This window comes from Prosopis cineraria, unplaced genomic scaffold (genome assembly GCF_029017545.1).
Source record: "Prosopis cineraria cultivar Desert tree isolate PC_DT_omini unplaced genomic scaffold, ASM2901754v1 PC3, whole genome shotgun sequence".
Taxonomy (NCBI): domain Eukaryota; kingdom Viridiplantae; phylum Streptophyta; class Magnoliopsida; order Fabales; family Fabaceae; genus Prosopis; species Prosopis cineraria.
In genome coordinates, this window is record NW_026555334.1 from 43,220,203 (window position 1) to 43,292,291 (window position 72,089).

General features: G+C 33.5%; 5 protein-coding genes across 15 annotated transcripts; 3 read left to right on the plus strand and 2 right to left on the minus strand.

Annotated features, from left to right (window-relative positions):
• The first annotated feature begins 3,693 nt into the window (after window positions 1-3,693).
• LOC129305297 (transcription factor EMB1444-like) lies at window positions 3,694-11,238 on the plus strand. 7 transcript variants are annotated; one of them, XM_054945327.1, is made up of 12 exons: window positions 3,694-4,720; window positions 5,505-5,675; window positions 5,795-5,879; window positions 5,962-6,003; window positions 6,715-6,774; window positions 7,609-7,731; window positions 7,926-8,388; window positions 8,470-9,062; window positions 9,170-9,277; window positions 9,863-10,003; window positions 10,192-10,317; window positions 10,404-11,238. In XM_054945327.1, exons 1-12 carry the CDS (start codon window positions 4,626-4,628, stop codon window positions 10,518-10,520), a joined length of 2,124 nt encoding a protein of 707 aa, XP_054801302.1. In that variant the 5' UTR covers window positions 3,694-4,625; the 3' UTR covers window positions 10,521-11,238. The 7 variants fall into 7 exon arrangements, with proteins under 7 accessions (XP_054801302.1, XP_054801303.1, XP_054801299.1 ...); XM_054945328.1 differs by having other exon boundaries at window positions 3,695-4,720; window positions 8,476-9,062; XM_054945329.1 differs by having other exon boundaries at window positions 3,696-4,720; window positions 7,926-8,001; window positions 8,104-9,062.
• Window positions 10,898-12,879, minus strand: LOC129305299 (1-aminocyclopropane-1-carboxylate oxidase homolog 1-like). Its single transcript, XM_054945332.1, has 3 exons — window positions 12,152-12,879; window positions 11,684-12,005; window positions 10,898-11,195 (listed from the first exon to the last, which is right to left on the minus strand). The coding sequence occupies exons 1-3, from the start codon at window positions 12,799-12,801 to the stop codon at window positions 10,950-10,952; spliced, it is 1,218 nt and encodes a 405-aa protein (XP_054801307.1). The 5' UTR covers window positions 12,802-12,879; the 3' UTR covers window positions 10,898-10,949.
• Window positions 12,880-19,772: 6,893 nt separating this feature from the next.
• Window positions 19,773-25,091, plus strand: LOC129306745 (uncharacterized). 4 transcript variants are annotated; one of them, XM_054947477.1, is made up of 10 exons: window positions 19,773-19,825; window positions 19,956-20,157; window positions 20,376-20,607; window positions 20,922-21,218; window positions 21,602-21,819; window positions 21,964-22,314; window positions 22,673-22,873; window positions 23,067-23,137; window positions 24,044-24,183; window positions 24,533-25,091. In XM_054947477.1, exons 3-10 carry the CDS (start codon window positions 20,412-20,414, stop codon window positions 24,868-24,870), a joined length of 1,812 nt encoding a protein of 603 aa, XP_054803452.1. In that variant the 5' UTR covers window positions 19,773-19,825; window positions 19,956-20,157; window positions 20,376-20,411; the 3' UTR covers window positions 24,871-25,091. The 4 variants fall into 4 exon arrangements, with proteins under 4 accessions (XP_054803452.1, XP_054803451.1, XP_054803453.1 ...); XM_054947476.1 differs by having other exon boundaries at window positions 19,800-20,157; XM_054947478.1 differs by having other exon boundaries at window positions 19,801-20,157; window positions 21,611-21,819.
• A 12,896-nt stretch (window positions 25,092-37,987) lies between these two features.
• LOC129307445 (LOB domain-containing protein 29-like) lies at window positions 37,988-40,498 on the plus strand. Of its 2 annotated transcripts, XM_054948412.1 has the most exons (3): window positions 37,988-38,437; window positions 38,531-38,979; window positions 39,837-40,498. In XM_054948412.1, exons 1-2 carry the CDS (start codon window positions 38,159-38,161, stop codon window positions 38,969-38,971), a joined length of 720 nt encoding a protein of 239 aa, XP_054804387.1. In that variant the 5' UTR covers window positions 37,988-38,158; the 3' UTR covers window positions 38,972-38,979; window positions 39,837-40,498. The 2 variants fall into 2 exon arrangements, with proteins under 2 accessions (XP_054804387.1, XP_054804386.1); XM_054948411.1 differs by lacking the exon at window positions 39,837-40,498 and having other exon boundaries at window positions 37,989-38,437; window positions 38,531-39,113.
• An 18,226-nt stretch (window positions 40,499-58,724) lies between these two features.
• LOC129304494 (LOB domain-containing protein 16) lies at window positions 58,725-60,434 on the minus strand. The gene is given in 3 exon segments (XM_054944178.1): window positions 58,725-59,268; window positions 59,271-59,310; window positions 59,936-60,434. Coding segments are annotated over 3 exon segments (600 nt in total). The 5' UTR covers window positions 60,227-60,434; the 3' UTR covers window positions 58,725-58,999.
• Between the last annotated feature and the right edge of the window lie 11,655 nt (window positions 60,435-72,089).

A 72,089-nucleotide genomic window follows, 5' to 3' on the forward strand; every position in this document is an offset into this window, starting at 1 on the left:
ATCCAAAATTATGGATTTGTAAAAGATGACCAATAGCGACCCAAAGAATGGATTTATGTAGGTGTTTGCAGAGAATTGATCGATGGTATTGGGAGAGGAGAATCGAAGACAAAGGTGTTGCAAAGAATGGACTGACAATATTGTAGAATACGAAGAGCAAGGGTGGGCGTCACCGATGACGGAGGTGTTAGTGAACGCAGCAGGAGAAGAGGGAAGCGTTTAGGTCGAGGCTTGAACATAGCAGGAGAGGGGAGAGAGGTTGAGGGTAAAGATGGAAAAACAAGGAAGGAAATGAGGTAGGAAGTTGGTTCCATGTATCTACCTAAGGAATTCAACCCCATCAAATTTGATGAAAATCACTTCTCTCGAGAACCTAGTGCATACACACCAAACACACAAATTTATGAGTTCCACTTCCACTTCCCTTCCTCCAATTCCTTGCTACCAAATGGACCATTGTGGAAAACTAATCTTGTCATTGGAAGTTTGGAATCACTAGTAGTGGGCGGTGGTTTAGGCGGATGATCAAGTATGAACTAGTTTGACTTTATGACCTGATGGATCGGTAGAGGGGAGAGAGGTTGAGGGTAAAGATGGAAAAACAAGGAAGGAAATGAGGTAGGAAGTTGGTTCCATGTATCTACCTAAGGAATTCAACCCCATCAAATTTGATGAAATCACTTCTCTCGAGAACCTAGTTCATACACACCAAACACACAAATTTATGAGTTCCACTTCCACTTCTCTCCCTCCAAGTTCTTGCTACCAAATGGATCATTGTAGAAAACTAATCTTGTCATTGGAAGTTTGGAATTACTAGTGGTGGGCGGTGGTTTAGGCGGATGATCAAGTATGAACTAGTTTGACTTTATGACTTGATGGATCGGTAAGCTTCCCTTTTAAATGGGGTGGAATCATAAATTTTGGTTAGGAGAGCCAAGGTGGCAAAGCATGTATAATAACAGTAAGAAAGTTAGATCTAAATATATTACAAACAGAGTATAAATATTTCAACATATATGTTCATATTTAATTTTATAAATATATGACAAAACTAAATACATATTTTCATTTTTTAAGGTTTTCTCTTTGACATGACATAATTAAAAATAAACAATTATTATGTCCATAATAAACTTCTTAGCAATTTCTTTCTCAATATAAACTACAAGTAAAATGATAAAAATTTATCTTCTTTTTAAGTATTGAATGATTTAAATGCATATCATTATGATTTAAAGTTGTATTTAATCTAAGAAGTTCCATTACTTGCTCACTAAATTTATTCTTTAATTATTTTAGTTAATGATTGGCTACAATAGTAAGTATATCAACAAAGTAATTATGTTTAACTATCACAAAATTTTTATGTCTATAAGATCAAATTATATAAGAGCAGAAATCATTCATATAATAAATTTTAATAACTTGGTTACCATAAAAAGAAGGAACTTTTTATTTTTTCTTAGAAGAACATTTTAATCATAATCTTTTAATTTTTAAATAAGTGATTTTAAAGTAAATATTTAGCACAAAACATTCAATCCATCTAAGGATTGTAATGTTTGACAAAGTTTGTAAGTAATTCTTATAATTTCTTTCATCAAATATATAATGAAATCAAAAGCAAATGACATCATGTTAGAAATGAGAATCATACACATATAAAAAATTACATATAAAATTGAAATAAGAACCTCATCTGATATCTTCATGTCTTATAATATGTCAACTTAAGATGGTCAAAAATATGTAATATCTCTACATTTTATTAACAAAAAAATTAAAAAATTAGGGGGCTATGGCCACCCCTCATCACCCTTGACTTGACCCTTGCTTTTGATGCATCTTTAAAGTAAAATGCATTTTTAAAACAAGCAATAATAAATAAATAAATAGCCGTACATTTAGAGATATTAATTGTCTGCCATACGATTTCAAGTTAACAATGATCAGGATTTTGAATATTTCATGGACCTATATAATTACTTTGTTCGGTTTTTTTGATCTATATATATATATATTGGTAAAATTTCAGCCTGTTGGAGTCAAAACGTCAAATAGTGCAAGAAGTTTACTCTTCCTGTACAGGCGACGAGGGGGAACATTATCATGATCATCGCCATCGGTCATTGAGGAAACCTAGGGAGAGAGACAATTGATTCTTTTTCACATATGAGAAAAATGAATGATCTGGCAACATCATTGTGCCTCTTAATTAAATTGGCAGGGAGCGATCAAGGCAAACTGTATTTAACTACTTCCCGACAAATTGAATCCGTTTACGACCAAAGCTACGTTGTTTGCATGTTACTAGTTAAATTATTAAATTATTAGTAAAAGACACGTATGATTATCATTTTACTGCTTTTTAACATCAATGCTTTGTATTTCTGTCCTTTATGATTAGCGAGCGAGGGACTAAATTCAGCCAACCTGGCATCAAACTCCGAAATCACTCTTACGAAAAAGACGCATGCAGACAAAAAAAAAAATTAAAGAAAGAAGTGATGACATGAGAGAAATCAATGACTATAATCATATTCTGGATCACAGTGTTAAAACTCATAATGGGATCCCTAACACGATGTTGAGTTGGTGCGGGGCAAGAATTTGTTCCTGTTTTTATTAAGTCGGTTGCCAGGACAGGGAAATCTTGACCATAAACACTCGAAGAGTTTTTTTTTTTTTTTTTGTGTCGATACATATGTCATGTGTGTTTTATCACCGATTCACCATATTGAATGGGATTGAAGTGCATGTCTGTCTGTGTACATGTAGCTGGAGAAAATTAAATAATTTTGGCACAACTTGAACCCTGACTTGTATACGTTTCAATTATCCTTTAAATTTAATTTTAGATTTTTGGTACAAATCAATTTGCTACCTATTCATATAGTATGGCGGTTAAAAAATGTCAAAGTTGCTAAATATAAACATACCCGTGTTCCTCAATATCTTTCAAATTAATCATTAATTCCTTGACATTACGAATCTCCAGTACTGTATGAATTATTGTGTGTATATATATCATTTAGTCTCCTAAAATATAAAATAGACTTACCAGCCGATGCAGATTTTGGAGGACTAATCGTAGTGAGATAAGAATTGAGAACCTAATAAATAATAATCGAGGAAATGTACGGCTGTCACGCACGTTTTTATTTGTTTTGAAACAAAAAACAGACACGGATGTAGCTCATTTAATGGGATACATCTGATGCTTCCTACTCCTACATGAAATGAATGGGTGAACCAATCAGCTATCATATACACAGGGAATCGCTATTCAATTCAATGAACATGAACCAGCTAGCCGCCAAATGAGAACTCATTAAAAAAAATCATATATATTGTTGAGGTAAACTTGGGTGGGGAAGTAAAGAAGAAACGAGGGTGGAGGCGGCCACCTTTGAAGCTATAAGATCATTGTTGAAAACGACATAAGAGGGTTAAGTTCATTGCAGTATCATAAAACAAGAAAAGAAAGTTTGATAATTGAAGGGAGGATAAGAAGCATTTCCTCCATGGAGCATGATGTTGTTGGCCATAAAATAAATCCACCTGTAAAGTGCACTTATAACCCAGTTGGATTGTTTAACTTTCTTGCCCTTTGGTCCTGGGCTCGTGGAAGTTGTTAGCGTTAAATATAAGCTCAACTTAGTCTCTAATCCTTCATTAGCTTCGCACCTTGGGCTTTTGCCCATGCCTTTTTCCCCAGTCGAGTTAGGAGTGAAAGAGAATCAAAGGGAAAAGGCTCATCAGGATAAAGTTTGCTAAAATGCGCGGTGTGCATGTTGGTGCTTGTTTGTGACTCCTCTCCTCTCCGCGCCTAACACAGTGCGCATGTCACTCGTTATAATATAATAACACTTACTTCTCATCCACCATTTCCACGCCCGGAAGGAAGTGAGTCAGGGCAGCTTTCTGGAAAGCTTGTAGTTTGCTTCTATCTGAAAAAACAAGCTGTGTAGAAGCCGATCATTCTTCTTTTCTTCGACTAATATACCCCACTTCTCTGTGCCCATTCTAAAGCTCTTACTTTGCAGTCCCTTTCCATTTTTCTTCTCCTTCGCGTTCAGATTTTTCTCCATCCTACCTGAGGAATTCACTATACACTTTCAGTTCTCGCACTGCCTTGCCTCCATGTCGTCCGATATAAGCTAGAGTCTCGACGCTCATTTTTTGTTATATTCTCATTTGGCATTTCCTTTCAAATCCGTCTCAAAAAAATTACGGAGTTTCCGGGAACATTCCATGAGTAATTGCAGGATTTCTATGCTCAAGCACTGTGCTGTAGTTGTCATTTTCAGTGAGGTGGCGGGTATTGTTCTCCTCTCGGGTTTGTAAATCCTTCATAAGCAAATCTCGAAGCTTGAGGATACTGAACTTCGTGCTTCTCGTACGAGCAATGGGCACAGATCGTCTGCTTCGGCCAACAATTGGACCGCCATTAAAACGGCGAGCTGGGTTGCGGAGGAAGCAGGCTGGAAGAGGATCTTATAGGGGAAGCTAGGGCGAGGGGACTATAGGGAGTTGGAGGGCTTTTATTGTTTTTCTTTTTTCGCAGAGTTAATCAACAACCCTTTCTCGGGGCTTCGTGGGGTCGTCAAAATTCTGAGAAGATGGCCATGAACATGCGTCAATTACTCAGAAGGCTCTGTTTAAATACTGATTGGAAGTACGCCATCTTTTGGAGACTCAGACATGAGGATCGGAAGTACGTCAACTTTTTTCTTGTTCTTTTGCTCATCTTTCGTATCTGGTTTTTGATTTGTGTCTCCATTAATATTTCGGATGCTGACTACGCGTAGTAAAGAGTTTCAAGATTTACCGTTGCTTTGCACTTTTGTGGTTGCTTTAAGTGCTGTGGCAATTTAATGGGATTGACTATATTGGCTGGGTTTTCCCTGATATTCAGAGACCACGATAATTTATCTGCTTTTAATTTTTTTGAGCAAAATTTATCAGCTTTTAATTGTGTAAATGATCTTACGAAGAAAATGTTTTTGTCCTTTTGCGTTTCGTCCTTCAAGTTGGCTATTCCTGTGCCTCGGCTTTAATTGTTCGTTGATGTGATTCCTAGGCGATTAGCGTATATAATGCTTATTAATATAGAAGGGGACTCCTTGAGTATCAAGAATTAAAGCATGGAAATACTCATCATCATAACACTTGGGGGAGTGTTTGCCCTTGAGTGTCATCTACTTTCATTCGAGGAAAACTATGAAGTTAGAAGTAACTCGTTTGATGGATACTAATGTCCTTCTGTTTTCTTAGGGTTCTTTATGTTGCTTTCCATTGTTTTGCGTTCTCCTTTTGGGCGGATTGCATGTGTTGCTGTTAAGGACATCTTTTTAAGCAGTGCATATGCAATATGACAGACTACATCGAGTTTTTCATGTAAAATTTGACAGTTGATTGTTGGTTAAGTACCAGAGCAAGAAAGTCAAATACCATAATGTTCTATTAAATTATTTTCTGATTGGGGCATTCACTCACAGGATCCTAACATGGGAGGATGGTTACCATGAAAATCCTGATGATTATGATTCGTTAGATGATGAGTGCTGCCAGAAGACCATGGAACAGTTTCACGTTGGGCATTTTTCTCATGACCCTCTTGGAATGGCTGTGAGAAAGATGTCAGATCATGTATATTCGTTAGGAGATGGGTATGGCTAATCCAACAAAAGTTGATGTTGCTTAAGATTAATTTTATCTATTATGCATCCCATACTCTGTAGCCACGTTAAATTTGATCTACCTATCGTATTGATCCTTCCCTTTACAGTATTGTTGGACAGGTAGCTCTCAGTGGGAAGCATCAGTGGATCTATGCAGATGATCATGCTATGAGTTCTGGTTTGTCCTGTGAGGTGAGGCTCTCTAATTGGTATTTGGTACCTTGTCTATAACTTTCATCATTCTCATTTCTTCCCCTTTGTGTTTTAATTTTAGTTTGCTGATGGATGGCAATCCCAGTTTTCTGCTGGAATTAGGGTAAGTGATCATCTTTTTCTTTGATTAAACTTTAATGGGTACTGAAAGAGAGAATTCTTTGCATTCAACTTTAAATCAGACTTACGCTACATTATTAAGGATGGTAAACTTTGACAACATTTTAAAACATGTACTTAATATGCTTAGTACCCCAATGTAATGCATAATGAAGCCATTATAGTTCTCTGGTTCATTGTTATTTTTAACTAAATCAGAACCACACTTGGCTGCATCCTTAGGAATTAGATAAAGTTTGATATTTTTTGATAAAAATATATTTAGGGTCTCATGTTTCATTGTTGAGCACGATAACTATCTCTTTGATGGCCCAAACATCAGATGTTTATACTGAAAAATGTTATTCTTAATCAAATGGGCTGCATTGTATTGTTAATTTTGGTGCAAGAATTTTCTTTAAAAAGAAGTGGGACTTTTTGTTTCTTTCAGAGTTATATACATCAAAAGAAGGAAGTATCATTAGATTATTCTTGCTACAATAGATGACTTATTTGGAATAAAGAAAACAACAAGCCTTGTCTCACCAAGTGGGATCAGCTGCATGGAATAAAGAAGGAAGAGAATTTAAGTTTTGGACTTCCAGAGCACTTTATGTTGCTAATTCTTTTAGAAATTGATTCCCTGAACTTCATTGCTTTAGTATTTTATCTGCATGAAGGCATTTCATCAACAAATCTCTGTTTTGCCTTGTAGACAGTTGTTGTTGTAGCTATAATCCCGCATGGAGTTGTTCAACTCGGTTCCTTAAATAAAGTAAGATATTCTAGTCTGTTTTTAGCTATTTACTCTGCTTAAATTCCATCTTGCTTGTCGATATGGTCGCTGATCCTTTTCAAGATAGGGGTCTATTATGCTATGCATAACAGCTTTATTTTCAGAGCTGTAAAATTTGATTACCTGCTTTCTCTTGGGTGTATCATATTTATTCAGCTAGCATCACTTGCCTTGTATTTTTTCTCCATTTAATTTGGGAAATAGTTTGCCTGGTGATTGGGCGATAAATTTGCTGAAATAATTTAGGCACAAGGTTGAAAAGCAATGGATTATAGCTTGTAAACGATAATTTTTAATCATGTTAAGGAGGAATTTAGGCATAACTTAATTATGAATTGGTTAATTTATAAATTATATTTCACCCTACAGACACCAAAGTAGTGGATTGTGCTTCATATACAAAAACTTTTTAGTGCAAATTTAGCAGACAACTGTTTCACATATAATTACCCTAATGTTAACGACTTGTATTCATGTAAATTCTGGCTTATAAGCATGTGAGAATGCTGGATAAAATGATGACCTGACGAATGGAGGCAGTTTTGATAGAGGCTTGTGCTTATTTGCTCCTTTTCTCTGAAATACTTTCATGTCTTCATTTAGCATTTTCAGATGCAAGTTTTAGTTATAATAAATTTGCTAGATATATTTTCATAGAAAAAATAAAACTGTTAAATAAGTGCTTTATTTTATAATTTGATTGGATGTAACATAATCTCTGGTCTACACAATTTTTTATGTTGAAAATCAATTTATCATTATTATATTTCATTCATAGTTAATAGTGTGCTTTACTTCTGCTGTCCCTGATAGCAGGTGATTGAAGATATGAGAATTTTAACTCATATCAGAGGTGTTTTTTTGGCTAATCAAGATTATTCCATAGGCCATGTTCCCAATCATATACAATGTAGTGTGAAGAATTCTTCTTCTCTGGTAATTTTCGGCTCCCACCTCTCCCCTATATGTTCACGTGTCTTTCATTCTGGTTCTGGTCTGCAGGGGATGTTGTGTGCCTGCAGTCGTGCATGTTTGTACATATTGATGTAGCCAGAAATGCTATGACACGATTATTATTGACCTGCACATTTTAAAAATTATCATCATATTTAGATTTCTTGGTTTTTCAGCCAGAGGCATCAACATTGAAATTGTCTTCAGAAATTGGACCTGCTTGCTTGCTTGATACAGAGGAAACCGCGAGGGGTGAAAAACTGGATATTTTAATGCCTGTTCCATGTTCTGTGAATAACTTTCCACTTCCTGCTGTTTATCAGAAAATGACTGTTAATGTGACCGAACATGTAGGGCCTGAGGTTTGCAGTGATGAAAGTTCAGTTCTGCTCAAGTTGGTATCAAATATGATGAATGTGGAGCATCAAAAATTTTTAGACATGAGACCTCTAAATGAGAAGTTTGAAGTGGGCAGCAGTGGGTCCAAAGATATTAGGGTGGAATCAGAAAAAAATGTTACATCATTGCTACACAATTCAGTTATGGACAATAACTTCAGTGATTCTGTAGATCCATCCAAAAAAATTGGAGCTGATTTGGCCTGCTTGCCCTCAGACTTTCATGATGTTGTTTGTGAAGGTAATAAGTTGTGTTATCTAAATACTAGCCAGAAAGAGGCATTGATTTTTCCCAGATCTTCTGATGCAAGCTCCCAAAAAGATACAGAAAAGTCACAGCTTCAGGCTGCACCTTCTTACAAGAGTACCTCAAATGCATTGTTGAAATTCCCTGCTGGCTGTGAGCTACATGAAGCCCTTGGACCGGCTTTTGTGAAAAGTAGATATTTTGATTCAGAGGGACAGGTTAATGAGGATCTTACAATGATGAGGATGCCAGACGAGATCAGCTGTAGCCAGTTGACTCGTGAATCTTGTCCAGAGCATCTTTTGGAAGCAATAGTAGCCAATGCTTGTCATGGTAATAATGACATTAAGAGTGAACTTTCATACTCTGCATCAGTGCAATCTGCAATGATATCTGAAAGAATTCCTGAAGCTTCAATGCACACTGCCCCTGCTATTAATTCAGAAGGCTATTCAGTAGAGTCTTCTCTTGTGAGAGGAGACATATTCCACTCTTTGACTTCATCATGTCCTAGTTCATGTAGTGAACGGTTTGAAAGGTCTTCTGAACCTGGTAAGAACAAGAAGAGGGCCAGGCCTGGAGAAAGTGGTAGGCCTAGGCCAAGGGACAGGCAACTGATCCAAGATCGCATTAAGGAGTTAAGAGAATTGGTGCCAAATGGAGCAAAGGTAGTTCCCTTTAATCTGCATTTCCTAAACTTGTATGGGTTAATTTTGACTTTATTATAGTTGCGGTTCCTTTCATGTGGCTGAATAAATTCTGGTAACTTCAACAGTGCAGTATTGATTCACTACTGGAGCGCACAATAAAGCACATGCTCTTTCTGCAGAGCATTACTAAGCATGCTGACAAGCTAACTAAATTTACTGGTTCAAACACAAAGGTACTCTTCCAAGTGATTCCGATAGTCTGTATTCCAGCCCATGGGCTATATATGGAAACTAACTGACTAAATACATTTTCCATCAATTTGGAAGTGATATTTGAAGGCTATAGTTAAACTAGAAATTCATTGGTTTCAGTCTGTTTGTCCGTTATAAAAGTTTCCGCCAAGATTTAATGTCTTCATGTAACTGCTATTGTAGTTAGCAAGATTATATTTTATGGCTTTATATACTTGCTATAGCAAGTTTTTTGAGTGCTGATTACTCATCAGAAGCTTCGTCTTGATTTGCTCCCCACCATCCAAATAATCGAATTAAAAAAAAAATAAAAGAAAAAATATATCTAGGGAGAATGACAGAGAGGTTCCAAAAGGATCAATTAATTCAAGTTAAAATTTGAAAAATAAGTTGCAAATTCATTACAACACAACTGTAAAATTGAAAGATTGAGTTTCAAATTCCTGAAATTTGACATTTGGGATCTAACTTGAATTAATTGATCTTTTTGGGACCTTCTATCATTCTCCCATGTATCTACATGCTGTATTCCTATCACGTAACACCTACTGGAAACTCTTTTGCAGTTGCATCACTTGGAATCAGCTGTTCCTGGATCCTCTAGTTATGAACAGGGTTCGAGTTGGGCAATGGAAGTAGGTGGTCATTTGAAAGTTCATTCAATATTAGTGGAGAATCTTAGTAAGAATGGACATATGCTTGTTGAGGTACGTTTGAGTTTGAGGTTGCAATTTTGTGTTACTGTACAATGATGATTCATTTGAAATTTAATTGCTCGGGATCAGGGAAATAGATGCTCTGATGAGAAACTAAGGAGTTCGATAGTGTTCCATATGCCTGGCCATCATCAGCTGCTGAGCATGTTTTTCATATTCTAATTATGCTTATCCTGCAGATGCTTTGTGAGGAGTGCAGCCATTTTCTGGAGATAGCAGAAGCCATAAGGAGCTTGGGCCTGACAATTTTGAAAGGTGCAACAGAAGCTCGTAGTGAGAAGACATGGATGTGTTTTGTGGTTGAGGTAGGATCATAATGTGGTAATTTTTTCTTTCTTCATTTTTCTTTTGGGGAGACTGTTCATGCTGCAATCGTTTGCTTATTTTCAAGTGGTTGATAAGAAGTGACGTATCACAGGGCCAAAACAACAGAAATGTACACAGGTTGGATATCTTGTGGCCGCTTGTTCAAATACTGCAATCCAAGAGTACAATGCATGCACAATAACGGGTTGGTTCTTGAAAATTTGCGGGCGGGCTTGGAAATGATGTTGGAAATCTTCTGTTCCTTGCTCCCCACACGTGCGTGATCCAGAGAATAAAGACGCAGACTGGGAAAGCACGATTGGGTAGGGTTGAAAAAAGAGAGGGAGGAGAAAACCAAACTTTATGAAGATGTAAAATACGGAGGCTTTATAGTGTGACAAAGATGACATTCGTTTCTTAGTGGTGGGATTGTGATCATGATTTGCTCTAGCGTTCGACATTAGAAATATCCGGATGCGTTAAAGCGTCTTGAAATAGAATGCGCGCGCGATCAGTTAAAATATAACGCATCAGACTTGTGAACAGAGAAGAGGAGAGTGTATTAAAAGTCGACAAAGCTGTTGAATGGTAGCTTATTATTCATTAAATCACCACCGGGGAGTGAGTTGCTTCATAGCCTAAAATGAGGAAGGGCCTTGTTGCCATCGAGGCCTTTTGATCTGTAGAAAGCAAGATATTCACTAATGGTGGTTTCCCTGTAGAAAGGTGGGTGAATGGCGGACTTAAATTCCTCTAGTGGTCCGTATGCTCTGTGTTTCTCCCTTGGATATAATAGACATGCAGCAGATACCCTGGGCCCTACTCGTCCAGCCAGTACTCTATGCTCCCCGCTCTTGAACTTGTCATTGGTTATCAGCTACGCAACATTACACATAATCAAATCAGTTATTTTACTCTTATGCTCCATGCTTGTCAAATCCAGATTCATGTAAGCTTCCAAAAATTAGAACATATATTAATATTTAAATATAAATAATCAACTCATCACTCAATAGTTATGTTTATTATTTATAGGTAAAATATTTATAACATCTTCAAGTAACATGTATTTGTTAAAACTTTTATATGAAATATGGATAATATTCAACAATCTAAGAGTCATATAATTTAGTCGTCAAGTCATTGTTCTTACTTTTCACGCGATTAAATCGAAGAACAGTGTGATTCTCCCATATCGATTCGAAATGCTCGATTTATGGTTCCAATCAATTCATATCTTAGTTAAGTGATGATTACGTTTTATAAGATTGAAACAATAAATCTTATGATTTTGATTGGAGAGTATCAGTGAATCATGAATCAAAAGTAGAAATTGATTTTTCTCCCCCGGAAACCAGATGTTACCTGCATGAGATCTCCGATGTTGGCCACTAATGCTCCGTGTACGGGGTTTATGTCAACCCACTGGTCTCGATGAAGAACTTGGAGGCCACCTATGTTATCTTGCAGTAGAAATGTCAGGGACGATGGATCTGAGTGCTTGGTGGTGCCAAATGTGAGATCCGGTTCGGGACAAGCCGGGTAATAGTGGCACACCATTGATTCACTCTTCATGCATTCCAAGGTTCCCAGACGGTCCGTCCTCAGCCCCAGTGCCTCTGACAGTAGTCCTGATACTCTTTCTCTCAGTTCCCTCATATGCTCAATGTACTGGCTCACCGTTTCTCTGCAATATAATACAACAAAGCAGCTGCGTTTGTCATTACCAAGAATGTGAAGCTGTGAGAGATTTATATACATCTGAAGTAAAGTAACCCGTTTTCTTGTGTAATACTCGTATGAAAGTATGAGACGCGTTATTATATTAATTACCTGCACACAAGAGGGAAGGCTTCGGGGTTCAGGGGACCATCCTGGAAGTCGAAGAGCAAGGTGTCCCTCCAATTCGCTGCTTTGGAGACGAAGAGGTCTCCGTTGCAGAAATACCTCACTCGTGTCTTGTTGTCACGGGAATACCACTCCTTCTTCACCTCCCTTGGTTGTTCATGAAATTCTCTGATGACTTTAAGCAAGTTGTCCATAAGAGAAGTTGGGACTCCGTGATTCACCATTTGGAAGAAGCCCCACGTTTCTGAGGCTTGACGAATTTCATTGATTATCTCTGTCCGGCGAGAGCTCTCATACCCTTCAAAATCTATCACCGGCACACGGAAGCAAGTAATAGGAGCGGAGAAGTTTGGAAGGGACTCCGGCGGATGAATGAGAAACCTGGGGAGCCTTTCAATTCCAGAGTCCACGAGGCCTTTAACCCCAGCTTTGGTCTCTTCAAATTCCTTAACTTCCTTAGCTCTGTCATAGCCACGACCATCTTCTCCCACGAGCACGACTTCCATGTTAAACCTAGCTAGGTTGAGATAATTAAGTGAGAAGGAGGCCTGCTTCAAACTGAGACTTAGGTGGCCATTAAATGAACGGTACGAGATGCCAAAACATTGAATGGAGAAATTAAAGAAAAATGGCATGACAGATGTCTCTAAATCTTGACATGAACACAGTTAAAGTCGCAAAGAAAGGCCAGTATGGTGAGATACCCACTTTTGGCCTGTCTCTTTAAGACTTCGATGTTAATTAATGTAAGTTAACAAGCCAAGCATCAATACTCCAAAACTCCCCCCCCCCCCAAAACAAGGAAAAAAATATTACTACTTTAATTTTATTTATAAATTATTTTCAATATATTTTATCAGTATTAAAAAAATTTTAAAACTCATTAACTTTGTCTTAAAATTTAATAAGTTTTCAACTTTGTCCCTATTAAATATACACACTTCAATAATTTTTTTTTTTCAATATTCAATGGAGGGTAAACAAAAATTTATGATAAAAATTTAATAATGTGACTTATAAATAGGATCCAAAAATTTTTTCTCTCTCTCTGCCCTATAATTACTTCCTTTGTTCAAAAATGTAAGTATTTTTTGAAGAGTTAGATGTGAAAAAATATAAGGCATTTTTAATCTTTCGAGGTGTAATCATTGCCTTTTTTTCAGAAGTACCCTTATCGATAATGACTTTATATTTATTATAGGGTGTTTAATGAGGATAAATATAAAAAAATAAGATTAGTTAAAAAGTAGGTAATTACTTTAATGGATGATGAGATTTGATTAAAAATGCCTTATATTTTTTAACGAATGGAGTATTTAGAGATGCATGCTTTTAGTAGATTTTGCCTCCTTTAGCAATTCAGCATTTTTTTTTGTGGTCAACGAATCTGGTTTTCCTTTGCAAAAAAAAAAAAAAAGGATTTCTTAACATTCGAGCTTATGAAATTATTGTGATTGCATATGTTGGCTTCTAAATGCTCGTCATAATGCAGTATGAGTTTTGGTTCATTTATATATTGCCTAACTAAGTGTTGAAAAAACAAAAGAGACACTATTCGGTGGGACTCGGGTCCAATACACATTTTAGCCAGAAATTAATACAGCATATATGTATGTGTATCCAAGACTGTTGCGTATGTGGTGCAATTCCAGCAAAAGTGAGGCATTCGAACTCGCCTTTACTGTTTTTAAAAAATAGTGGCTTTCTTCAGTAATGAAAAGGGGAGAGAAATGGAGATCGAAAGCTCAAAATCATGTAGGGCATATGTCGGTCTCCCTTGTTTCTTAAATATCAAAGTCACAATCGCATTACGGTTCAGTTTGTCGGTTCAAGACTGCGTTACCTCAATTAAGATTTGATTACGCGCCCAATAAGTCAACATATTAAAGTAGGAGACAATAATTGCTGAGTTATACATATAATAAGCGTCCCACGTCAGCGCATTAATTAGGCATACGTTTCATTCACCACTCGGTGTGGTCAATTAAATAAATTACTGACGAGTGCAGTTGCTGCAGAGATTTTGACTGTTGATAGTGCATGCAAGAACTCTTTCAGCCATCAGTATAATTTGGCCCTATTAATATTAGAAGCCAAAGGTGAATTGCAAGACCCTGTAAGCTGAAGTTAACGCTGATGAGGGATCTGTCACCATCACCTTATCACTAGAGGTTTGTGAGAGGAAGACACTGATCTGATTCGCGGGAGCCAAATTCTAATGTTAACAGCTTAATTTGCCGTGAGATTCAGAAAGGGGAAGTAATTATAACACTGCTCGCTGGTTTAGAAGAAAGCAAGTTGTAGTTCTTATGGTTGGTTTGGGAGGATTATATATACTGCACTGCCATGGGGGGTTTCTACAGAAGGAAAAGAAACGAAGGCTACGTTATGATGTAGCATGTTGCGATAGGGTTGTTGAGTGCAGCAAAGGAGATATAGAGTGGGATGTGCTGTGGAGTAAAAACGAGAATGTAATCAGCTTGAGAGGTGAGGGTTTTGGACGGATCAATATATTAATTAACCCTTGGAATCAGCTTATGTTTTATATATTTCCTTTTTCCGAGGAGAACGACATTGCAGTATCAATCACGGGGGCCATGAAAAATAGAGAGGTCGGGATTGCTGGGGGACCAGAGCGAAAGTGGGTCCAACACCATTATATGTGTGTGTGTGTTTAGAAGTTGATGCAAATGTAAAAGGGATCTGGTTGCCCTTATCATGTTTAATTTGGTGCTGCTGAGATGTGAGTTCTTTATCAATCATTTTCAGTTGCTTGTCCATTTCATCGTCGCTTCTCCATTGGTATCCTCTAGATCCTCCCATTATTGTCGCTGTTCTCTCTCACACATGCTACCCAGTCATGCATGTCTTCTTCTTCTTCTATCATTCATCCCAGGCGCTACTCTTTATATTATCATCATTATCATGTTCGTACTCTTTAAACCCTTTTTGAAGTTAATTATCAAAGTTGATGAGGTATATATCACACCAGCTATACGGGTTTCATCATCTTTTTGGCCCCTTTGAGTAAAATGTCATTACAACTTTCCTTACCCACTTCAAAAAGCGATGCCATGAGATTGAATTCGATCGCCTTAATTAATATATGATGGCAGGCTTATCAGCTAATTAATGGCCTCATATTATGGGCGCGATAGTGTGAGTCAGATCTGTAGTAGGATAAGAACTCGGCAGACTAGAATGCATTTGATCTTCACGAACATCACGTGGCTTGTTGGAAATGGTATCTACATTTTTTCTTTTTTTCTTTTCTTTCTTTGTTGAGGAAGATTCTAAATTAAGAAACGTGAGGATCAAATATGGGAGCAAATCTACACATTTTCTTGTGCATTCGCCAAAACTATCTTGGCCGCTAATTTTGAGTATCCCTTTCATTGCATCTTCTTTCATGTCCATGCCTTTTATTAATAGATAATACTTATATATTTAATATACTTATATCCAATCAAATCATAATAAGTGAATCTTAATATGTTAATAAAATTAATAACAAGATTTATTATAGAATAAATAATCTATAAAAAATTTACATATCTTAATTTAATTAAAAACAAAAACATTAAATATATAAAGCTACTTATATAAGTTTTTCTGTTTACTAGTTACTGCCATGTTTTTTTTTTAATGAAAAATAAGACAATCACAATGCAAATAAATTTTACAAGCGAGCTCTTTCCTATCACAGGATATAATTTTTCTTTTGTATGATATTATCATATTAACTTCAATCATTACTAGCTACTATCGCAAAATGTATCTACCAATTTTTTCTTCCAACCCTCCTAAATAAGGGGAAATATGTTTTCATCCTGTTTCTCATCTAGGTTACACTTTCATCTCCATCCATTTATATAATAAACATTTCCATTGTTTATCAGCATACATATACATTACTGAAGAAAAAAAATATCAAGTTCATCATTAGTTTTGGCCAACATATATATATATATATATATAAACCTGTCACCGCTTGTTTCCGTATCAACTTTTGACATACAAAATCATCGATCAAACTTCTTATTAGATAAAAAAATGAATCTAGTATTTGGACATCACCAACGTGTGAGTCGTAAAAACGCAAATCTCAAATTTGAAATATATAGTAAAATGTGTGTATATATTATCATTAGATACATTAATAATCATGGCATCTAGAGAATCCGAATGTTGGTGCGGGTTTATATCAAGGCACTCCATTAACTATATCTTTTTGATCATTATTAAATAAATCTAAGCATAGATATGATCGCATTTAGCTCAATCATTGATACCCTTCCCATCACTCGAATCGAATTCACGTCAAAACAAAACTTATGCTATGTATTTATGGGGCCACTCTTGTTCTTAATCTTAATCCCTCACACTTTTTTGTTCTCATTCCTTTTCTCCGGAAGTGGATTGTACACGTAACATATGTAATGCAATATAATGACTGTATGTGACTGAATGATGGCATGACTAATTATGAATCAACAAATTAAGAGTGTTTTAATTTTACCCAAATTAAAGAAATAATTTGTAAATAACAGCAACAACAACAACAACAATAACAAGCTTTTATCTCATCAGGTGGGGCCGGTTACATGGATTGTAAGATGTCATTTTGCTCTATCATTTATCAAACTTTTAAGAATATTATTAATTAAGAGATCGCGTTCAACAACTTCTAAAAATGTTTTCTTAAATTTTTCTCTATTCTTCTTAAGAGGGTAGAGGAATAATTTGTAAACATAAAGTCAATTATTTTACATTAACTTATCATTTGTGTTTTGGACTTAAGCCTTTGCTGGTAATTTTATAATATTATAATCGCGTGTGAATGGAAAATTAATGCCCGCAAAGAAGGGGGGGGAACCAAAAACGCAAGAAAGATTGCTCTCATAATGGGCCGAGAAGAAAGTGGGCCGAAGAGAAAACTAAGAAAATTGAAAGTGAAGATTGGGTCCAACAAAAAGTTGCATTGCAGGATTGTGGCCCTCGATCACTATGCGTATGTTTAATTGTTTTTTATTTTTTAGGGTTATTCAAGGTACCTTTATGGCCAGCAGTTGTGAAATCAATCTCCCAATAAATTTGAATATCATTTAAAGAGTTGTCTTCTTTTAAATAATATCTTTTCATACATATTTCCAAGAATTAAATTCTAAAATAATGTTTGAGTAATGTTTAATTGTTTACACAAAAGGTGGGAACATTACCAGCCAAAAAAACAAAACAAACAAGAGAGAGAATAATCATAATGTCAATTATTTAATCAGTTAAATATTGTTTACACCACAAAATGATTATGTGACGTTTGGTACCTACATAACAATATATTGTGATGTTAATTAGTTAAATACTCTCTCCATTAAAAAATATAAGGTATTTTTTAAGGAATTAGATGTTTAAAAATATAAGATATTTTTAATCTTTTAAGGTGTAATCATTACTTTTTTTAAAAGTATCCCCATTGATGAATGACTTTATATTTATTATAAGGTGTTTAATAGAATAAATATAAAAAGATAGAATTAACTTGAAAGTAGGTATCTATTTTATTTAAAAATGAGACTTAGTTAAAAATATTTTTAAACGGATGGAGTATATATTTTTACAATAATCATGAATCATAGGCTCCTATAAAAAAAATCATAAATCATAGGGGATGCGAATGTGTAATTAAACAGTGCATTAAAACAAAAGATGTAATTAATGCACCAGGCATAGCATGGATGACGGGGTTTAAAAAGTTATTTTTAATTTAATTGGGTCATTAATAAAAAAAGAATAAAAATAATCAATATTAATAACATTACTACTATTATTATTAAGAATAAATGTGTATTTTTATTTTAAAAGTATTTTCAATGAGCATGCAACCTCTTAGGTCATAGTATTTTTGTTATTATCATTAAATTTTTGATGTTTATTGTTAAAAAATGCTATCTGAGACTTCAATATTAGTTGTTAGAAAAATTTATACTAGGAACAAAAATATTTTGTTTTAATTATTTTAAAGATAAAATTATTTTGATCTTAAGTGGTTTTTGCTTTCTCTGCAAGTTCACAAGCCATGACATGTAAGATAATGTGAGTAGAGTATCCAAAAACTTGTTGCTTTTTCCGCAAGTACACTGACCGTGATAAATAATATAATATGAGTTGAGTATCGTTCCCATAAAAATTTATATTAAAAATAAGATCAAGCAAAAGACTGAATAAGTTCAATCAAGTTAAGCAAAACACAATTGGTTTGATAAAATTGATTTTAAAATTTACATTATATTTAAAAAATAGGGAAAATAAAATGATTTTCAAACTTCAAACATAAATTGAGATCTAGAATAATTTGTTCCCTTTACATCTCATAACACTAAAATAACTTCTTCATAAATATTTTTAATGAAAATAAGTGTTAACTCGAGGTTTTTTTTTAAAAAAAAATAGTTGAACAAGCTTTTTTAAATCATAAACAAGTATTTAGTTAAATTAATTGCCCAATCTCTTATTACAATTAATAAAACTCAATTTTAAATATCAATTCCAATGTAATTATACAAGGTTAATAAATATGTCTCTATCTTATTAGTAAAATAATTCATTTACCATGCAAACTTCAAGTTCTTGCATTATTTTACTCAAATTTTACATTCAAACTAGCCCTCTTAAGCATTATCTAATTGAACAAATCAATTAAATGGTAGCTAATCACTTAGAATTATTAAGAGAATAGTAAAATAAATATTTATATATCATTAATTATCAAAAAAGAGGAATAAATTAGTGTTAATCCATATAAAAATTTTAAATAATCATAGAATAAAGTGTTTAACTATTCATAATCATTTACAAACTATACAAATATACAAAATATTTGAATCCATATTAGGTTAGAAGAGAGAAAAGGAGAAGAAACAAAAAAACGAAGAGAATGGAGCTATAAATGTGTTCACGTCTTCATTCCCTCACTCCAAACTCTTTCAACTCCAACACCCTAGCACACGAAGCTCTCAATGAAGGCTCAAATATGAAAAATAACTTCACAAATATAAGAGGTTTGTACATATAAACCTAATTTCAAGTTTGATGCCAAAATGTACAGCTTCAATAAACGTCATTTGGTTGCGGCAAATTTATCCTTAGCTGTGGCTTAAGATTTTTTGGCTGCAATTAAAGTGCTTCTCTCATGTTTTAGTTCTAGTTTTTGACCAAAGCTAAAAGTGTTTCAACTAAGTTTTAATTTTTTAGTCTTTATTTTATCTTTTTCTTAATGTAGTAATTTCATAATTTCTTTTTTTTTTATCCTTTTCAAATGATGCTCCAAACAATTTAAGAAGATAAATAATTTGAAAAGGTTCCAATTTAATCTTAATCAAGATAAAACGTATGCATAGTTTAGATCAAAATTTTGTCATTTAAGTCCAAATATAAGAAACACACATTTATCTATTACACATATTAAAAGTATTCACAACTTCACCTAAATGCATATGAAATTAGAGGAAAATGTGTTAACATGGCATAAATTTTCACGTCATGTTATCAGTGGTTATAGGAGAAATAAGCAAAAATGCACGACTATCCTACTGTTAAATCTCTTTCTTTTTTGGGGGAAAAATACATTGCTGAATGAAAGGATTGGGCATTGGCCTTGGGGTAAGCCGTCCTCTTCGCTGTAACTTCTCGAGTCATCTTACTGTTCATCCGGCCTCGTCTAGCGAGAGCGACACTGAGCATTTGCTATAATTTTTCCATCTGTCGAGTTAATTGGTTCGTTTGCGTGTAGTTACTGCTGCTTTCTCACCTATAACGCCGCCACGGAGGTTCAATGAGTCTAGCTTATTATCCGCTCACCCGCCACACTCCGCACCCCAACCGTCACCTTTAGTTCTCTGAAACTTTCACTAACACCCCCACATAATCAAACCCTTTTTCTTTGAAAATGAAAATGACTTGCCGATACGTGAAGCGACTGCTGCATAATATATGTAAGTTCATCTTCTATGATGCCACCGCTTTATTATTGTGGCTTCTTTTATTCATATTGCTGCAATTAATATGAGCTCTCTTCATAACCGGTAAATGGGAAGTAATGTGCTGAATTTCTTCCGAATTTCAATGATTCGATTAGCCTTTCAACCGGGGGCCAAATTTAATACTAGGATTTTCCATCCTCTCTGTTTTTCCTTCTTTTTTTTACTTCCAGGAACATGAGTCTCTGGTTAATGGTTATGTTGCTTGGATGATGAGTTCCGCAAGATTAAAGCACCTCATGTCTGATGTTATAAAACATGAAGCCCCTTTGAAAAGAAAGCTGCTTTGCCCTACAGCAATCGCTTTAATCATGTTGGCATTAGTATTTCATCTGGACAGGGTCATGCGGCAAATCTTAAACACCCTGCTCTTCAACAGACTTGCTGTATATTTTTTGCTGCAATGTTGGTTGCTCTGATTATCCTCACATTTTATATCGGAATTTTTCGGAATGGAATTGCAATTTTTCTATAAATTGCTAAAGTTAAAAGATTGATTTTGTCTCGAGCTCGATCCTATAATCTTTCTTGCTGAAAGGCTTCGTAAGGAACTAGCGTCCTTTGATGTCTTATTGGTTTGTGTCCAAATATCTGTGGACTAGTTACTAGCCTCAGTTCTAAAGTTTTCATCGCATAAATGATTTATGTGCAGACAGTTCTCCTTCCAATAAATACTATTTGGATTCTGGATATTCACGTTCTTTTAATCCACTCTGTAGATTGTGCTAAAGGGCTTCTCAATAAAGAGGAACCATATTGGAAGTACATGCACGGTATTGTTAACTGGAATCAACTGCATAGGTCAATAGCAGATAAGGTTGAAGGAGGTGAACTTAAAAAAATGGACAAAACACCTGAACCTTCTCTCGATAAGAAGATAGACAACAATATCTGGGTTAGCAAATACAGTTCTGATGGTGAAGATCCAGCTGATAGTAAGTGGAAGTTAGAGCTGGCTTGGCTCACAAAGGCACTGGAACCAGCTCTGCAATTGTGTAGGTGGGCTCTGCCAACAGGTCTGTTAACTGTAGAGCATGTTTCATCTCATGAAATTAGACAGCACAGATAGTTACAAATTGCTGGTATCTTTCTATATTATCTTGAATCAATCTATCTGCAGAGTACGGACAATCTTTAACTGATATATCACTTAGTTTACTGCATTGGTGAAATTGAACACAACTGATTACATGCATCATGTAAACTCTTATTTCTTTTCTCACTCCCCCTTTTCTCTTCAAACCAGTCGGATAATTTATAGGGTAGAAGGCATAATTGCTACATTATATTAAAGTTGCAGTTTGATTAACATCAAAAGAAGATTATTCTCTTGCTCCACGCAACACAAGTCTATGAGAATCCATTTTCTTATATGCTAAAGCCCTAGTCTATGTTTAAGAATACGCAGGAGATGAAAATTGTAGAAGTGGAAGCAATCCTCCACCAAGCAACCGATCCCTTTTGGAAATAATTAGTAGGATCCAACGAAGCAAGGTTGGAATCCAGGATTGGAGCTTGAGTGACCTTACAATTGGCCTGTATCTTGTATATCTTCGTCAAGCTTCTGGAAATGCATTTGAAGATATCAAAGGAATCCAGATCTTATCGGAATCAATAGTAATTTCTAAAACCGCACTCAAGAGAGCATACATGTCCTTGTGGCATAATTATCTGTTTATCTTGCACTCTCAGCTTGTCATTGCAAGTCATTATGGCATGGCACAGTCTTGATTCTCATTAGGAAATTTCATTGGATTCCAGGTCCAAGATCTTATATACTACCTTGAATTGGCTAAAGGTGCTTATAGGGATAATGCTGCTGGTATTGCAAGGAACAGCATGCTCCGAGAAAGCAATGTTTTGAAGTTTGTTAAAAGTTCCAGTGTTATGAGGCCTGGCTATTATATAGGGGTTGATACCCGTAAGAAACTTGTTATTTTTTGCATTCGTGGAACCCAAACTGTTTCTGACCTTATCACTGATGTTGTTTCCTCAAGTGATGGTGAAGTCACCTTTGAGGGCTATTCAACCCACTTTGGAACTGCTGAATCTGCTCGTTGGTTTCTTTATCATGAGATTGGAACCATAAGGCAATGTTTGGAGAAACATAAGGTGGGATGATCTTAATTTTTTATGGAAAAAAATATATTTATCTCCCTGAGTTTGTGTAACCTACACTTTGTCTAGTTTCGTATTATGCAATGACCTTCTCTGTTGACATTTATAAAACCTGTGCCTAGATTCCCTGCATTTTTATGCAATAATTTTCTCCACACCATCTTGAACAAGTTAAATTACATTATTAGAGAAGTTTATGTGCTTAATGAGAAATTTAAAAAAAATTGGGAAGATTAGTGTAATTCAATTTTTGGTTAGATTAGTATAATTCATTTGTCATCTCTTTTTGAATTTTGGGTCTCCTTCTGTAGTTTGCCTATTCTTTTAGTCAGCGTGACCAACTCTGAAACAGGGATTTAGGGTAAGACTGGTGGGTCATTCTCTTGGAGGTGCTATAGCTTCCTTATTAGCGATAATGATGCACAGAAGGTCATCTAAGGAGCTCGGTTTTAGCCCTGATATTGTATCTGCTATTGGATTTGGTACTCCACCATGTGTCTCTGCAGAACTTGCTGAAAGCTGCTCTAGCTACGTAACAACAGTTGTCATGCAGGTGGGTGTTTGTTGACTGGCAGACACACACACAAACATGTGCATGTGTGCGCACCACAGTGTTTGATCTGGATTCTTGAAGTAAATAATTATGTTTATGAAGTTTCTGAGATGAGTCCAGATTCTTTTCTAGTTTTTGTCTTTATTATCTGTCATCATTGGTATATAACTACTTGGTTTTTGATTATATGCAGGATGACATTATACCTAGGTTAAGTGTAGCTTCCCTAACAAGGTTGAGAAATGAAATTCTTCAAACTGATTGGTGAGGAAAATTTAATTTAGTCTTACAACAAGCAGATTCTCCCCCATTTCTTCCAAGAGAAAGTGCTAAAAAGTTGAAGAAATTAATTTCAGCTTATAGTTCTTGAGCAATACTCCCTTTGGTTTTTATTATAAGATACTTTTAACCATTTCAAGCATCTTAAGAAAAGTTAATTTTTCCTTAATATTATAAAAAAATGATATGTATTTTCATTTTTACCCTTGGCTTTAAATGATATAACTACATTAAATATTTTCACACTAATCAAGAAAGGGTAAAATTAAAAAAAGTAGTTTAGTTATTACTTTTAAAAGGTGTCCTACAAATAGGATTAGAGGGAGTACAAATCAATGGCAGCTTTTTCTAATAAAGGGATGTTTAAATGTTGACAATGTAGTTATCTTCCTTGTGCATGCACACACGTGCTTGCGCGAGAAGAATAGAGGGGGTGGCCAATACCTCTGTTACTATTTCACAATTCTCTAGTACTTTCAAACTTTGACCTGATGCTTTTTTGGTTTATTTGGGTTCTTCCTCGTCTCCTATATTTTTAATTATCATATGTTCTTATGTTGAAGAACGGAGTTGTTAAAGAGGTGCTTTTGCTTTGATGCATCATATTCAGTTCATTATATAACTGTCTTTCAATTTTATTGTTCTCGTTCCATCAGAAAATTGTTTTTTCCAATTTTATTGTTCTCGGTCCATTAGTTTTCTTGTTATCATAAGAAACACTGAAAGGCATAAGGGGGCCTTTTATCAATGCCCTCACATGTCAAGGAAAAGGTATGATTGGTTGGTAGCAAATAAGCTGTACTATATTTTATAGCAGGCAGCCTGGCACTTCAGAGAAGAGTTTTACAGCTAGCGACCAAAAAAGACTTACTCATACTTTGTCTTGTATAGGATGAGTATGATTGAGAAAGAAGACTGGAAAAGCGTCATAGATTTGGTTACAAATGCTAAGCAGGTTGTTTTGTCAGTTCAAGATGTAGCTCGCAAATTTGTTGATTATGCAAATTTCAGGAGAAACAAAAGTTTAACTGGTAAGCTGCCATTGGCCTTTTCTGTGTTGGCTTAAAATTTCTGAGAGTGGCAATCTATAACTTGAGATGTACCCAGTTCTACTTCAACACTTCTGCAAATTGAACTAAGGCCTCAAGGTCTAAGTGGCTAACCTCAACAATTGCCATCATAGACCTCAGTCGTAGTCAAATTTCAAATAGCCTGCAAGCTAGTGGTTTTCAGTCTTTCTTGTTATTACATTATATAAACATCATTCTGAGTCAAACCTTAAGTTGCCAATAATTATGAAAACTGTGCACTAAATTTGTTTTTGTGGTTGTTAATGCGTTTACATATTCTTATGTAAGCTATATTATTGTGTGTAAACAGATGCTGCCATAGGCAAGGAGTTGCCAGTTGCTCCTGGAGCCCTTGTGGATAGGAAGGAGACTTCTATTGCCCTGAAAACTGGGGGAGACGAGTCTAAAGTACATGAGGAATTATTCATACCCGGGATCGTTTACTGTCTACAAAGGAACATGGGCTCCCAAACTGATGGTGGAAAGCAATATTTCACCCTACTGAAGAGGCATCCTGGTGAGCATTTCCAGAGGATAATCCTTTCAAGCAACTTGATCTCAGACCACAAATGCGATAGCCATTACTATGCTTTAAGAGATGTACTTAAAGGGTTGCCTTGGAGTGGTGAGGAAGGTATTTTCAAATAATGAACCTTTTCTCTTTAATTTTTAATTTTAATTTTAATTTTTTTTTTGGGGGTGATGCTGCTAGAATTTTAAAATATAGATGGTGGCTTTGCAGTCTTGTAGTCAGAAATCAGATTAGGAGTTAGGGACGGCTTAGTATAGCAAGTTTGTTAGTTGATTGATGACTTGATGTAAACAAAAAGGAATAATAATGGATAATTGTGCCTATTCTTTTGCCTCAACCACTCATATCCTGTAGGAAGCGGGACAATGGACAATTTTTTCCCCCCTTTTTGTTAAGGACAATAGACAATTTATAAAGCCATGGAATGTACCAACAAAATGTAGCTCGTATAGAATGGCTAAAGGATAAGCTATATCACGTACAAAAATGGTGTCCCTAGCGCATCTTTTTAGTGTGCATGCAGTTCTTTATTTGGTGAAAGATTCGTTTCTCATGTGACACACCTGCAGTTTTTGGTAAGGGGCTGGGATACTGGCAATATGAAATCGTTGTGTTGATATACTTGAGCGGTCACAGTTCACAATGCACTTTTGCTTGTCTTGTTTGGCTAGAATGATGATGGTTTCAACTGAGCTTGTTTGTCACTGAGTGATCTGACCGCACAAAATGGCATTTTTTTTTTTAAATTCAAATGATTGAAGAAAAGTTTCTACACAAAATGGCATTTTTTTTTTTTAATTCAAATGATTGAAGAAAAGTTTCTACGATGTGATTCGGGGGACGTCTAAGTGGACGGTGAATCTCACCTGAAACTTTTAGAACAGCTGTAATAGGTATTGTCTTTTTTTATGGTGCCACATTTTACTTTTTCTAATCCCTATCTCATCATAATTACTTTTTGAATACTACAGTTTTACACAATTATTATCTGTCTCCACCAAATCATAGAAGAATAAAGCAATGCATGGTTGCATTGTCACCGAGTGCACCCGAGGTGTTCTTTTCTTTTCTTTTTTCTTTTTGAGAAATAGGCTCGTTCTTTCTAGTGCTGTTGGAGAATTGGGTCAACAGGAATGGGATAATAAATTACGGATAACCTATGGATCAAGTTAAACGGCAGGGAGGATCCACTAAGAGATCGGATATTAAAGGACAAGTGTTAATTTTGTTGTTGGGGCAATTAATAATGGAATTGGGAGCATCATTACCGACCTAGGTTATTTGGTAGAGGTAGGGAACTAATATATTTGCTTATCTATGCTTAAGGGTTAAAAATATCTCTCAATATACACGTCATAAATAATTTTAAATTTAATTTAGGATTATTTTTTCCCTTCAACGTAATAGATTTTTTCTCCCAGCACTATGATGTTATCTTGTCTGACGTCCATTAGTATCGGCCTTACTTTTGAAAATTTTTAATATTTTTTATCATAAAATGTTATTTGTGGGTTCCACATTAATTTTTTAAATATTTTTTATCTTAAATATCCTCTACTCTTTCTCTCTCTCTCCCCTCACACCTCATTGATCCAAACGATGCATTGCATAGATTTATTCTTTACACAGAAATGGCTGAATCCTTTGCACTCATGATCACCCTCATCTTCAAGCACGAGCTATAAAACTATTTCTCTTTCCACCTCATCAACTCGTAGTTCAAGCTTTGAGCGATCATGAACTCCAACCAAACGTGATCATCCTCTTTCTTCATATTTTGCTTGTCATCAACTCTTGGTGTGAGCTTTGAGTGCTTATCGACTTGTCAGCTTGCTGGCATAGATTATGAGCAATAACATAATGATGTGCAAGGCATAATCTCTCTCTCTCTCTCTCTCTCTCTCTCTCTCTCTCATTCCTTCTCTCCCCCTAACGTCTCTTTCTCTCGCCCTCCCCACACACACACTCTCTCTCTCTCTCACACACACACACCCCTTCTTCTCTTGAACATGCATGCATCTAAGTGGATTCTTGAGAGCATGCCTAAGAGAACGCTGGAGTAGCCACCGGATTTGGTGGTGGTAAGAAGCACCATCTCTGTTTCCAATAGAAAAAACAGGGGAGAATAGGACCTAAGTTAATAAAGAACAACAGATTGATAGCCAATGCCATCCCACGCTATAATGACAATGCCCTTTTCCATGACGTCACGCCATCCCATTAGAGCTAGTTATAATAATTGCAGTTGGTAGAATGGAAGACAGGAACATCAACTTGAGTGCAAGCTTAGCACCGGATGAAGTTATTGTCAATGCTATCCCAGGAGCTGTTGACTGATAATATGTTAAAGTAGTAATCATAAATGTCTATGGCATGGCTGTTCGCTGTCAAGCATTACTGTAAGCATATCAGTCGTCACAACAATATTTTAGAGTTATCGTTTCTACGAATATTTAGATAAATGAAGGTTAAAATTTACTATTAAATTTTAAAATAGGTTGAGCGAAATTAAGAGTGTGTTTGTGTGAAAGTAATGAACTTTGGATTAAAATTGTTTTAAAGTAATTAAAACTTGTTAAAACATTAACTTTTAGAGATGAGAATCTAAGATTATTTCTCTCATTTACATTTCATAAAATTTAAATTAATTCCTCTCAAATAATTTTTTTAATGAAAATAAGTTTTAGTCTAAAATTTCAATACACTTGAAAAAGCTTTCTTAAGTCAAAATCAAGTATATTTGAAAATACTAAAATTTTACAATATTTTAAAAATAATTAGTGAAAACAAATTTTAGGTTTCAATTTTAGTATGACTATAGAGGGTTAATAAATATCTCTATTTTACCAAAAAAAATTATACATTTATCTTTATAAATTTTAAGTCTAACATTATTTTATTCAATTTCTACACTTAAATTAGTTTTCTTAAGCACAATTTAAGTGAACAAAACAATCTAAATGGTGATCAAGCACTTTAAAGCATTAAGTATATGATAAAATAAACACACATATATATATCATTAACTACCAAAAGAGAAGAATATGCAAGTCTTAATCCATACAAAGATTTAAAATAATCCTAAAACAAGAGAACTAGCTACTCATGTTCAGAAAAGAGTCATAAATGTCACAATATACAGCATCCATATCAGAAACAAAGAGAGAAAAGGGAAGAGGAGAAGAAAATTGAAGAAAATTCATTTGAATCTCTTCAAATCTTCAATCATTGGTCAAATCTCCTTTAAGAACCCTAAACTCTAGTAAAGCAAGCCTCAAAGAATGTCTAAAAATTGCAGCTCCTTGTTTGGAGGCGTGTTTATGGCTTATCTACCCTAATTTTTTCATTTTGCAGCTCAAAATGCATAGCCAGATTTAGGCCATACACCGCGGCGTGTTGTCAGTGCTTCACAACGCATATGGTAAAATGTGTCGGTGCTCCTGCATCTCCAGAAACTCCATCTTTGTGCTGCATGCCGTGGCGCATTGTACATGCATCGTAGCACATAACACAGAGCCTCTAATCTTCTCTTTTAGCTCTAATTTTTCTACTGTTATATTTTCATATACATCTTCAATCATCATTTCGCTATTTATCTTCAAAATTACCTAAAACAATAAATACAATTATGAGATCTTTTAAAGTTTAAAATCAATATAAGAATCTATGCAAAACTCTCAATAAGTTTTTTTACGTCAATTTGGATTGAAGCTTATTTTTTTGTATTTAAACCCAAAACATTCACAATTAATCTAATCCATCAAATAAAGTGTAGGAAAGTGTGTTGAATTGACATCAATTTTAATAGGTTATCAGTGGTTGATAAGTGTGTGAGGAGAAAGGACGATGGGTGTGTGAGGAAGGGAAGAGACGGAAGATGGAGAGAGAAAGTAGGGAGGAGGGAGAGAGAGAAGGGAAGGAGATGCCGAGGGGAGTGACGAAATGAAGGAGAGAGAGCGGATAGAGGGATAGGGATATTTTTTATACTATAAAAAAAATAATGGCACCCACTAAAAAACATTAAAAAAAATGGGACTCACATAATGGTAGAAATGAGAGAGTTAACACCAGGGGCACAGTAGCAACATATTTAAAAGTTGAGAAATAAAATTAACCTTAAGTTAAGTTTAGGGTTTCTATTGACCTTTTGCATATACTTCAGGGACAAAATTGAACCGTAATTCTTATTTATATTTTACTACTCTGGAAATTTCGGCTGTATTCATTGGCCTAGTATGGGTATCTTGACATCAAATGCAGAAAAATCTTTTGACGGCTCTAATCTCAGCTTCGTAGCACACGCACATTATATCTTCCTTCGGTCTGGGCTGGATTTGTAACGGCAAAGCTTTTTAATCTAGAGCTTATGTACATTTCTGGTATTTTTCCTTAATTTAAAAACTTTTTTATACACATCGGCATGTTATTTTTTTAAAGAAAATATTTTTTTAAAGAATTAATCCTGAATAATAGTGAAAATGAAAAAGGGCAGTGTGAGCTCAATTAATTGAATAAATGGGGCTTATGTCAATTAAAAAAAAATATGACTTTGAATCCTAATATTTTGCTCAAATTTTGTTATAAATTTTTATACTGTTTTTTTAATATTTTAAGTTTATATTTTTATTTTTCAGTGTTCTAGGTCCCTTCATTTGCGGTATTATAGGGACCTAGAATATTGAAAAATAAAAATATAAAAATTTATAACATTAAAAAAAGACAATGATTCATTAAAAAAACTTGAGTAGAATATAGGTGTTTAAAGTTATATTTTTTCTAGAAATAAATAAAAACTAACGTGGCTCTAGTGCATTTACAAAAAGGTCGAGTTAAGTTCACATCTTAAATAGTTAAACTTCATGCGCTCATTATTTTTAAGTCCCTGCCCCTTTTTATAATACATTGTTTGAAATTCTAAGATATTTTATAAAATATTTTTACATTGATTCCTATTTAATGATTCTTTCTCAGCTCCTAACAACTGATTTTAGCATCATACATAAAATATTTAATTAGGGCTACATTTCCTAAATGATGGTATCAGCCATCAAGAATGGGTGAGTAAATAAAACCATCAAAGTGGGTTTTTATTTTTCTAAAAAAAAATATATGAGTGGGGGGGCATTAGGTTTTGTGGCCTCAAAGACCTACTCGTGCTAAATTGCTTAGGTGGGCGGCTCAAGCCAGTCCAATCCAAATGGTTACCCATCCCTATCCCCCTGCATTTGGCTCCTTTCATTTTATTAAATATTTTTCATGCCTCAACTTCATAATTCCTTGTTTGTTGATATTTTAAGTTTACTCATTCTCTCTTTTATAACATTATTTTTTTTCATATTTTAAAATATTCATTTTTTTTTTAAAGATGCGTTTGGCCTGACTAAATATCGCAACTCTAACACGTGAGATCAGTTTTTTGGAACCGGATAAGGAACGTGGAGCAAATGCTTGACAAGTAGAGAAAAGAAGTAGAAAAAAAGGACAAGATGGGATAACATATAAGAAGCAAAGCACGCCAGTAACTCGTACAAATTGCAAAATAATTTATGAACAGTAATTTAAAATATTGCGTTTTATTTAAGTCCAGGTTGATGTTATACAACACTCACGCTCACACATGCACGAGTTAAATTAATAAACTGATCTTCCCTAGACTTGAGTTAGTTAATACCTCCTTCGGTTTTATTTATAAAACATATTTTAAAAAGTTTATTTAATTTTATATTTATATGTCACGATGCAATTTGTTTGGTAATACTTAAAAAATATTTTTAAAATTATTTTTCATAAGAGAAAAAATATAATATATTTTTTATTATTTTTTAAATTTGTTATATATAAATATATTTAAAATTTTACACATTTTTTTAATATTTTTTATATTAATATTAATAAAATTGATAGAAATAATTTATGAAAAGGAATTGAAAAATACTTGACTTTGAGCTTAACTTTGAGCTTAGTTTGAACTACCAGAACAATCTTTAACCATGTGTGTCTGCTATACGTGACTACCGTGTCTCCTCATCACCCTGTCTTTTACTTGCAAAGTAACAAATACATCACACACGCACACACACACACACTCTCTCTCTCTCTCTCTCTCTCTCTCTCTCTCTCTCTCTCTCTCTCACACACACACACACACAAACGCACTTCTTTGCTTTAATTTTAATTAAATATATAAGCATACCAAAATGAAACCAGTCGTCCTTATTTCATGCTTTAGCTCTGAACTGCTGCCCCCTCTTCAAACTACATGCGATTAATTTTAAAAATCGAAGAATCTTGTGACAAACTATTCTACTTAAGCTACCAAAACCGTGCTTTGTTTTATTCATTCATTCGTTTATTTTTGTTTTTAAACTCAACTTGAAAGTGAAGCTTTTAGCAGATGTGTTTCTCAATGATTCCGCTTTTTGGGTAGTCGGTGTTATTAGATCTCATGGCCCGTGGGTTGAACCTCCGGCGAAAGCGTCGCTTTTGAGATGCATCACGGCGGACATTATCTTTCGAGATACCATGGACTTGGTTTATAGTTAATGGAATTCAAAATCATCTGGTTAATTATATATTGTATTGACAGGTTGCTTAGACGCACACATTAAACTTCAATTTAAGTAAAGAACACAAGTAATGTAGTTGGAGAATGAGAAGGTGGAATGAGAGGGCTCAATGATTCGTGCATGCACGTGGAGTGGCCCCATTCGGTGTCGGCTTGACCAGTCTCAACACACGTACGTCTGTCTGTCCACCGTCTTTAATTTGTCTACATGCAACTTGACCAGCCATGTCCATATCATTCCTCTCCCTCCCGCAAACTGCGACCATCCACACTCATTTCTCTTTCTCACTTTTTCATATACTTAACCTCTCAAAGTAAACATCACTGTCCATTGAGTATTGATGACTACTACACCTTTAGCTTCTTCTTCTACCTAGCTTCCTAGTTATATTATAGCTTTCTAGCTAGACCCTAACCGCTTCCAAATCTCGTATTTTTTAATCACTACAGGATTAATTCCTCCTTCCTATAATTACGTAGATGTGTGTGCACTGCTTTTGTCTTTTCTATAACGCAACGTGAGCCTCTTAAAAAACAATTAAGTTGCCGCGTCTTGTGATAATACTTATGATCGTAGAATCATTCAATTTCTCTCTGAAAAAAAGAGGCTGAAATTCTTCGGGTTGATGGCTTTAAGAAGAAAAATTTTACAAGGTCTGCATAAGGCAGGTTCAGTGCGCACGTAGACCAATATTGTTGATTTTGTTTTAAGATTACATTCAATCAGAATATATATATATATATATATAAACACAGAGATTAAATCATCTATATATATCTTTACAGAAAATAAAATAGACAGATAGGATAGATATATGTATAAACAGAATTATATGCTTTACACGTTATATATATATATATATATATATATATCAATATCAGTGGTTGGATGCGGGCGCGTCAAAGTTTCTTTGGGACTGTAACACCGAATGAAAAATCTACAAAAAATAATAGTCAGTACTTTGAGTGGTAAAATTTTATATTATCTATCTATTTATGTGTCTCGATCATGAAGTTCGTGACTACAATATTTTCAGTAGAGTGAGTCTACTTGAAATTAAGCGCGTTTTCTTTATAATTGTCATTTTGGATCGGTTGTGTCTGATGATTCAAGAACTCAAGAAAGGCTGACCCTTGTTTTATCGTCTTGCGATTACTTCAAGACTCGTAGTTTGTTTTATAATATTATAGGCACAGCGCGATGGAATGTTGGTGACGACATATGCATGGGGCGTGCTTGTACTCTAGAGCCCAATCCTCTACATGACCGCCGTGACCTACACACAAAGGTTTGGTTTTATTTATATTTTGAACATTCTTATTCTGATGAATTGTCGCAACAAAGAAGATTGTTTAGGGAGGGAACCCGCACGGGCACGACCCTATTCGCACGTGCACTGCTTTCCAGGCGAATCACAATTTCTCGAGTTATTATTGATTATCAAAATCAATCAACCAACCATCTAGTTTTTATGACAAATGTACATGATGTTAACCAGCAGAGATCAAATCACGTTAACATGCTCAAGTATTTTTTTTTTGACCAAACATGCTCAAGTTACTCCTGATCATAATTCAATATATAATTTAAAATATTATCCAGTATATGTATTCTCATCGAGCCCACTTGTCAGGTTGCAGGAACTGGCTAAGCACTCATATGCAGGGACAGAGGGAGAGAAAAAAGAGAAAGAAAGACGCAAATGTGTGAAAATGAGAAAATTATGGTGTACAGTTGATGATGGAGCAGAAACTAGAAATGAGAGACAGGGAATTGTAAGAGCACAATGTTGGGAATAATAATTAAAGTGAGTTGACTAAATATAATAATATTAAAAAAAAACAGTGCCTTATCCGCAGAAGAATGGGGTGCCTCTCTGGACAGAGACAAAACCAAATTAGCTGGAGCTGGTGGACGAACGAAATCTTCATCCGTAAAGTGTATCAGTTTTCCTCCTTTCCAGTTTAATGCCAGTCCACAAAATAACTCCACACCAATTTCCTACATATTTATATTCGCTATATGCAATCATACATAAGAATTTTGCAGAACATCACCAGAGTTTGCCTGATCAGACTCCGATTATCATCTACATAAATTAATATTGCTTGTGTCGTGGTGATGACTTGTGGGACATAATGTACCGACTAAGGACATACATATACCTATGTTCAGGGAACCTTCTCATGCCTTCAGATACATAGTTTTATGTATTCATATTCATCAATAATTTTTCCTTGTCAAACAATGTTGTTAGCTAAGGCATGCATCCTCATGCGTACAGTCAATTTGTTTTCCCCCTGAACATGGAATTCGATTTTAAAGTAAAATTAAAAGCATACTATATATAAACTCAATTTACCGAGAGCTTTATATTATATATAAAATTAATATTTTTATCATGTATAAAATAAAAGAAAAATTGCAAACAAGTCCCCAAAAATTAATCATTTTAATTTATCAATCCCATTTTGATATCAAATTATAGTATTTATATGTCAAAATTCGGTGTACCTACCGGTAGTTAGTACATATAGGTAATTGATTTAAGAATAGAATACACTGACCACCTATTATGCCTTAATTATGCAAAAATCCCCTGTATTTTGAAAATACTTATTTTTGTTCATCAAATAATATAAGTTTGAGATTATATAAATAATTTAAATTTAAATTTTAAAATTTGTAAACATGTTTTCTACAATGAAATTATGTAACTTTCAAAATAATATAATTCAAATAAAATTTGTTTTAATATAAATTTTAATTTAAAAATAATTTTTTAAAATCTTTTTAAAATATTCCCGACGAAGTTAATGGATTTGATTCCATTGTATGTTTTCAAAATAGATGAGAGGTTTGTGCAATTAAGGTAAAATAGAAGGGTGATGAGAGTATTTTGCTTTTGATTTTCTTGTTTAAAACCTGTATGTAGTACAATTCTCCTTTCAAAGAAATACTGTTTATTAACATAAATACTATATACTTATCAATCGTGTCAATTTATATATAATATTGATGTTTCTATTAACAGTACTATCATATCATAGTCAAGGTATATTCAACATCTGATCTCATCACCACTCGATGATAAAACGTCTTTTTGATAGTTATTAATTAGATGAATCATCAACCATTAAGTTTGGTGTAATATTAAATCATATATAGGGCTTACTGGGAAAGAAAATTGTACACTCTTATACTCTTTCTCCTTCGTTCTGCGGATGCTGATTGTCGTCTTAATGAACAAAAATTTACAACATTAGAAAAGAGTTATTCCCGGAACCAAATAAATATTTAAATGGATGAGATTTGTGGTGATCCACTCGGTGTCATGTGATCGTATACCTGAAAAGAAAAGCATAAGTTAAAGGGTGTTGGGTCAGTCATTTTGAATTCATGTGTCTTTGAATGGGAAGACCATGAAATCCATATCAAATACGGTGTCAGGACGAAGATGCTCGTCTTTACCAATCAAATTATTAAGAAAACACTCAGATCTAAACGCTTAGTACATGCGAAAAGAAAAGACCTGTGTCACTGATTAAAAGTATCCGAACAGCGAATTGTCTTCCTTAATATACTTCCACGTACGCTTGATTAAACTTTTTAATTAGTGCTGCGCATAAGCAAAAGGCTGTGTGCCACTGTGTTCTCTAAGAAATTATCAATTACATACTTGCCAAAGTGAGAGATGTATTTAGAAACTTTTCGTGTTTTCCCTCTTGCAATAGTATAATTAATCTGCACCATTTTAGTTAATGTACGATAATGTAAATATATAATGAATTTAATAATTCAGGGACTATAATTAACGGTGTAAATTTGCCCCGAGGGCACTCTCGTTCTCGCTAACGAGCGTGAGTGGCAAACAAGTGCACGGATTACCAAAAGTTTTTCCTCTCATTCCGGAGAGATGATGGGTTCCATTTTAAGACCATGCAGGGTCATATGTAATCCGAGTTGGCATGTACAGTGCATGTATGTACTTACGGATCCATATCATCATCAAGTGTACACCCATCGACAGGGAGACCTCATAATTGTCCCTATATAAGCTCTAACGAGGTAACCTTCGATTTAATATGCTTTACCGAGCGACCCTGATTCCAGCGAACTCTATAATGGCAAGGGATGGTTGAGACCTGTACAATAATAAAAGTGGGTGTGGTGATCTGAGTCAGTAAAACTGCTCAGCAGAGTAAAAAAGAGATCGATGAGGGTTAATAGGAAAGCCAAAACAATGAGCAATTCTAATTATTTAATTTAGAGGTCTTGCTCGACAGCTGTGGCCTTGAGCAAACCATTTAATGAAATCAGGTAATGGGCGAGCACCCAATGCAATTTAATAACAGATGTGTGAAGGTCAAACAATTGAGTGGAGTATTATTGATCGTCGGTTAAAACTCTGGTGCCCTAATATAGGCATAGCTCTCATTGTTGAACTTTTGACATCCGGAAAGTGTCCGCTGTAAATGTTGAAGGCAAGATTATGACGTTGCGAGCCATTTCCATCGAACAAATTATTTAAGTTGATATTTGCAAATACCAATTCCTTGATTGTTTGGCTGTATTCTCAATGGTTAACCCTATCATATTGATTTCTGCCGATTATTTGTCCAGCCCCCTTTTTATTTTGGGGCTTTTTGGTTGGGGCGTCATTATTAGCTAGGGTTGAGAGTGTGTGGGGCCTGATCTCAATTTGGGCGAGGTCGACATGTTGGTCCTTATGCCAGACACAAGAAAGTGACTTGAAAGTTAAGAATGAGTATATAAACTATTATTAATGAATAATTAGACCGTATTGATCGACAAACTGCGTACTCCGATGCTTAAACTAACTATTTATTGATTAATCAATAATCAGGCATGGAGGGAAACTAAACATATCTCCCCCTTTCCCCAACTCTCTTAGTTCATCGTGTTCTAAACTAGTGGCCTCATCATCTCTTGTTTCTTCCAATGTTTGGAATCTGACGGTTCCTTTTTGCCCCTCGTCTTTTTTGGCACCTTTACACTCTGATTATTACCTGGACTAATGGGACAATTATTATCCTCATAACAAGAACCAACTGGGAAATGTTGAACCTTTGTATCTTGTAACATATACTCCTTCCGTTTTTATTTATAAAAAAAATTATCATTTTTAGTTTATTTGTTTATATAAGTAAAATTACATTTTTTTAATAGGCATTTATTGTAAATTCCTCAACTACTCCTCATAATTTTATCATTCATATTCATAAGAAACAATTAATGAAAATTTGATTAACACAATTAATAAAGAGTATTGTAATTCAATTCTTTTATCTTCATACACAATTAATATAATTAATTGATTTTTTGAAACTGTATGATATAATTTTTTTCTTTTACAAATAGAAACGGAGGGAATATTTAATTTCTAATCGGTGTTATTAATTAACATTATCATTGTCTGTTCACTGAAAACACCGATCCCCACTAGCGCTCCTCGAGAGGCTCTTGAAGAAGCAACTAAATTTTCCCTATATAATTAACGTCTGAGTGGATAATTTTTGGGTTAAACTTGTTAATCTGAGATGCCAATATCGCTCTTAAATGTAGGCCTAATTCACTTTGCTCTTTATGTCAGTCCATGTATCATAGTAATTTGTGCCGACACCCATAACATATTTAAGCTTTTCAAACGTTTTCTCGTTTTTCCAATTCTGGGTTTTGACGGAATTATAGCTAGCTCGTGCAATATTTAAATACACTTAGTCATGCCATGGGACACATCTAAACACGTGTTCCCCCCCCCCCCCCCCAAAAAAAATTACTATATGTACACCCATCTTTGTTTCAAAATACTAGCAGTAACAGCATTTAAAATCAAATGGCACATTGACCCCACCAATCATCGAGCGATCTCGTTGATGAAGAGTAAAATTATTGACAAATTAAGTAATATTCATTGAAATTCTGAAGTGATGATTATTTTGAAACGACAATAAAACTTCAAAGGGACAATTATTTTTAAATAGATGGAAGACTTATAGTAGTAATATCATATTGCATAGTTTATGTAATAATAATAGTAATAAAAACAACAGCAACTGCAACAACAACTAGCTAGCTAGTAAATTAAATAAGGCAAGGAGGGAAATTATTTGTGTTGGATGACTGTGCGCATTCGTGGAGCATATTCTTAATTAGAATAATCCATAGGCGCATGACGCCGGTTAATCTTGTTGCTTCCGAGCGTGAGGCAGATATATATTAGGATGTTTTTCAAGAGTGAAATCAACATCTACATTATTAAATGAGTTATCTTACGTACAGTAAGGCTGTAACAATCAACTTTCAATCAGTAAGCAATTATTAACCAGGCGCGTGCTTCAATTTTCTCATATATGTTATTGTCTCAGTCAAGAATATACGTGGACCGCTATTCATATGTAATTCTTGGGGGTGTGCCGTATAAGGTGCTAGTACTACCCATGTGCATATATAATTCTGAAAGGTGTCAAAGAAAGAACAGGAGAAGATAGATCCAATCATCAAGCAAACAGAAATGCGTTTGGTTTATTCTAGTTCTTTTGTCGTCTAAGGAAATGATGCTGAGCGGAATCTCATTTATCAGACTAATAAAATTTTCGAATGGTTGATGATAGTGTTTTATATTGGGAAAAACAATATGAACAGTGTAGGCCATTATGGGAACCTGTTGTAGTTAATTATTCCTTATTCTAATCACCCCTTTCCTCTTGCTCTTCTGTATAAAAAGATGGTGGTTTAATGACTGTGATTTGCACAAAGCTGAAGAAATCATCACCTAGAAACAACAGAAATCCCTTAGAGAAACCACTAAATCAAGATGACTGGCTCTGGTTCTCCTTGTGGAGCCTGCAAATTCTTGAGAAGGAAATGTGTGAGAGGTTGTGTTTTTGCACCTTACTTTTGCCATGAGCAAGGAGCTACGCATTTTGCAGCCATTCATAAGGTGTTTGGTGCGAGCAATGTTTCCAAGCTCCTTGCTCACCTCCCTGTAAGTGACCGTACCGAAGCCGCCGTCACAATCTCATATGAAGCTCAAGCTAGGCTTCAGGATCCTATCTATGGCTGTGTTTCGCATATCTTCGCCCTCCAACAGCAGGTTTCATCCTCTCGATCTCATGAATTACTATGGAAATTTCTGTTTGTAATTGAAAGGCGAAACCCTAATTTAATCTTTTGATAATGTTTGTAGGTGGTCAATTTACAAGCACAGCTAGCTTATCTTAGGGAACAAGCAGCTCAAAGCTTCCTCAATGCCTCTTCCATGGAAAACCCTAATGAAAAGTACTGTGGAAAACCTATTACCACTTTCCCTCACGATCTTCATGGTTGGTTCCAGACCCAAAATTCCGACACCTCGGGGCATCAGTTTCTCCCTAATATGTCTAATAATTCCTCTTTAACAACACAGCATTATGGGAGCAGCAGCAGCACTCCTTTCCTGAATCCCAACCCGATCGGGAACTATGAAAATTCAGGAACCCTGGAAGATAGCATCTCATTTTCTAGCTTTGATGAGGCTGCTTCGAATTCAATGTCTTATGATTCGCAAGCAAACAGAAAGCAGTGGGGCTTTCATGAAGTGGATGACCTTCAATCAGTGGCTTTTGGTTTCAGTCGATCGGCTTCATGAATGAATTGGTGAAGCCTTCTATTAATTTTGAATTTTGCTGCTGATAACTGTGTAGCACATGCACCAGATCTGTGGTTAAAATAAGATAGGAAGCCTGGAAATGTTTATATATATATATTTCTAAATACATAGAAGTTTGAACGGACGGATCCCACTGAATAGTATTGTTTTCTTTAATCTAGTGTAATCTTGGTAATGAGTAGAATAATAGTGTAATTCTTATTAGAGATATAAAACCGAAACTAGGGTTCTGTATGAACTTATAATTTGGTTTGTTTATGGACTTCCGGACGATCCTTAATAATTCTGACCTAACGAACACAGACGCCGAGTGTTTCTATTAACAAGAGAGCTAGGCGATTAAACATAGAGGCAATAAAGGGAGTAAAACACAAATTTAGTCCTCCTTTTATATTTGAAATAACAAACAATATTTAAATATATATATATATATATAGAGAGAGAGAGAGAGAGAGGCAATAAAGGGCAATATCCGGGGGGTGTATGTGTATAATTGGTGCAACATCCATCATCTTGAATGAGTTGTGCTAGGCAAGAGCCTTATTTGCTGCTGAGATCGATGTATATGTCGCACATTTGCTTTCCCCACTCCACGATTTGTTGTTTAGATGGCTAGACAGACACATGACATGGGCTGGAAATCAGAACCAGGATGATATAAATACAATATATGTTAGATATCATTATAAATTAATTGGAAATGTGATCCTGAGGATCATATATTACTTCTCCACCGTTAGTTTATTAGTAGTGGGGAAAACCAACTTTTAGCTAGAGATTTTTTACACCTTGGTATTTTCTTCTTGATTGAGCTTCTCTTCTCCTGGTGTCTCTTGATTTCCAGACCATCGATAATCAAGACGCTACCTGTATTGAAAACAACTCGGGCTTGTTGACATGCAAGCTTGTATATCGGTTGTCCGTTTTTCCAGTCCTCAGCTACAGCTAGATGCCAATGTTTTGAGGCATTCTGATGGTCGTGACGATTGACGAATATGGTTTTGCGACTTAAAGTAGAATTCAAGGATAAAGAATTGATGGTTAGCTAGGGGTCTTATTGAAGGTTGAGGGATGGCCGGAAGCTGAAGGAGAGTCGTTTTAGAAAGAAACTGCATGTGTTATGATGTAGTATACATTAATCGTAATAACTGCCACGCAACAGCCACGGTTATATTCTCTCCAAGCATAATTATCTCCAAATAAAAAAGATGATGGAGTGTCGGCCACCAAAGTCATCGAAAACCCTTGTTAAATTTGTTCTCCAAGTAGCTGGTGTGCATGTAGCTAGGTTGTTGCAGTCTTGTCAAACTAGCTAGCTAGGGTGCAAGTATAATCTTTCTCGCATCCCAGCTTCCATATATTTTGTGTGTTCTGGAGTGGGCTGATATAGCAGTGGATTATTGTTCATATCATTCTGGCACTTGTTGGTCACCGTGTCCGAACATGATTTTCAAAGATGGAGTGATGAAGATGATGGCGGTGGGCCTTGCCCCCCTCGCATTCATTTGAAAGCTGTGGTCCCCTTCTTTCAGATGTTGGATTTTCAGGTGATGGGATATTGATATGTATATGCTGTCGCGCCCTGATCGTATGTTTTCAAATTATTAAAATTTAATTTGATGGCGCTTCCATGAAGTTCGCTGACACGAAAAAGTCTGAAGGCTAAGCTTTTTAACTGGAATATAAATTAAGGGCTCCAAAGGTACATGTAAATTCTTCAAAAACTTGTCTAGGAGTTTGCGATTGGTTAAAGTGCTCATTGCAATCCGTCCAGATTTTTTAGTTTTTATTTTTATTTATTAAAATAAAAAATATAAAATTTTAATAAATTTATCTTATCATCAATCTAAATAATAAAGATTTAATTTGAATGATTCAATTTAATATTATTTATTTTAAAATTTTTATAATTTTAAAAAATAATATTAAATTAGACCATTCAAATCAAATATATATTGTTTAAATTGATTGATGATAAGGTAAATTTATTTATTATAATTTTTTACAACAAAAATAAAAACTATAAATCCAAACCGTCCAAATAAAAATTTAAATGATTTAAATTTATAGCACTCATCACTTGATAAGCACCAAGACCGGACTCTTGGGAGCTTATGTTTAACACTTCTGAACCCCACCACGTACTGGGGCTCTCGAAAAGGAAACCTTCTTTATCGAGTAGAAACTAGTAAAGGTGTGGAGAGGAGAAAATACAAAGGTTCCAATTCTCCAAATTAATTGAGTGTCGGTGCATGGTTTAATTATTATTAATTATACAAAATCGTGCTCGTTGAATAGCCATCTGCTATTAACAGTGGTATATAGTGTATAGTAGACTGTAGTTATGTAAAAATAAAAAAAAATGTAGTTATGTAAAAAAATGCAAAACAAAAACATTTATGAATATTTAGTCTAATATTACTTCTTAAATATTTCATAAAAAACTATGTTTGGTAATGGAAGTAGATATAAAAATGAAATATGCAAGAGGTTTAAAAATAAATGTTTAGTATATTCATGGAATCTTGGTATAATTTTTATAAAAAATACGATGTTAATACTATTAAAAGACTAAAATATCCTCATTAAAATTTTTTTGAAAAAACACTAGCCTAACTTAGCCACCCTTCGCCAAATCTACTAAAAGAAGCATCAGCAGAGAAATCGAAGGCAATGCAATCTAGATTCAACAATCAACAAAAACTACCATTGAAACAACAATCAGATTCAACACTCAAGAAATTAAAGTCAGCCCAATTCACAATAATCGTGAAGGCAAGTTTAGAGAAAAAGAAAGATCATGAAGGCAACCATCATCATTTTCCTTCTTTGATTCGAGACACTTTTAGACTTGCAACACTATCTCTCTCTTGATTTGTCTCCTTTCTTCAATTCATGAAGGCAACAATCCAAGTTCACATAGGAAGAGTCAATGCCATAGTAAATCATCAGCAAGTTCTTGCTTAGAGAAACGACGAGCTATAATTAAGCTTAATGAGGGTAATTAAGAGAATTAATGTGGTATGTGGCTAGAAAGATTTACTAAGTGTTTGATAGTGATTTCAATCCTAAATGTCAGTTTGAAGTGAAGTCAAGCGACTCGGGCATCAAAAGTAAAGGAAAAAGTAAAGGAAGGTTCTTTGTGTCACATACTGTGACATGAGGGACATTCATCGCGGTGCACAAAGACATGCAACAAGGGAATGACCTCTCAGTGCCATGCGTCAACTTTTCTAATATACTAGTCATGAAATAGATGAAAAACTTGAGGAGAGAAAAAGGAAAAAATGAAAAGTACAAGATTACTTTGTTAAGGCACATACTTAAGGACTATTAGAGATATTTTTAGAGCTTTCTAACACCCAAGATAAGGGCATTATGCTTCTCTCATCCCTTTTCTTCCATTTTTATAAACAGTAAGTTAGAGTTTGAGTTGGAAGAGTGATTTTCGGTCCATATGAGTTATGGGTCCAAACCCATTAACTAAAATGGATATAATGAGAGTAGTTTAGAGTATTTAAACCTAACATTTATGGTTTTATGAGTTGTTAATAGTTGGAGACCATTAATATTGAAAATTAGCAATAAATAAGGTTGGTGGGAGTGTTTGATAGCCATTAATAATGGTTTAATGACTCATTTATATCAATGTGGGTCATTGAAACTTAGTAAGTCCATTAGGTTTAATGGGTAGTAAATTTATGACTTTCATGAAAAGGATAATGTGGAGTTGTAATGTTGACAATTGTCTAAAAATGGGGTAATAATAAAATCCTTGTGATTAGTTGTAGATTGTCTAATTCCGGCATCATTTAAGCTAATTTGGAAGCTTTAAAAGCTTGTATTTTGAGAGATAAACCTTTGATCTCTCAAAAGTTTAAGGTAATTTGGAGAAAATCTAGTGTGTATAGTTGTTTATTAATTAGTTACTGAAACAAATATGTTGGAACTTGATTGGTGTTAGAAAACTATATATTAATGCAACTTTAGCAATGTGGTTATTTATATATATGAAATTGTTTGGTATTATAGAGGAACATATGTTTGTCATTTACATATATAATTAGTGATGTTGAATAGAAAACATGGTATGGTGAAAATGTGCTATATGCAATATTTAGTATGTGAAGTATGATAAAGTGAGAAAATGGTATGTGACATGATATGATTGATGGTTCAATTGCATAAATATGTGCATAGCATGATCATTAGCTGGAGTTTGTCTAGGGGAGAGGAATAGATTGATAAATTCATGTGGTGCTGACGACTTATCGTTGGAATTGAAAGCTTGCCTTGGCACTAATAGTTGAAATTTAAAAGGTAGCCTTTATCCTATAATTGATTTGGGACTGTCTCACTTGTCTTTCGAGGGACTTAAACCTAATTAGTCTTCACTAATTTAAAAGGAAGCTAGGTTAAGTTTATAACACCCTATGGTTGTTAGTATTGGGGAAAACCAAGTTATATAAGTGAGTTAACCATAAATCGATAGCTCTTCACGAGTTGAAGGCTGGGTTAGTCTGCGTTATGGACATAGCCACTAATAATCATTGGTTTCATGTCGGAGGTAACAAAAGGATATAAGGTTAGCATTAATCATACACTTAGTCCAGGCACATGGTTATTATTATTATGGTATGGTGTGTTTAGGGACATATGATTATTCTTTTTGCATCCCCATGATGTCTATAATTGAGGTATATGATGATATGTGTTGTATTGCCTTAGTTACATGTTTGTTATTGTTGTGGCTGAAGCTATATTTGTCATATATACTTTATTTATGAGTTTATTGTCATTTGCATCTATTATAATTGATATGCAATTGTACAGATTACATGAACTTTAATTACTGAGTAGTTGTACTTATCCCTCATTTTTAATATTTGTAGGGCCTAGCTCATTAGATTCGAATTGGGAAAAAAGATCAGAGGCTTAGGATTCTGAGTAAATCCTACTTGTATACCTTTTAGATTTGTTTGTTTTTTATGTGTATCCAAGTTGTTAACTTGCCAATTAGGGCTCATATCATTATTTTAATCTACTTGCATTAGTAATGTGAAAATCATGTGTATTTTGTGCTTTAAGCTAGTGGTAATGTGGTTGTAAAGCTTGTACAAGGCTGACATACTTGTGCAAGTAGAGTAAAGTGTATTTTTAGGATGTTATGAAGCATATTGATGATTTTGTGAAAAAAATTTCTCCCCTTTATGTTTTGTGAATTTAGAGGTTGGGAGTTGAAATTATGTTATATATGAATTTGACTGGTTGTGGTGTATTGTATGAATCTAAAATAGTTCATTAAGTATTGTCTAAAGGTTGATGTAGGTTTTTGGCATATGTGTGTGAGTTTAAACACCCTAATTGTGTGTATTGGTGAAAAATGATTGAAATTGATGTTGGGTATCCATCTTTTGATAAAAAAAATGATTTAGTTATGAAACTCATACCATTAGTTAGAGCTAAACAAAATCTCTCTGCAGACATCAAAATCACCTAAATTGGATGTTAGACGAAGATTTAGGACTCATCGAAAGTTCATCCCCTATGCTGTTAATTTGATAGCAAATGCTATTAAAATTGTGTAATGTGTCACAGCACAGGGCACAAAGACATTAACACAGTGGCGTAGGAGCGTTGAGTCACAATGCATGTGCTGTTTTTTTATGTAGTTTACTATTTTAAAGTTATATGTAAATGTTTTGATTATTTCTTGATTCTTATATTTCTGCACATATTTTAAACTCTGATTTAGATACACTAAAAGTATATAGAAGTATTTTAAATATTGAAAACATAAGATCCCATTTCCCATTTATAAATTGTTAAATTTTTTTATCCCATTTATGTAATTTGTGAAAATTTAATAATTCTTATTGGGTTTAAACCCTTGATTACCTTAGTTTGGAATTAATGATGATTAGAGTAGGGAGACTTCAATCTATTGGATCCATTCCTAATTATCAAAATCTTACTTTGAGATTAAATTTTAAGAATATATTAGCCCACTTCAAATGGATTAATTGAGTGTTAATCTTTATAAGAGAAAACTTATCATCTTGTATGAAGGCATCGCGAGGCTTATAATCAATTATTAACCTCCTTTCCTTATTATTTTTTTGACATTTTCTCAACATGGAATACTAAGCATGCTTAGTCTGACTTGGTTGTCTTAATAAGCCCTTGTTTAAGTAAAGTTGTACATTCATGTCATACTAGAGCTAGATCTTCTGGATTCATTCTAGGATGAGACATTTTTGTGGGATTGATATGTTCATTCTTATTGAAAGGAAGTTTGATGAAAAATTCTAAATTCTTCCATGAAGGAAATGGATGCTAGAACTAATAATGACTTTCATAACAAAACTAAAGAAGTTAATCTCAACTTTGTTCATAGCCTGGAAAAGATTGTTGAATTTCAAGGATAGTGTACTCATTGAAGAGTTATTTAAATTTGATGCTATTAGGAAGTATCTACAGGTTCTTTGTCTGTTGGTAAATATCAAAACCTACAGGAATGTTTTTAGCAAGTAGATCACTCTTAAGGAGCTTAGTCTAAACAACACATCTAGGGAAAAATCATATATCAATCTTTATTCTAGTAACAAGATCTATCCTGAAGGGTTTTCCATCAGCTGTAAAGAAATATTCTTCATGCAAGACACATTCTTCTTTAGGAAGTATATAGGGTTTTATGCCACTTCTACAGGAACTGATGTCAATAAAAGCAATAGATGAGATAGGCTTGTCATATTTGCTAGGAAGAATTTAGACTTTTATATTAGGTTAAGGAGGCTCAGCATGATTAGGGTGGCGGCAAGAATTTATTAGTCTAAAAGGAAGTAGATCATAAAGATTTATTGGTTTAAAGAAGGATCTAATAGTATAAAGTAGAGGATATTGTTTATCATATTAGAGCTTTCTTTCAATATAAGAAGAACATTTTAGGTATCTTATCTCTTTCTAATTGTTTTTTAAGGACACATTCAATATCCTGATCATTATCAAAAGGAACAAAAGTCTCAAAAGACTGAAGTAGTTTTATATCTTTCTTGGACTTATTTGGGCTTTTTTTTTTGGCAAAATGTCCCTTTTATACGCAAGTAAGACACTTATTTGACTTTTTTAACTTTGATGTCCTTCTTTTAAAGTAACTTAGAGGAGCTCTCTTCTTTTTGCTAAAGGGTTTATGCTTGTATTTATAAAAATTATTTTTCTTTTTGCAAGAACAATGATCATGGTTCTTGCATTCAATCTTTAAATAAGGTTTCTTATAGGCTAATTGAAGCTTTGAATTTCCCTTAAGCATAGATTTAAAGACCTTTTGTTGTTTACATAGCTTATCCAAAGCAGAAAGGGCTAACTAATGAATTTCTCTAAGAGAGATTTGAGACATAGATAAGGCATTAATAGCTCTATATAAGTCTGGTTCAAGCTCATTTGGTAAGGAAGTAATAAATGTATGTTTGATATTAACATTATTAGCACTATTTAGCATATCATATTTTACAGACATTTGTTGAAAATGCTTTTACAGATCTTTTCGATCCATCCAGCAATACTTCATTTCAAAGAATTCCTTTCTATTTCTTTTGTTTATGAGATTAAAATATTTAAGGAATTCTTTGTGAATCATTCCACGAAATGATGTTGAATCAGGAAGTTGCGCTGCTTGGATCTTCTAGTATATGCTAAGATTTTGAAACCATTTCCTCAAGTTTCTAGTCTTTCTTGAGATGAATTCTAAGAGAACTTCACCTAACATCACATTTAGTCTTGTCATCTGTAAGTTAATCCATGCATCAAATTCATGAAGTCTTTCCCTTAATTTATGTAGAGGAAGATCATTAAAAGTAAACCATAGTCTAGAGGATGGCTTGGAGCCATAAGTATTTAGTTTGGCTAGATTGTCTCCTATGTATTTTAGATCGTTATCAGGATCTTCCATAAATAGTTCTAGTAAAGGTTAAACCATAACAATCTTGGTTATATAAACCAGAAGTTGGTCATCTTCAGAGTTCGTATTTTCAGACTAAAGTTTAGTTAAAACAACTAAATCTGAGTCTTTATCAATATAGGCCTATTCAAAAATATTTTTTTATAAAAGCAATAGTTTTTTAGGGATTTAAATTTGCTATTCCTTTGGCTTTATCGGTGGAAGAATGTGGTTTTTCTCTAGGTGGTGAAAGAAGTGTTGAGTTATCAAAGGTTTTTTTGGTGGTCTAGTAAAGGATGATAAGGCTTTGCATAGTTGTTTTGGATGTGATGGAAATTGTTTTTGGATTGGCTTTTGTCTGGCTTTTTTGAGAATTGAGCAAGACATCTTAAAGGCCTTACTATAATCATTCTTTGAAGGATAATTAGGATTTATGGATTTATATGAAGGGAACTGTCTTATCATGGTAGGGTAAGTAGGGTAGGATTCATAAATGCTTCTAAATTGACCCTTGGCTAAGTTTGTTTCTATTTGTTGCAGTTATTTTCATATTTTAGCAATTTCTTTTTCTTTTCTTATGAAATCAGGCCCAAAATATCTCTCATCAATATACCTTCTAAGATCTACATCTAATTGCTTTTCTCATTTATAGAGCTTGGTATACAAGCTTGTCAAAAGTCAAATTATGATTTTCTGTGAAAAGGAAAATCAATAAATATAAGAGTTGCCACCAAAATTTAAAAAAAAAATAATTTTGAAATCCTTTTAAAAAATAAAATGATCTATAATAATCAGAATAGGATTCAAGAGTTGATTATGCATGGGAAAGGTGTTAGGTACCCTATGTCACCCATTCATGGAAATGGTTATCATAAATTGATCAAACAAAATTAATATGGCCTTAAGTAAAGGTTAATTATCCTTAATAAAAATAACAATAAAAATAAAAAAAAGAAAAATTAAATTTGAAAAAAATATTATTTATTTACAAGTTAGACTTGACCTAAAATAAAACCCTATGACCTATATGCCCTTTGGAAGGATCAAAGCTCACGTAATTTGAGGATAAAAATGCATGTCAGTTTGTTAGCATTTTTTTAGAAAAGGATTTTTTTTTAAACTAGGTTTTTTATTAGATTTATATCTTTTAATTTATAAAAGACACTTATTCCCTTACTTTAGAAAGGATTTTTTTTTGAAAAATTAGATTGAAATTCCTGTAGAAATTCCAAAATCTCACAACTCATTGAAATTATTTTCCAATCTATTTATTTATAACAAAAAAAATCTCTTCTTCTATTTTTTAAAAATGAATTTTCAAACAAATCAATTAAGAACATTGACTGATGTGCTTGTGGTAGCCTATTGTCACATGCAGCATGCCAATTGACTAGTTACCTAAAGAGACTCTAAAAATCCCACATAGTATCACTGGTTAAGAAAATACACACTCAAAAATCTCAAATCAAGTATTGGTGTAATGTGTGTTAGAGGAGGGTACAACAATATAAGTGGCTCAAAAAAGGGGATCAAACCTTTGGGGCTTTACTACTCTTGTAACAATCTAGATGCATATGAAATTTCTTATTCTTCTACCTATAAGCATGAAAGGATGCTCTTAGGTGATAATAAAAAAATTTAATTGATACAATTTGACAAAATCTAATAGAAAGGTGGAGAAGGAAAAGAAACAAAAAAGAAAAAAAAACGAGAAAGAGGGAGTTAAAGAAAGAGGCAAAGGAGATGCAAGGGATTTACAAGAGAGTGTGTGTGCACACGATACATAAACATTTTCAAAAATGAAATATGAAAAACAAAAGAATCATTTGGCTTATTATTAATCCTATATGTACCATTCATCCTTCATCATTTTTGAAGATCATATATGTAATCACAAATATGAGAGTATTGGCTTTCCTTAAGGGATTATAGAATAGTGAACAATTGATGTTATCCTATTTAGGGTATCTCCACCCATTCCTAACCCTATATTACTATGAGTAGGGATGATGGAAGAGAAAAAAAAAAACCTCTACCTTTTCAACAAACTCTCTTCTTAAGCTCTCTGTTTTTTTAACCTTTTCTCCTCCCTTAATCCACCACTTCCTCTCCCTTTTATACATGAAAATTATGACTTCCATCTTTAATGGTTAAATCCTATCAAATCATAATTTATGATTAATTTTATTTGACTTTTATCATTTCAAACCAAGGCACACATTTGAGGATTGCATTTTTATTTGACTTTCCCTAATTACAAACTCAGATAAAGGCACAAATTTAGAGATTTTTTGTTTAATTTTTTATTTATTAAATTTCATTTCATTTTTATATTGTTTTATTAAAAAAGGATTTTCACTTTTTTTGTTTATTCATTTATTTTTTTGTAGGAGTATAGACAAAATAGGGTGTTCATAAGGCTTTTAACCATTTCATCTATATGATTTACTTGCAAGGTTAGGGCATCCGTTATGCTTGTAAGATAGTTGAGCTTAGAATCAATCCTGTGTAAGACTCTGTTTTAGCTTACAGCGTTTTGAAATTGCTAGTTAAGAACTTCTCCTGCAGCTAAAACAAGTTTAAGAGTCCCCTGAGGGGATGCTTCAGTTGCTACTACAAAAGGTCTACTGGTGACCTTAACTCTTTCATTAGTCCTACATTCTAGAGGAGGAAATTCTTCATCATATGATCTCATCATAGCAATACAAGGCAAAGCTTGTACTTGAGTATATGAGAATATTGGAATCACAGGTTCAGGTTATCTAAAGAGAGGAGATCTTTATGGCTTTGTTCCTTAAGAAGCTCAAAAAGAGCATTTCTTTTAGTGGGGAGATTCAAAAGTCCTACCCATCTTTTTTTGGATTGCTTTGGGCCATAATCACCATTATTGTCATCATGAGGAGGACGTTTATGTTTGTAAGGGAATTTAGGTTGCCTGGGCTTTTTAGAAATCCTTCAAGCACTATACTAGTCATTATCATCATCAGAGTTATCCCAAAAGTCATAATCACAACCACGATCACATATTTTCGAGGCATGGTCCTAAATAAAGTAACTGTTAATATAGGAAACACAAAGTGACTTAGCTTCCTATGTGAACTACCCAATAGGAGGGTCTTTCTTGTGTGGGATATATGCTAGTACCATTCTTAAAATTTTACTAAAGGTCTGGGCTGGATCCTAAGATCTAGGCCTTTTAAAGACCGACTTAATAGTCATATCTCCCATCCCGTGAAGAATAGGAGACTTTATAGTGTGCATATCTTTCTGGTCAATATGGAACTCCTTTCCATAATTGTTAATCCACTTGAGTGGTATCAATTAAGCAAGTTCTCCATGAGGTAGATGTCTTGAGATCTAAATCACCAAAGCTTCACCAAGTCTTCCAACAACCATACACAAAGCATCCCTTATTACATTAGGGAAGTGAAGATCAAGTGAATGGTCATTTAGTCTATAGAAAATTTAGTAGTAAAGAGTAGCTATGGTAGATGAAGGGTCTTACTCTGCTCCTACTATTTGGATCTAGACTTTTAATCTAACAGAGAGAATTGGATCTATCAACTTGATATTAAAATTAGGAGCTATGGTATGAACTTTGCTTCTTTGACTAAAAGTAGTTAACAATATTCCAATCAAGGCATTGTTGTAAGATTTGTAAGTGGTATGTAACAAGGCTATCCTAGCTGTAATAGAAATACATTTTCTTCCATGAAGGGTCAAGATTAAACAAACCGCTCCAATATAGAGGTGTGCGTGTCCTTAGTCTTTTTAAGTGTTGATTAAAGGCTAAGGAATTTCAAGGGTAATGAAAGGTTTCCCTTACTAAACACAATTAATTACACAAACTAAGATAATTATAGGTTAAGCTCCTTTTTACATTACTAAGTTTGAATTTTATTGAAATGGGATCTCAAGTTTTCATAAATCAATTTCACTAAAACATCACTTAATACACCTCAAATTAGAGTAAAATAATGTTTCGAAAGCATGAGATATCTCATAGGAGTGAAAAGACTAAAAAGTAGTTGAAAAACATTAAGGGAAGAAAAATAGGACAATGCACTGTGGCATGTGCACATGTGCTGCGATTGTCCTTCTCTGTGCCACTTGTGGTGTGTTGCACATATCAGATAATAATTTTGTTGTCATTTGATAGCAACTTAACACAACTTCCGACATACCTCATTTCATCGTCCAATGTCCGAATGAGGGAAACTAAGTGTGTATGAAAATCTCTTATCATAAACTAGATAATTGCATCAGTTTTCCTTTTAAACTTTGTCACACAAGAAAAATGAACACCCAAACATATTTTTATAATTTTTCACAACTTTCATAACTAGAAGGGTGTCCAAAACTCTACACATGTGTCAAAAGATATTCTTAATACTTAAAACACACTTAAATGACTTAGGACTACTTGTACAACATAGCAAATGCGCATATACTCAATAAAACATTAACAATTATGATCAAATCAATATTCTTTTACTTGAACTAGTATTTTAGCCCTATCAATATTTTAACAACTTACATACAACATTTCAAGGCCCAAAATACATCTCAAATTCATAAACTATAATGTAATACAAGTGTAAACAAAATACAGCCTAATTGGTAATATTTAATCTATTACACAAAATAAAATGCGATCATGAGGCTATATGGAAGGAATTCTAGATTCTTACAGGTCAAGAGCCTTTTTCCTTTCTATACTTGTATGCCTCTATGCCATGTGTCCTGGCTCAGGAACCATGCACCGCGATACATTGCACATACTTGATAGTACTGTTGCTGTCATTTGATAGCAATAGGAGAGAACTTTCAATGCACCCCATTTCTCTATTTGATGTTTAATTACAGTGATCTAAGTGTCTACAGAGAGCTTTCTCCTAGCTGTAACTAATGACCTTGATTTCACAATCATAACCTTTTTCAATCAAAATTTGGACATCTATTACAAAAACTCACTCCTCTTCAATGTTACTACACAACTTAGGTGATCAACTTACATTTCAAGTGCCAAAAACCAAATTCACACCTTAAACACACTCAAAAAACCTAAATGAACCTGTGCAACATACCATAACTCACAAATAATAAATACAACACATTTTCAATGCTCAACCCCTTAATTTTACGAATAAAAGGGAGAGCTTCAATCACATATCATACCCATCCCTTACTTTCATTAATATTTTAGCCTTGCTATAGATTTCACAACCGATATATATACACCTTAGGGTCTAAAATACATAATATAATTTAGCAACCTCCTAGTACAAGTAATCCCAAACATGAACAATCCTAGTTAGCAATATCATTTGAATTATACACATAATAATAACCAAAATAAATGAGGCCTATGAGTATGAGGATAGAATCCTAAGCCTCAAATTATTTCCATCAGTCTTATCCCGTTGAGCTAGTTCTTGTATTATTAAAGATAATGAGATGAGTACAACTACCTAATAACTAAAGTTCATCTAACATATAACAATGCATGTCAATTAATTTAAATGCAAGTGGCAATACATTATCATATTCAAATCAAATTGACATATTCAAGCACATCCTTGCATTTTCATCATCAATAATGTAAATATATGAAATAATGTCATAAAAATCAATGTTCATAATACTATAAGATTAATCACAAGATTTCATCTTAAAAAGACACAATCAAGATAACTATATGCCCTTTTTATCTCTATATACATGATTACATCTTTTTTATATCCTCCTTATGCTTCTAACATGAAACCGTAGGCTATAACATATTAGAACTCTCTATGAACTGAGACTACCCTACCTATTCACGCATGAAAGGCTACCTAACCAAGATTACTTAACTTACTTGTGGGTCACAATTTTTCCTAAAACCTCATATTATGGGATGTCATTCTTCCTAGACTAGCTTCCTCATTGAACCAATGGAAAATTAGCTAGTTTTGAGTCCCTTGTTAAACAAGTGGAATTATCTCTCATTGAACAAGTGGGACGATAGTATAAACAATCCAGGCAAACCATCGACTTTGATGGAAGCCTTACCACATGAATTTTAATTAACTACTCCTCTTTTTAGGCAAACTCCCGCCTCTTATGATCATGTGATGCATAAATGCAATATCACATAGCATGCAAAATTACATAATGTCCATGCATACTTAATATCATCACCGTACTCACATTACATATGTTCATCATATAAACACATCTCAACAAGTCATTAAACTTTACTTTACTTTATATCATTGAACTCCTCTCATACACATTTTATTGAACTCCACAAACAACACATCAATGAACTCTACTTTATAAACATTCATGGAACTCCTAATTTCTCACATTCATCAAACTTCACATTTTACACACATCATTAAACTCTACAAACCATATCATTAGATTCCATTCAAACACACATAACGATCGAACTCCATTACACATAATCATATTTGATTTTTAAAATGTTTTATGCCACAATTGCATTTCAAATAATTTCACATACTTCAAATATAACATTTTTAAATAATAAATCAATTAACACATAAAAGCATAAAAAAGAATTTCTCTCAGTTACCTTAAACCTTTAAGAGGTCAAAGATTTATCCCTCAAATTCACATTTTCAAAGCTTCACAAAGCTTGAATGGTGCCAAATATGCTTACTCTACATTTAACCACAATGTTAATTGTTAATATCCCTTTTTGAATAATTTTCACTATCTAATTTAACACTTTATCACTCTTAAGATTTAATCCCTTTGCATACAAGGATACCCATAGGATTTCTTAGTTTTTTCTAACTCTTATTAATTCTATTGAACTCCCAACTAGCTATTAATGGAGTCACATTACTCCAACCACCTCATTTATGGTGAAATTTTAAGTATTTATTACCCCACAACAACCAAAGATCCATAACACCATAAATGTTAGGTCTAAATAACTTAGACAAATCCCATTAACTCTATTAAGTAAATGGGTTTGAACCTATAGCCTCTATGGAGCGAAAATCATCTTTTCCAACTAAACCCTAACTCTCAACATTAAGAAAATGCAAGAGGAAGAGAGGAAAAGAGCTTAGGAACCTTACTTCTAGTGTTTAAGAGCTCTAAAACACTTCTAATACTTCAATCCTTCAAGCCCTAATAGAGCTCTTTCATTCTCCTTTGCTTCTCTTTTGTTTTCTCTCTATTTTTTTTGCATATGATACGCTATTATTTCTACAGATTTGTCACTGGTGTTGTGCCGCATGTACCACACGTTGTGACATGTAATACAAAGAGTGATCTCTTGCTTCATTTTTCTCACTTTTTGATTCTCGGGTAGCCTGACTTTTCTTTGAACTCAATCCTATGACTGAAACCACAACCCATCACACCTATCAACTCTCTGTAACCACAAACCACATTAATTTACTTAATAAATCTTTATTTGTTCAAACTAATTAGGGTTAAATTCATTAGGATGTTACAATATGGACCGAAAAGGGTCTCTCATTATCAAACTCTAATAAAAAACTTCAAGAAAAGGGTTGAGAAGGAAGAAGAATCGGTTAGAGAACTTACTCTTAAGATTTGGTAGCTTCAAAACGTCTCTAACCTTCTTGAAATTGAAATCCTAACAAAGCTCTAAGTCTCCTCCTTCTCATTCTCTCATTTTCTCTTTTCTTTTTTTCTATTTTTTGCACCAATTTTGTGTCTAAATTCTACAAAAAGTGTACTGTGTGCCATGTGTAGACATGCACCACGGCATGTGGTATAAAGAGGTGAATTTCACATTCTAGTGGCTCATGCACTTCGATATGCTATGCACACGCTACGCCATATGGCATAAAGCCATTCTTCTTTGTTTTTTTTTTTTCACTTTTTCATGCATATATATCTTAAAGACCAATTTTTTTTTTAAAGGTGTACTATGATAGAGAGGGGAGAAAATGAATTAGTACTCCTAAAACTCTAACTAATTTTTTGTCTGTGTGCATCAGACAAAAAAAAAATCTCTAAATGCATTTTTTTCAAAAAAAGTTAAAAAAAAAAAAAACGAGAGTGGTTATTTCCTCACGACTCATGCACACAGCCCAATAATCTTTAGGTGGAGTTGGAGGCTGACTACATGTCCCCACATATCTTCTTTTTACTCCCTCCCCGGTTCCATCCTCTTATTTATTTTTTTACAATAAACGAATAACTAATTCTTGATATAAGTGTAATTAACTTTCTGGTTTTCCTTGTTTATCAAAAAGAAAAAAAATTAGTCGATTCAATAAATATATCACAAATATGAATATGGATTTCTTCTCTAAAATATCCTCATTTACTATAACTGGTTGGAAGCTTTTAATGATTGATCTTGTTAATGATTACTCTTTTTTAGTAAAGGTAAGAAAGAAAAAATTTAATAAATGCTCTAAACAAAGAAATCGTTTCTTATAATAATAAAATAGGACAAAGAAACTCCTCCAGACATTTTCTTGTAGAAATAGCATTCAAAGTTCTCTAACTGCAGTGTCTAGAACAAAAGTTGATTAATACCTCATTACCATTTGACCCCATCCTTCACGTGCGCCTCGTCTTAAAGTTAATAAAGTAGTAATTATATATTGCGGTACTTTGACTAAAAGCTTATGCAGAGAGTTTAACTGACGTGTTCAAAGTCGATACTTGAAATAAATTGAAAAAAGCTAAATATATTTGTTTCTTATATATAATACAATTAATTATATGCGAAATCTTTAATCAAGAACTTAGCTTGCATGATCCTGATCTTCACGAGAAGAAAGTAGCCACGATCATCTTTTTCCCCCCTAATTATTTTTGTCCGGGCTCTATTCTATTTCCTGGCGTTTAATTAAACAAGTAAAGGCCATGAGGTCCATAACAGCTTCTTGTCTTTGCTTTTTGTCGGTTCCACATATACTTCCACTTTTCTGGGACAGCCATTGCACTACCCCGATCACGTTCAAGTAATCATCACCCATCCACTGTACATTAAACTAAGCCTTATTGGAATGATTGCTTGTCTCAGATTCAAGTAATCGAGCCCATTGAAGGAGACTTACCGATTAGAATCTACAGTTTTAAAGTCTTCTAATAAAGTATTTTCTTTCTCGATCGTATTCTCCGATCACACTAATTATATTATTGCTAGAGTGGCCGTGCAATATTGCAATTGGCAAAAAAATGAACGATACTGTGAATATAGTACGATAACTTTGAACGTCTTTTATAAAGCAAATTAATTAACACGAAATACGAGTTCAGTCATAACTTGGCCCTTGACTAAACTGGCTTTATGTGTCATGTCGGGGCAATGCTCGAAGGGCGTTATAATTATATAGTTATCAAATTCAAATGTGGCTTGACTGTGTGGTTGGAGCTCATGGTCCCATATACTGTAGAATCGATGTTACTCATCACTCTGCACTCTTAATTCCGTGGCCTGCACTTAGTTTCCTCGATTTATTAATTTTGGGAGATGTTTCTGTAGAGACGAAAGTGACGAGACTACGATAATCCGTGGGTTCGTGTGCGAGTTACCAAACTCCAATGTTCATGAGCCTCTGGTTTTATCTCGCTCTCCTGTCTGCAGTGAAATTGTCATGCTTCCCCTTTGGGGTTTCTATGGACGCATGGTCCCCAAACAAACATAGACTATAGACTCAATAATTCAGCTGTTGAGAATAATATTGCCATGGCATATACACAGTCATGTCCATGCTCTTGTTTCCTCCCTTGCCTCCTCAACACTGGTATCATCTATTCTTGCATGTACAATTCTTGACCAATATATTTTTACCATATTTTATTTAAATTTTATAACTTGTACTATTCATCTTTGGAATGTCACTATGCTCCCACAATTATTTTTCCAACTATATATCTCTATTTGATTTATTGCTTTTTTTAAAAAATTAATAGATTAAAATTTCAATTGTCATTATTATATCATTTATATAGGATATTTAATGAGGGTGTAATTAAAAAGATATAAATTTTTTAAGAGATTAATCTTACCTAATTTTTTTTTAGAAGTGTGAAGTAGTCACAATGTCCAATATTGCAGTACAGATGAAGTATCGCTACTCCATTTAAAATCATAAAAAATTTGTAACTAACTTCTCCCCTTCAAGAAAATGGTTAACGTCATTAAAAACTTTCACTCTCTTTACTAGCAACTTAATTACAAATAAATGTAAAAATCCCATTTAATTTTAAATATTTATTAGGAGCATTTTTAAAAAAAAAAACCTCATTAATCACTCCTAGAAAATATCAAAATCCCTTATATTTTTACATATAATATCCATACAAATATATAAATTTTTTAAATAGCTCTCTGGGTAAACAGTGAAATATTAAGTAATGATGTTGGGTTATTAAGTCAGATGAAACTTAGGAGGACGATGGAGCTTGCAACGTACGCACTCGATCCCGGCCATCAGATCACCCGATCCTGACCGCAGCACTACTCGGTACATGATGCATATTATTAGTATTATGGCTATCATATATACAATTAATTGATTTATCAAACAAAAGCATGCTTTCAAAACCTGGGGAAGAGTAACCACAACGGCCATTGATGCTTTGGAATAGTAAGCAAACGAATTAAAAAAAAAAAACTCGTACATTGCGTAAAGATTAAGAAAATCAGAAATTTTGACCGAACAAGAAGGCGCTCCTAAATGCAGCTTGCAAAAGCAAAAAGGCGTTTAAACGTGCAGATTTTCTTATAGAAGCACTCGTTCCACATTATAGTCATTCCTCTGATCAGTAGGCTCTATACTGGGTGAGATCGACATGCATATAATGAAGCTAATTAGGTGTCTCTATTTCTTGTTACGGGGATCAAAACTAGCAATGTTGCCTGTGAGTTCAATCCAGGGGACACTGTGTCTACTTTCGTGGATACAAAATCATAGCGAATTGATATTGCAATTAGATTATAAAGCTAATGTTAGGTAAATCTGCCTGCTAAATTACAAAGCTAGGCAAGAGTGGGTCCATTAGGTACTGACCCTAAGGTTGTGTTAGCATAAGATGATAACAATACATCCCTTGTAAAATCACACCAAAGATGTCTCATCAATATCCCCCAGGGAACATTGCTTTTGGATCTACACATGTTAAACAACAGGAGTTGCTTGTTCACTTTTGACTTCAGTGTCCGTTTCCAATTCTTCGCACAACTAAAGATCAGAAAAATAGACATATGGACCAAAATTTCTGCTATTTGAATTAAAGGCTCTTCTTGATCATCCTTTTCCTGATTCTTTTCAGCTGAAAAAATAGTTTACGCATCATATTATTCTATAAGAGTGTCTCTGAGTGGTGGATTCGTTAATATTATTGTTTACCTCCCCCAAATAACTCAATAAACGTGGATGTTGAGATATAGGATAACGACAGCTAGACTAATAGCTGTCTTTGTCTGATAAGAGCAGTGCATGTACACGGAGTCCAAATTAACCTAAAGATGGAGATTCCCTCCCCTCCAGAAATAAAAGGAAATGGTTCAATCGAGATTGTCATTTAAAAATTCAATGAAGCGTGTGGTTTTGTTAGAAAAAGAGCTAGCCCATTGAGCGAGGCGGAGAGGAGGGAGAGTCAAGGACGCCTCATTATTCAAAGGCATGCATCATTATTGAACTTTGACACAAGGCAAAGAATAATATACTTTATTAATTTAAGAAAATTAAATCCCTAGCTAATTTGTATGCTTCCTCTTTTAGCATGGCTATCTCTATTATTGCAGTTCACATAAAATTAACTGTTATATTTTCTTCACTGCAAAGTGAACCACCGCTTCCTCACTTAAGTAAGCGCAACGGATCACTCAGAAGAAGAGATAGAGGAAATGAGAATATGCCAGTCTGCAAAAATTCTAACTAGTCTTGGATTGAACTCGTAAACAGAAAAGGCTAATTGCCGGCAGTATAGGCTCATCGCATCAGTTATGGCAAATTTCCCTTGTTGACATGACTCATCTGTATATACAGCATTAAGAGAAGAGCATTCCTTGAAGAAAACAAAGAGACTATTTATAGGAATAAAAGGCTAGCTAATTAATTCCTCATCATCCTCAGCGCAAGCTGATGGAGCTCACCCAAGTCATTGTTGTAAGACCTTCGTTTGGGGAATGACGAATCCTCCCTGCTTCGTATATCTTGCACGTTAATTCCATCACCGATGTTGTGGTTAATTGACTCGAGAGAGCTCTGAGGAGATATAGGGTTCATGTTGTATGCATTCATTGCTTGTCCACCCACAATATTATGATTCCCTCCCCGCTGGTTTTCAACGTTCCTGGTTTCCATTACGTTCTTCTGCGCAGTTGAGCCTTCACTTGCATCAGTTGCGCTTGCAGGCACGCCACCTACTTTCACCAAATAAATAAATTTTAAGAAGGAGGCTGGAATCAATGATATAGGACCAGTGACAGGGGAACTTTAGAATCAAATAACATTCTTGGACTGGCTCGCGAAGCTTTACATATATAAGGCGAACCCAGACGCAAAGTCATGGGAGAAAAGGATACAAGCAAGTTGATGGGAGTGACATTATTTGGGCCTTGGTCCTCTAATGTGTATTTATCTAATCTTCATCGTAATGTTTCAAGTTTTTAAATTTATTTTTTATTTTTTTTAAATTATTAAATTCTACTTAAAACAAGAGACATTAAATATTTTAAAATTTTAAAAGGTGAAAATTTATATTTTTTATAATTTTTTAAAAATAAAAAGGTATAATTCTAATATTTTAAAATTATAAAAATATAAATTTTTATTATTTTTAAATTTTAATATATTTAAATATCTCTTGTTTTAAGTAAAATGTAATGTTTTAAAGAAAAAAAAAAATAAAATTGAAATTAAGGCATTATAATAAATATTAGAGAAAGACACGTTAGAAGCAGTACCTCATTTGCTTCCTTTTTGCGGGATGCCGAAAACCAAAAGAAAGATGGAGACCACTCGAATGAGTTAAACACATAGACCTACCTGTTGTTGCAAGGCAAAAATGTGAGAGACACAACCATAAACAGGGTCTCTGATCCGAGCCTGGGCTTCATACGTTATAGTGACGACGGCCTCACAGCGATCACGAGCGGGTATATGCAAGAGCAATTTAGAAACATTGCTAGCCCCGAACACCTTATGAATTGCTGCAAATCTAGCAGGGCCTTGGTCGGAGCAGAAGTACGGCGCAAATATGCAGTCCGCGGCGCACTTTCGTCTGAGGAACTTGCAAGCCCCGCAGGGAGAACCAGAACCAGAGCCACCAGAAGCCATAGACGATAGAGAGAGAGAGCGCGTGTGTATGAAAAAGAAAAGTGGGAATAAAATTTTAGGCGCACGAGCACACTAGAAAATGGTGCAAGAACAAGGGAGGGAGATGATGGCGAGGAAGAAGTGGGGCATTGGGAACAAGGGACATAGGGAGGATTCTCATAAAGAAACGGGAACGGGGGACACGGGAGGCTCGCTTGTAGGGTTCCACGGCGACATTTATTGATGGCAGATGCAATATGCGACTAGTTTTTCTCTGACGCCTTGGACCAACTTAATGTGATTCCATTAACTGATTGGTTCTTGATGGTTTTGCGGATTTTTGGGTTTCACTGAAACAAATACAATTATAAACATTGTTTCTGCCACTGGAAAAATAACATTCGTATTTTTGTGGTGTTTCTTTTATCTTAAATTATAAAATATTTTTTAAAAAAATTAACAACTTAAAATATTAAATATTTTAATAAAAATAAAATTTTGTTAATGATACTTTTTAATATTATTCTTTTCATTTATTTTTTTAATATTTTTTTATTAATGAAGTATTAAATGAAAGATATTTTTAAAAATTTATATTTTTATTTTAAAAAAATAAAATTATAAAATATATTTAATAAATTTTATTGATATGTGATATTTTATTTAAAAATATTTTATAATTTAATATGAAAGGAGTATAATACTACTAACAATAATAATGTAATGAAATCGTAGAGGTCATGGTTTTGAGCAAGAAAAGATAGAATGAGGAGCCAGTTAAAGAAAAGGATCGAGTTTTGAATTGCTTGTATCGTCATGGGGGTTGGGGCGATGAATAAATGAATATTTTTGCGCCGAACGCCGCACCTGGCAACTGCTGCTCATTGTCGTTTTCCTGGAGAGCTTTGTCAGACAAACCGCCACCTGCCGGTCATTTCTACCGACATCTTCCATTTCTTTTTGGGCTCATTTAATTTAATGAATTGCACTTCCTGAATTAAAGTCACTCCTATTGCTAATCAATTTATGTTTAAAAAAAGTTAATTAAAATCTTAATTTTTTTTACATTTTTTCAATCATATCTTTTAAATGTTATAACTTATTTAAAATATTTTTATTAATTACTCAATAAAGTAAGAACATAATTAAAAAAATACATATAACACTTACTTAATATCTTACATTTTAGATCACGATTTATAGTATGATTTAAAGAGAATAATTAATTTCTCTTTTTAGACGTGATGAATGATGATGTATTTCATTTTAATTATTTTCCCCATTGTTCAACCATTAGTACTAGTTGCACTTAACTATCTCATCAACCTAAGACGTCTCTTAAATTAAGTAAACCTAATAACAGTATGTGGTTTATTTTATATTTTTTTTTTCCTGTCTTCCCCCTTCGTCCTACAAATCAAGGAGGAATCCAAAAACAAAAACATGGGAGGCAAAATTGAAAACTGTTTAAACTATAGGGGAACTAACACTAATTTTCACATTTTTATGAGCCAAATAAAAATTTCTTCAAAATTTTTCAAAGGGCCAATGAAATTGTTTTTTCTGGGGGGGGGGGGGGGGAGGGGTTTAACGCCTGCCCCAATATACGTGTTGTGCTCATCACAAATATATAGACTATGACAAGCAATAAAGTGTGAGGGAAGTATCATTTTTAAAAAGATTTATTTAAAATGAGTGATCAAGCAAAAACTAAACAAAATCAATTTAGTTGAAGAAAAAACATAATTAGATGAAGTTGATTTATCAAATTAAATTAAAATTCAAAAATAAGGAAAATCAAGTGATTCACAAACTTCAAGCACAAATTGAAATATAAGATTATTTATCCCCTCGCATCTCATAACATTAAAATTACCTCATCTCATAAATGTTTTAGAAAAATATAACCTTAGATCCTTAAATTTTGCTCAAGTTTTGCTATAAGTCTTGCACTTTTTTTCAGTATTTCAAATCTCTACAAAATGTCCAAAAAAAGTGTAGGGACCTGAAACACAAAAAAATGTGTAAGGACTTATAAAAAAACTCGAACAAAGTACAGAAACCCAAAATTATATTTTTTTTAATATTTTTAATAAAAACAAGTGCTAACATATGGTTATAAAAAAATACTTAAACAAGTTCTCTCAAATTATAAACAAGTATTTGGTTAAATTAATTGCCCAGTATCTTGTTACAATTAATAAAACTTGATTTTAAGCACCAATCCTAATGTGACTATACAAGGCTAACAAGTATGTCTCTATTTTACTAACAAAATTATCTATTTATCAAACAAACTTCAAGTTTTACACCCAAGCTAACCCTCTCAAGTGTCATCCAGGTAAACAAATTAACTAAATGGTGGCTAATCACTTAGAAGTATTAAGAGAAGGGTAAAATAAATGCATATATCATTAATCACAAAAAGAGAAAAGGAACTTAGTATTAATTAATATAAGAGTTCAAAATAATTTTAGAGCAAAGAGTTTAGCTACTCATAAACATCAAGAAGTTTTAAATGTACAAAATATTCACAGTCATATTAGATTACAAGGAGAGAAATGGAAAAGAAATAAAGGAATCGAAAAAATAGAGTTTCAAATATCTTTAAAATTTCAACTCTTAGACTCAATTCATCCAAGCTCCCAAAGTATCTTCAAGTGTGTAGCATAGGTTTTGAGTCGAGCAAGCAACATATATGTTTCTTACCTACTCATTTTAAGTTAAGCAAAACACAACATTTTGTTGATCATGAAGGCAGGAGTTCGCTTAAGAAGAGGAGTAGAGAATTAAATTTACGTGGTAAAATTTTCATTAGAATTTGATGGTTAGCCTAGATTGATTATGTACATATTGTCTCACTTGTTTAATGAGGAACTGTTCTACTGGTTCAACGAGGGACTTGAACCTAGCTAATTATCTACTTGTTCAATAAGAAAATTAGTCTAGAGAGAATAACACCCCATAGTAAGAGAAATAGGGGAAACCATGACCCATAAGTGAGTTAGAAAACCTCATCTTGGTAACCTCTAATGCATGTTTTGGCTAAGGTAGTCTCAGTATATAGACGATCCAAAAATGTTATAGCCCACAGTTTCATGTCAGAGGAATACGGAGGATATAAGGAAGGTGTGATCATGCATGTAATGATTAAAAGGCACATAGTTATCTGTATTGTAACCCTAGAGAAACAAATCATGTGATAAGTCTTGTTTCTATATGCAAAAGTATTATTTCAATCATTATTTCATAAGCATGTGTACTATGAATGAGAATTTAAATTATACTCTTGAACATGTTAAATGACTTGAAATTGATTATTTTTACCACTTGCATTTAAATTAATTAGCATGCATTAGTATGAGTTAGATGGACCTTAATTATTGAGTGGTTTTACCCACCTCACTATCTTCAATATTACAGGAATTAGCTCAAGAGGACAAGACAAGGGAAAACAAACTGAGGCATAGGATTAATATCTTCTTAGTTGGCCTCCTCTACTTTTAGGTACTTATGTGTATATTTTTATGATATTGCCAACTAAGGATAATTCATTTATAAATTACTTGCACTATGTGTTTTGTTAAATTATATAGTATATTTTAGGCCTTAGGTTGTATGTGTATGAATCGTGAGATATATAGTAAGACCAAAATACTAATGTAAGTAAGAGATATGCATGACATGTGACTTATGTGGATTAATTGATGAATTATACAATTAGAACTCCCCTTTCTATTTTTAAGATTTAGAGGTTGAGTAATAAAAATATGTTTTATAAGTATTGTAAGTGGTGTTGTGTTACACAAGTCTGTTTTAGCCTATTCAATATGGTCTAGGTGGTGTTTGTAGGTTTTGGCTTTTGGTATGAGTTTTGGGCACTCAAGTTATGTGAAAATAGTAAAAAAGAGGAAATCTTGAAATGAGTATCCAATTTTTTACTGAGAGATAATTTGATTGTGAAACTAAAGTTATTACTTAGAGCTCCAAAAAAGCTCTCTATAGACACTTAAATCGCATCAATCAGACATTAGATGAAAAGATAGGGCTCGTCAAAAGTTGCCCCAGGTGCTGTCAAATGAAGCGTGCAATATGCCGTGGTGCATTGTGCCTGAGCCACGGCATATGACACAGAGGCTTACAAGCTGGAGCACAAGTACTATTAGCCGCAGCACATGCCTCTGTTTTTACACTATTTTTTTTGTTTTCCATTTTCACACAAATGCAATGATTCTTTTAATGATCCCATGCTTTTATATAGTTACCAAACTCTGATTTTTAGATTGTAAAAATTATTTGGGATATTTTAAATATTGAAAATTTAGAATCTTATTTATATAACCAATTTATACAATTGGATAAGTTGGTTATCCTCATTTGTGAAATTTGACATGATAGGTAAATACAATAATGTTTGGGAGATTAGGGAGGATTAATAAGGGTTACCTTGCTTGTCTAACCCAGATATTACATTATCTAGTCATTATCTCATGATTATAAGCTACTATGATTGAGAAGTGTATGTGCCTAAACATGTTAAATTGTTTTGTGAATGACTATGATTATCACTTGCATTTAAATTGATCAATATGCATTAGCATAAGTTAGATGGACTTTGATTACTGAGTGGTTGTACTCATCCTATTATCTTCAATATTATAGGAACTAGCTCATTAGGACACGAACAAGGGAAACAGACTGAGGCCTATGACTATCATCCAAAAATTAGTAAGCCTCATTTACTTTAATTTTTTATATGCATAATTCAAATGATATTGCCAGTTAGGGAAAGTTCATGTTGTGTCTTATTTGCACTATGTGTTTTGTTAAACAACATTGTGTATTTTCGGCCTTAAGATGCATATATACTGATTATAAAATTTATAACAGAGCCAAAATACTAGTACAAGTAAGGGTTGTGTATGACACTTGATTTATAATGATTAATTGATGGACTGTATGATTAGATGCTTCCCCTTCTGTTTTTAATGATTAAGGGGTTGAGTAATGAAAATATATTATATGTGGTATGTTAGTGATGTGGTGTATTGCACAGGTCTATTTTGGTTCATTGAGTGTGGTCCAGGTTGTGTTTGTAGCTTCTGGCTTTTGGAATAAGTTTTGGGTACTCAAATTATCTGAAAATTATAAAAAAGAAGTGAATTTTGAAATGAGCTCTAACTTTTAATTGAGTAGTAATTTGATTGTGAAACTAAAGCCGTTAGCTAGAGTTAGGAGAAAACTCTCTATAGACACTTAGATCACCTCAATCAAATGGAAGAATAGGGTGTGTCAGAAGTTTGTCCCAATTATTGTCATTTGACAATAACATTACTATCAAAATCATATAATGCACTACGACACATAGAGCTTAAGCCGCGATGCATGTGTGTCAGGTTGCAACACATGCCTCTTTTCTGTACTAATTCACTAATTTTTTTTTCCAAATGCCTTGATTTCATTTTGAAATCCATGCTTTTTTATAATGATAAAACTCTAATTTTCTATTTGAAAAGATCTTTTAGAATGTTTTAAATATTAAAAACTTGGGATCTCATTAATGTAATTTGACAAATTTGAAAATTACATTGATGCTTAGTGATTAGGAAGGATTGGTAAGGATAACCTTATTTATCTAACTTAGAAATTTTACACTCTCAATCTGCATGACAGCTTATTTTTGCATATGATTTTATCATCTAAGTGTCTCCCAAAAACACTAACAAAGGTTTAAAAATGCATCTAACTAAATCTTAAATTGAAATAACACAAAATTGGCTCAAAAGTATTAAATTAAAAACCAAGTATATAAACCCAAAGCAATATGCATATTTTTTTAATTTGAGCAATTAAAACATATACAATTGAGCCAAAATATATTAGAAACCAAAGAAAATGTGCCCAAATATTATAAAATTCTAGAGGTTAATAATATATCCTGTACATATGGTTTTCAAGCATTTTTCAACTTATTATCTATTATTTCTTTTGGCTTTACATACAAATCACCTTGAGCCAAATCACTAAAATCAAAGAAAATTAGGTTAGTAATAAAATTGCTTTAAAATTTAATTACTTTTATTTTTATTCTTGAATTTAAATAAGAGTGATCTAATATGTGAAAAGATTAAAAAAATCAAAATATTACATTGCTTTTTAAAATTTGTAAGAGGATATTTTTGAAATTTCAAATGAAAGATTACAAAAAAAAAAGCAAGAGAAAATAACTTACATTTTTTTTTACCAAAAAGAGAATGACTTACATTAAAAATCAAGATAATACATTGTTTGTCAAATTGACGTAGACTGACTGGTCAAACTGATTAACCAATAACTTAGCCATTTGTCCAATTCAGTTTTATGGTTTAAAGTGGCAAGGACTGATCCAGGTTAACTCAGGTGACTTGAGAGGGGTTGGGTGGGTTATATTTTTTTTAATTTTCTCACCCCTATAACCATGATGGTTTGGGGGTCAAAATATAAAAAAAAAAATAAAAAATAAAAAATAAAACTCATATAGATCACCAAAAGCTTAATATCCTTCTCCTCCTCTGCTCACGTTTCCAGTTTTAGAGTTCTTCAGCTTGACTTCTCGAAATCCCGCTCACCGTCGTCCCTGAGCAGAGCCTTGACCTTCTTTGCTTTCTCTCTTCAAGCTTCTTGTGTTCAGCCTCCGGCATTCTCATCCCTGACCATTCTACGTGTTCTTCATGTTACTATTCCTAGTGTTCTCAACATATCTTTCTAATATGGAGAGGGAAGAAGACAAAGAAAGAGAAGATGATGAAAGAAGAGAGAAGATGAAGATGAAGGAAAAAAAAAAAAGGAGAGAAGAAGATGAATTGAAAAGCGAAACACGTGCAAAAGGATGAAAACTTGAGTGTTGATCGATGAGATGATGAGTGTATAGGTTCACCTGATAAGATTATATGGAAAAAAGAGAAATCTTTTGTAAAGAAATTCAAAATTAGCCTTACGTGTTCCTATTTTTTATTCTTACGTGCATAAAGGACGATAATGTGTTAGGTACTCAGGCTACATTAGGCAAGTAAAGGCCTGTATACTATAAATTCCTCAAAAAAATTCAGCCAAGTAGGTATTATTTATTATGAAATATTTATTATTTGTTATATAATAAAAAATATTATTTTAATTATTTTGGTTTGACGCTTGATTAATCTCTAATCTCTAACTCCTGATGTTGATTGGTTTAATTATCTGTTCAGTTTTCAGTACTTTAAAATAATACATATGTGATTCTATTACAGCAGAGTTGATACTTCATTCCAAAAAAGAAAAAACGAGGAAAAAGAATTTTTTTTTTGCCCAGTGTCTTGTTACCACTTACGTGAATGAGGGAGTGGTCGTGCAATATGATCATGTTACGCTGTCTGCCTTAAACATTTATTAAACTTAAAAGTATGAATAAAAAAAGGGTTTATGTTTCGTAATAACATTTCTCAAAGCTCTCTTCAAGGATGATATAAAATTACAAAGGTTTCTAGCCCAAAAAAAAAAAGATGAGAGTATCAATAATTCAAAGACCGTAGAAGAACAAAAAATGTTAATTTTTTCTTTTAAACCCCACGACTAAGAATTTGCCAGTCAACAGCTTAAAATTAGTTCATTGACGATTTGTAATCGGAATTAATGCATCAAAATAAAGTTAGGGTGAATTGCACTATGGGCCCTAAAAAAATTGCACTACAGGCTCAAAAAATTTAAAAATACACTATAAGCTCAAGGATTCTTGTTGTAATTTTTTTTAGAGGTGAAAGTATAATTTTGCCCTTAGTCAACTTGACACACATGGATTCTTAGTTGAGAATTCATATCATAAACATTGTATTGTGCATACACGGATATTGTGCTGTACATTATCCACATAACTTCTACATTTTATTATAAACATATTAATTAATTAGACACACATGGACTTTGTGTTGAAAATTTATGAATATCGTGTTATGCACTCATAGATATTGTATTATAGATGCTTTGCGTGACTATTTTAAGTAACTTACAGATCAACTAGACACTTATGAACATTGTGTTGAGAATACATAAATGTCATATTATGCACATATGGACATTATATTGTACATGATCTAAGTAACTATTTTAGTTGTGTTGAGAATTCATGAATATTGTATTGTGCAACCATGTACATTGTGTTGTACATACTCTGTGTGACTTATGTTTTAATTAACTTACATATCAATTGGACACTTATAAACATTGCGTTGAGAATATATGAACATAATGTTGTACACCCATGGACATTGTGTTGTACATGATCTACTTGACTATTCTAATTGTGTTGAGAATTTATGAATATCATATTGTGCATTCATATACATTGTATTATAAATACCTTGTGTGACTTATGTTTTAATTAACCTACATATCAACTGAGATACGCATGAACATTATGTTGAGAATTCATGAACATTGTGTAGTGCTTTGTGGATGAGGGTTTGGCATAGGTTCTAAGGCCATGTTTGGTAGACTGAAATTGTAAAGATGGAAATAAAATTGAAAAAGAAATCTGAATAAAGTGATGTTTGGTAGACATGAATCATAATTTTCAAGAATCCTAATTCCATAAAAATAGGTTGAATTGGATTCTTTGTTTAAAGCTATGGAATCAAGGGCAATTTCATAGAATTGTGACTTTTAAGACACTTTTATCCTCATAAAAATTATAGAAAGACAATTTTGCCCTAAAAACATATAACCCTAACCACACCCAAAAATGACCACAACCAATTATAATATATGTGTGTATGTGTAAAATATAATACGATATATGTATTTGTAATATTTCTTCTATGAAATATTTTACTTATATATAATATTTATTATCTATTTAATATTTTATTTATATACTAAACATGTGAGGAAATTAAAATATTTTTTGTAAAATATTTTACTTATATATAATATCTATCATCTATATAATATTTCATTAACATATAAAATACATAAGGAAATTGAAACACAATTAAAATTTTATTATGTTTTATTTTAATTTTTATATAGGGGTATTTTTATCTTTTAAGTATAATTCCATTTCCATGTCTTACATACCAAACAAAAATAATGTAAGGATTCCATCTAATTTTTCTGACATATCAAACATATTTTTGTAATCCAATTCTATTCCAATTCTGATTTCAATTTTAATTCCAATTCCGATTCCAATTCCATCAAAAACTATTCAATCATATCAAATAAGGCCTAAGTTTTCAAATTATATAAGGACAAAATTGTACTTTCATTCTAAAAATTGCAATAAGGGCCTTTGGACTTATAGTGTATTTTTTAATTTTTTAGGTCCAAAGTGCAATTTTGTCTTTTCAGGATTTTACAGTGTGATTCTCCCATAAGTTATAAACGATTGTATGTTTTCCACTTGAATAAAGATCTCTTGCATAAACTTTATTCTATATATAAATATATACAAAAAGGACCTTCATAAATGCGTCAAAAGAAGCCAAAGAAAGAAACTGAACCTTGACATTGCTCCATCATCCTTGACTGAGAAAAATGGCTGTTTATTTGAAGGATATCGTAGAAGCCTAATACGCCATCATCATTGATCCTTGAGATGATCCTTTAGGAGCTATTCCTAAATGTTCATCATTGGCTATCCTTTCCACTAAAGATATCAACGAACTCGATTGGTGTGATAGGCACGAAAAGACATACAATTTTCATGTATATCCGATCAGCCAAAGCATGACATAACATCTATTGTGCGCTACAAATTAATATCAACATATCATCACCCACTTACATTCAAACCCCATGTATAATATTTTCTACATTGATGACATCCCTAAAACTAGAAAAAGCGTTTTCCTTGGGTCCTTGCTCACTTTTATTGTAACGACAAACTTCCGCGTCACAATATGACTTCAAAGTTGATGTGAAAGTCATTCTACACCAAATGTGGATATATGTCTTCAAGTTCGGCAAATTGATCTCAATACCACAAAAGAAAGTTTTATTTACCCATATACTGTACTTTTAAAAATATTTTTTTATATATTATAAATCTAAAACTTGGCTTGCATCATAATAAGATCCGAACTTTTTTAATATAAAAGGACAAAAATTTATCTCTCTGTCAAATCAAGTTTGTGCTCAAGAAAGAGAAGAAAAAAAACTTAGTGTCCATCAAGTCAAGTTGCACTCATGAAAGAGAAAAGAAAATCAACATGCACACATCCCCACCTTCAAGTGAACCTCCCTCTACGTGCGCCAATGCTTCCTCCTCATATATGCGTGTTGTCAGGTTCCACATCGAAGGAATTTAAGAAAGATTTTGATTATATAAGTGAGTGTATTGCACGTCCTAATAAATTAGCCTTTTGAAAAGAGAATAATGGTCCCGTGATAAAGTAATATCAGAGCCAAACCCGAATTTGCCCAGTCGGTGGACCCCTTTGGTGGGCCACCCGTGACGAGAGCGTCACAGATTGGCCAGGGGAGTTATCAAATCCCACATCAGAAGGACTTAGAGAAGGTCTTGATTATATAAGGAGGTGCGCTGAACGTCCTAATAGGTTAGCCTTTTGAAGAGAGAGTAATGGCCCCGTGACAGTGTGCTTTTTCTTTTTCAAATACAAGGAGTGTTTGTATTGCATGTTATATATATATATATATGTGTGTGCGCGCGCGCGCGCGATGATGTGCCTTTTTCTTTTCAGGTATAGGAAGTGTTTATATATAATATAAATAATATTTTTTTCCTTCTTAAATTATAAATTAATTTGATATAAGATTATGCATATAAATAAAAATATAATATAATAATAACACTTTATAAATTTACTTTTTCAAAATAAAATTATAAAATTTTTATAAATATGCCTACAAACTTAATCATGATGTTATAATATTATTTCAATTCTCTTGCCACATGAATAAAATACAACAATAATACATTACAAATTTATTTTTTTCAAAACAAAATTATAAATTTTTAAAAATATCTGTACACTTAATCATTACACTACAATAAATTTTTAAAAAATGCATTATATTTTTATAATTTTATTTTGAAAATGTCAGTTTGTAATGTGTCATTTTTGTGTTTTATTCATGTGGGAAGAGAATTAAAATAATATTATAGCATCTTAATTAAGTATTTAGGGATATTTTTAAAAAATTTATGATTTTATTTTAAAAAATTAAATTTATAAAGTGTTATTATTATATTATATTTTTATTTATATGCATAATCTTATATTAAATTAACTTATAATTTAAAAAAAATATTATTTATATCATATATAAACACTTCCTATACTTGAAAAAAAAAAAAAGCCACACCACCACATATGCACATGACACGTAATACAAACACTTTCTGTGCTTGAAAAAGAAAAGGCACTCACACATGAGGAGGAAACATTAGCACAGGTGAAAAGAGATTCACCCAAGAGTGAGGGAGAAAGTGAGGGTGGGGATGCGCACATATTGATTTTTTTTTCTCTCTTTTATAAGTGCAGCTCGGCTTGACAAACACTAAATTTTTTTTTTTTTAACTCTTTCTTGAGCACAAACTCAATCTGACAAAAATTGATTTTTGTACTTTTATTTAAAAAAATGTTTAAATATTTAAATGATACAAGCCCAACTTTAGATTTATAATACATGAAAAATACTTTTAAAAATGCAGTATATAAGTAAATAAATTTTTTTCTTTGGATAGTATTGAGATCAATTTGCCCTTCAAGTTCTTACGGATTTCACCTGCAACACCTGACTGCAGTCTACGGATTTATCTACAACAAAACCACCACGCAGAGAAATTTGAATGATGATTTGACAGGTGTGTCTATGTTCAGAGTATGCGTCTGTTAAGCACCTTTGC

Bases quoted from the DNA above. Each gene is read 5' to 3' on its own strand.
- LOC129306745 (XM_054947477.1), top strand. From the start codon at position 20,412: ATGATGAGTTCCGCAAGATTAAAGCACCTCATGTCTGATGTTATAAAA. The intron at 21,820-21,963 runs GTAATTTCTAAA...ATTGGATTCCAG, and splicing joins AGATCTTATCGGAATCAATA to GTCCAAGATCTTATATACTA. The intron at 24,184-24,532 runs GTAAGCTGCCAT...GTGTGTAAACAG, and splicing joins GAGAAACAAAAGTTTAACTG to ATGCTGCCATAGGCAAGGAG.
- LOC129305299 (XM_054945332.1), bottom strand. From the start codon at position 12,801: ATGCCATTTTTCTTTAATTTCTCCATTCAATGTTTTGGCATCTCGTAC. The intron at 12,006-12,151 runs GTAATTAATATA...ATTATATTGCAG, and splicing joins GCCTTCCCTCTTGTGTGCAG to AGAAACGGTGAGCCAGTACA. The intron at 11,196-11,683 runs GTAACATCTGGT...AATGTTGCGTAG, and splicing joins ACATCGGAGATCTCATGCAG to CTGATAACCAATGACAAGTT.
- LOC129307445 (XM_054948412.1), top strand. From the start codon at position 38,159: ATGACTGGCTCTGGTTCTCCTTGTGGAGCCTGCAAATTCTTGAGAAGG. The intron at 38,438-38,530 runs GTTTCATCCTCT...TAATGTTTGTAG, and splicing joins TCTTCGCCCTCCAACAGCAG to GTGGTCAATTTACAAGCACA.
- LOC129305297 (XM_054945324.1), top strand. From the start codon at position 4,626: ATGGCCATGAACATGCGTCAATTACTCAGAAGGCTCTGTTTAAATACT. The intron at 6,004-6,714 runs GTAAGTGATCAT...TTTGCCTTGTAG, and splicing joins AGTTTTCTGCTGGAATTAGG to ACAGTTGTTGTTGTAGCTAT. The intron at 10,318-10,403 runs GTAGGATCATAA...CTTATTTTCAAG, and splicing joins GGATGTGTTTTGTGGTTGAG to TGGTTGATAAGAAGTGACGT.